This window comes from Colias croceus, chromosome 25 (assembly GCF_905220415.1).
Source record: "Colias croceus chromosome 25, ilColCroc2.1".
In the NCBI taxonomy this organism is placed as follows: Eukaryota; Metazoa; Arthropoda; class Insecta; order Lepidoptera; family Pieridae; genus Colias; species Colias croceus.
In genome coordinates, this window is record NC_059561.1 from 5,109,824 (window position 1) to 5,181,912 (window position 72,089).

Here is a 72,089-nt window from a genome sequence, read left to right on the forward strand (position 1 = left end):
ATTCGCCAACCCGCACTTGGCCAGCGTGGTGGATTATGGCCTGTACCCTCATAGGAGGCCCGTGTCCCAGCAGTGGGAACGTATATGGGCTGATGATGATGATGATGATGATGAAAATATATTATAGAGAGTTAGATATAAGGGTAGCCGGTAGAGGGACTCATCACTCAAAAGAGCTGTGTTTTCCAATTACAGCACTAGAGCGCATTATGCGGCATAATGCTTAACGTTGAATGTTCCAACTACAGCAACGCTTCGCACAATCGAGCACTCTTAAAAGTTATGCACGTGAATTAATGCGTGCAATCGATTTATCGTTAGTAATTATTAATTGTTGGAAAAAAAATTAAAGCTTTCGTTTCATTGTAGATTTTTCGAAATACTCAAAGTTAATTCAAATTGTGTTAAAAAAATAAATATAAGTATGGATGAAGGTACAAACATTGAAAAAAATGTTAATGAAACAATCAAAATCCAAATTACTTAAAAAAAATGGTTGCCTGTAAAGTCGGTTTTACGGGCGAAGATTTTACGTGACAACGTCTCTCTCTCGTTCGGTGACTCATCGTTACGTTACCGAGCGTTACACTTTTTCATAAGTGACTCCCAGCCGCAACCTAATAATTTAAGACGTTGTCACGTCAATAACCGTAAATAGTTTTCAACCAACTATTATGTATACCACTTTATTTACACATTAATGAGGTTATTGCTAACTCTTATGAATATTTTTTTTTCAACACTGAACTTAGCGCAACCTGCGTTTCACGTTCCAATTAAGCATCAGCATAATTCGGCATTGTGCGCCACTGAGTCGCATTATTTATTGGAAAACAGCCTGTGTAACATAGGCATAATAAAGTTTATATTATTTTATGTTATGGCAATGACATGTCCATAGACAACACAACAGACTTCCTTCAAAGATGGCGGTTGATGAAACGAGAATACTTTTATTGCTCTGAGAGAATACTGGTAAGTTTATTTACGGTATTATATTTCTGTCCCTTTCTATCGTTGAGCGCACATACGGACTGATAGAGATAGACAATGTCCTGGTTTGATTGTAACGAATATTAACGTACAGTGGTTATTTTCTTGCAGTTTTATTTATTTTACTAATTTCTTGTGTAATTTTTAATATACTGTTATTTAATAACAAACAAATATTGGTTCCAATTTTTTTGTACACAGCTATTTGCTTATATTTCTAAAAATAAGCTGAATATATGGAGAAAAATGCTAAATCAAGGTATGTGAATGAATTGTGCGATCAATAGTGTCGTCATCATATAACCACAAAAACAACTTTTAATAACATTTCCACGGATGGTTTTCACCTGCACAATTGAATTTAATAGACTTTTATTCGAATAATGTCAAAATAATAGCACTCACGTTTTAATAAACATAGGATTTGACAGTTGACTAGGTATGTTTCTCAAAGTATTTCGCGTAACGTCTTGTTCCATCTTCAAATTTAATATTTTAACGGCCTATTATTTTGAAATGTTTTTTGATTGACATCTGTGCGACGTGCGTGTGGGTATTTAGAGAGATCAATTCGCAATTACCCTTTTCTACCAACAATATAGGAACTTTTCTCAACCGTAGAGATACGTAGATCATAAAATAAGTTCAATGCCATACGATTATGCAATTTCTACTGCGCCTAATACTTGGATACTTACATCATAATATGTAATTAGTTAAGTAGTTTTAGTTTTAAAATATCGTTTATAAATGAACATTCGCATTTCATTTGAAGTGATTGGGGTTATGATAAAAATGCATCACCGCTTTGATAAACACGAACGCACAAAATGTTAGGTTATATTTTGCGTTTATATTTCCACTCAAGATTCTTATCGGAATGCAATAATAAAATACCTATTTTTTTATAGAATAACATTAATGTAGTGGGTTGGCATGCAACACACAATCAATTAATATCATTATCATTAATGATCTTACGTCACACGAAGTTTACAGTGCTCTATGTATAGAATGATCCTAACTTCAAGACCTTAAAGACCAATTATTTTGAGAAAACAATATCTATAGAGGTACCTACCTAAATGAAAACATTACTGTATTTCTAAGCTAATTAAGTGTCTGAGTGTGTCTTCAGTCTTGGAGAGCAAAAAAAAATTTTTCATCTTACTATAATAGGTAGGTAAGTACATAATTATGCCTTTACGCACCTTACTGTGCTGTCTATGAATAATTAATTAATTATAAATTATCCATTTTCGGCCATTTTTCGGCATATTTTTTTAAACAATTTATGTGTCTGTTTATTTTGTTTACCTGTTTGTGACGCAGATTTCGTATAAATTATAGAGCTACTACCTAGGTTGGTAAGTATATAAACAGTATTTGTTGGTAAGCACATTCTTTAATTTTTTTTATGTACCTATTGAACATTGCTATTGGACAACCAAACAAAAAAAAAACAAATACAAAAAGTAGCCTAGTTATCGGTTGGTAGGATTCTGATTTTGGAATGAAATTATACATTTTCTATTCCAGCCTTTCCCAACCTTTCCCAAAGGCGGACCCCCAGCGCCACCTCACTAGCGTTAGCTTTTAAGTTTTAGAGTCGTAATTTTTTTTATTTGTCGGCGGACCTCAGGTTGGGAAAGGTTGTTCTATAATATCCATAATATTGTAACTTTGTATAGGCATAGTATAATTATAGTGGTATTAGGAAGATATTTTATAAATATTTTAGACGAATTAAAATATTTATAATTATTTAATTATTAACCCGCCATTGGTGACGTGAATTTGACTTACACCGTTGGTGACCCCGGTCTCACGCACCAGGGTTTTTGACTACGAGTTTCTCTGTAATTTGCGGTTCATGCTACTTTTCATTGGGATAGATATAAAGTTTCATCTTTTATTGTCAATAAAACATAGGTATTTCATAAATCAAATCTCTTTTATTAGCATAAGACAATATCTTTGGAATAACTAAAATTTTCAAGTATTTTAACAAAGTTTTTTTAAAACTCAAAAATAAAGCAACAATCTTAATTATTTAACAATAAAATTAGGCTTAGTCAGTCTTATGACATTGAAAATATAAAATTAAGTAACATAAATGGTAATACTTCGACCAATAAAAAATATATACAATACTAAAATCAATCATCTTCAACAGCCAAACAACTAGAGCAAGTGGGTAGGTACTACGTGCGATCTGGTTCAAAATTATCTGATTCGAAGTCACTTCCAGATTCACTTTCCGATGACGTTTGTAATCTGTCCTCATCAGATACTGCTTCTTGCAAAAGAGCCTCGAGCCGACGCTGATTACTTTCGTAAGGCATGCTGAAACAATGTTCACAATTTGAACAAAAAACACGAAATTTCTTGTAAAATATCGATCAAATCTAGCAAAACGCTTACTAATAATATAATTATATGATTAAACTGTAAAATTACAACAACAGCTTTATGAAAATAAGTAAAATAAAGAAATACATAATAACCATTTGACTTACTTAGTTGGTGACGCCGGTCTCACGCACCGGGTTGGGGCCAAAAATCTGTAACGTGCGCCCGCGTCGCTATCGCGGGGTAGGGGCAGGGTAGGGGGCGCGAAATTAGGCAGCTACTCGAAACCACAGTGTAATTCGATAAACGGTGACAAAAATATTTGGGTTCCTTTAACTGCCCGGTCTCACAGACCAATAGGTCACCAATGGCGGGTTAATTTTGTTTTTTTATCAATTTGTATTTTAAATAAAGAAGTGAAAGTGAGTGACCAAATAAAGGACGCTTTATTGTTTTAAAATAGATTGTTATTTGATTAAAATATAATAAGACTTTGTATAAATTGGCTGGTGACATTGAGTTACCCCATTTTTGTATAATCACCCATAAATACAAAATAATATTAGTAATTAATAATTATGTAAAAAAAAATAAGCACACGGATGCCCGTTTTATTACATTACATTTATTGTGATATAATATGTTATGAATTGGCAGTAAATTGATTACAAAATCCAACCGTGTATAAAGCCCCTCTAGGGCTATACCTACTCGATAAATCGTTTCGAAGGACATTCGTCAATAAAGCGTACTCATTAGTGAAATAAAATTAATCACTGTTTTACGGCATGGGTGGTGTTATACTTGATACTAGCTTCCGCCCGCGACTCCGTCCGCGCGGATGTCGGTCTTCGCGTGGATGGTTTTATTTCTCCATTTTGAGTAGGTACCTCTGACAATAAAATCTTATAAATATCTATCGGACCCAATTCCCAAATACGGCTAGGCCTATAATAATACGCAACGTGTGTTCGCGGTTCTACGGAACAACGTCTATGGATAAAACTGAAAAATTAAGATTAATTTTTTTCTACGTATTTTTCCAGGATAAAAAGTATCCTATTTTACGCCCAGGATAATAAGGTATAATTATACCAAGTTTCATCGAAATCGAACCGCTAGTTTTCACGTGATGCCTTCACATACAGACAGACAGACAGACAGACAGACAAAATTTTTTTTAATCACATATTTGGGTTTGGTATCGATCCAGTAACACCCCCTGCTATTTATTTTTTCAATATTTTCAATGTACAGAATTGACCCTTCTACAGATTTATTATATGTATAGATTATGACTTATTTATACATGTAGTACTAAGTACCTATAATTCAGGAATCTAAAAAGAATAAAAATCAATACTAAAATGTATTTCATCCAAATAGATGAAATAGTATGCCCACGATGCGAAATGAAGACAACGCAACGAAGGGACTACTCATATTGAGTCGTAAAAACCGATAGTTGTAACAACCGGATTTGAATTTTGATACACCATATTCTTTTGCCAGGTTTTTGTTTGGAATTCCTTTCTCTAGCTTTGAAATAATACGCGATTTTTCTTCGATATTGATTTGTTGTCTTTTTTACAATTTTCACAGTTAACTCAACAATATGTTTTGGTGCGCCTTGTGTAACGATAAGTAACAAACTGACTTGTGCTTTGTTTCTAAGAATGACAAAAGACCCTTTTTTTTTTTTTTTTTTTTTTTTTTATAGTGGAGAATGCATTTAAGCATACCCAGGGCACTCGGGGAAAGAGCCCTGGGTTATGTCGGACTCACCCTGCTGAGTGCAGGGACCTACCGACTAAACTCCACTGTGTTCCGCCGTGCCGCTTTATAGACGGGGCCGCGGGTATTCGGTAGAACCGCGTCCGCAGAATGACAAAAGACCCTAAACTTTGATTACTTTTAAGATAATAGCCATTGACTATTAAACCGTGCCAGATGTGGATACAGTAAACAGTTACCTATTTAATAATTGTTTACAATACAGCTGAGCCGGTCGTTCTACAGATATAATTCTCCGAAAATATTAACCAAATGTGGTCGCTTAATGCGGTATGTCAATATAAGAGGTACGAATTCCCCTAATCTGACGATTCGAGCTGAATCTAAGAGATCTAATAATTATAGATTTTTCAAATTTTCCAGTGGATCCCCTGAGCGTACCCAGTACCCACCAATATTAACTGCTCATACTGACACGAGATACTCATCAGTAGCTAAGGTATAACTTTTCCTGATATTCTTAGAATATTTAAGTATACTACTGTATATATATTATACTCTAAGCTTATATTAATCTGTCGTGCTCGAGTAAATCCCAAAATACCCTCGTGGGCTCCGCTACTAAAATAAATGAAGGTGAATGAAATTGAGAAAATTTTGTGATTGTAAGAATTAGTGGTTTAGTCAAAACAATTTCTTGTATTTATTTTTTCTTTAATATTTAATTTCATTAGAATTCATCTTCGGCCTCGTACCTAACTAACGACAAATATCCTTTTAATTGTTAATCCAAACGTAAGCAGAAAAAGAAATTCAACTTGTATTTATGTATCCTTATTGCCCGAATCCGATTCGTAATCGATCGATCGAAATTATATATATTTTTTTCAATTTCTGATTTTGTGGTTATGGCCACAAATCGTAGTTTTTGCAGTGAAATTCAATCATCAAGCGAATATTTATTATAATTTACTTATACTATCCATTTGAGGATTGTAAATAAATGATTCAGAATATCAGAAATACGAGAGAATAAAATTTGAAAATATTTTTGTTACAGTATGGAAGAAAAAGGTACCAAATCATATCTACAGTTTCAAATAGAGCGACTGCAAGTATTGAAGGCGAAGCTCAACACAGATACAGAAGAACAATATGTTGTTAAAGCTGAACCGTAAGTAGTTTTTTTATGCAATTTTAATGTTGAGAACTGCTGGCTTTTCAGGGAAATTTATTTTTTGGAGTGAAATTTAGCTATTTTATGCGAATTATCATGATGAAACCTTGTATATGTACAACATAAATTACAAAAAAATGAAAAGCTTTCGAATTTTGATTGATATAATAATATTAAAACAAAAAGTATATTAAAGATTTAAACTGCAGTTTGCAGATTCATAAACGTCTAGTTAGTTACTAGTATTTGTTAAAAAAAATCAGTTACTAGGATTTATTTAGTATTCTGTGTAAAGGTTAAAAGTTAAAACCATTGTAGGTATCGTCGTAAATATTAAAATGAATGAAAAATAACATAGGAATTTCGTACCCATTGTACATGCGATAAAGGGAAGAACGGGACGGGGCGAGGGCACAACAACATGCCGGTTTCCACTTCCAGTCGCTTTTCGTTCATCAGTCAGTTCGGCTCCGCGCGCGGTACGGCCGTGATTCGTCGCGTTTAAAAAAAAATAAACGAAAAAATAAATTGTCTATTCCCAATTTGGCGGGAAAAATTAAAACTAGGTTAGATCAAATAAATATGCATACCTCCGCGTGTAAATTAATAAATAGTGTTTTATAACGATGGTACGGAGCCTAAGTAATGATAAGGGTGGTTTATTTCGTCACACGCATCTCAATTAGTGTTTAAGCGATGCAATATCAAAGTATTGAGGAAGATGATTTACAATATCGGATTTTTGGTGAATCCTATAACATACTATCAGAGAATGGCAGTTCAGCCGGCCGGCGTAGAAAGTAAGTCTGATTTTCATTTCATTTGCCTTTGTATATCGTATCGAAATTGTTTACCACGTGTACTCGTATGTTTTAAATTATTATGAAAGCTTTTTTAAAATAATTAGGTAGTTAGGTATATGATCAAAGACAAAAAAGTTGATGAAAATTTATTTAGTCAACTGGTTTGTCTTGATGTTTTTTATACTTGAATTGTATTAATTAGGTAATAAATAAACTTCTTATTCGCAAAAGCAAGATTTCTAAAAGCTTTTGTAGATATATTTTTAATGAGGAATGCATGAAAAACTAATGTAACTGGTTTTAACTAAGTAGGAAAAAATAATATACCTACCTACCTGCATACACACTTTTTTAATTAAGATTAATTATTTCTAATTAAACAACTTAAATTTTGGCTTAAATTATCGAATTGATACCTACGAATTTTCATAGCAGTTTTGTGATAAACTTCCATTACTAAGCTAGGTACCTATGTAGGTATGTGCGAAAAGTTTGGGCTTTATAGGTAGATCCGTAATATTTAATCCAGGCTGCTATTTAGGTATATTTAGTTTCTTTAAAGTAAGTATTAAAGTACCTACCTACTACTTTCTTACATAGAATTAATAAAATACAATAGGTAGGTACGTAGAGCTTTTGGAGATTGTAAATAAATGATAACATGTTTACAAATCCCGTGCCTTTTTTATATCTAAATAGATATTTTTTAAATTGTATTATTTAGGAATGAAGATGAAATTTGAAGAAAAATACAATACCTAAGCTAAGGTACGGGTTCCCGCACGCGCCGCTTGACTAAATTATTTGTAATATTTTCGTATATTCCAATCCGAAATAATCTTCGAGCTTTCTGATTCAGCATTTTCTATACTAAGTAATATACCTAACTATAAAATATAAATAACTACTAAATATTAATGTAAACCTTGGCGCTATGTGCCATTTTATTACGCAAACAAAATCGCATAGAACATAAATCTTGTTAGTTTTATTGTCGCATGTACTTTAATATTTAAATACCATAATAACAATGAAGTGTACTATGGCCTAATCGCATAAACTTCCGGAGTGGTTTACTCTTTCAGAGAACATGAACAATCAAACAATAACACTTCTATGGCAATAATAATGTAATATTATAGCCACATTATAGCTTACCTAAACAACGTAGGTACCAAATGTAGACAAATTAAAAGCTTGATTCAGCAATTTCTGTTCTAAAGTTCTGGCAAGAGATTCCGAACATTGGCACTGGCACTTATGACACGACTGAATTTGGAAACAAGCGACTTCTTTAATTTCTTGGAATTTATAATTTACGTCAAAAATGTAAACATCTAAAAAAATTAGAGAAACATATTTTTTTATAAAAATATAAGCAAAATTAAAATATTCTTCATGAAAGTTTCCAGAATTTCAATCGAACTGTCGAACGAAATCGAACGAGTTCTTATTGTAAAGGCTACTGTAATGCGAGCTCATAAGTCATAAGTTATAGGTAGGTACTAGGTATCCTTATATTTTGTGAATATAGAATATTACTTACACTAAACTTGAACTAAATATAGCACAATAATTGACGTAATAACTAAACCCTATATTAATAAATGATGGTTTCTACATCGAAAACTTGCAAACCTGAGGCGGAATTAAACTAACCGGTTCAGAAAACCGGACAAAAGACAGCCCTGAGAAAGAGCTAAATTAGGTATGTTGAATTTTCAGTTTCGTTTGTACTACAATAACCCCCTTTTTGTGAGATGAATTTCTAGATACAGGTATTCTTAGTAACTACTTACTTTATGTTCCTGTAAAAGATCGGCAAGATTTTGAAGCTTTTATTCAAAAGATTGCATAAAAGCTATCAAAACAACTGTTATCTAACGTCTACTATTTTCCCTAGTCTATAAAAATCACAATTTTTAACGAAAACATTGTCCAAACTTGAACACGTGCTATTCCATTTCATCGCTTATAACAATATGGCTAATGCGTAAAATTTAAAGCGTTCAGACTAAACAAATTCATTCACGACGAATCTTCCTTATAATTTTTTCCATTTTTGTTTGACATGATTAGGTGTCGACTGTCGGCACAATCAATTCCGTTCTCCCCTTCGTAGTTCGTTAATTCATGAAATTGCTTTATTAAGAACAATGATATAGCGCTTAAGTGTTATAGAGTCATGTTTTCACAAACAAAAGGCAATTTTCGTATCATTCAATAAGTTTAAGAAAAATTTGACCTTCAACTCTGAATTATCCTGCGTGCTTGCCGAAACCTTGAAACATCAAGGTCTCACGTACGTACTTACCTGGTAAGATATAACCTTTCCAGATTGTGGGGTACAAAAAATACTTCAAACTAGTGAGGTTTTTGAACCATCTAATGTTGAAGGTTTAAAGGTACCGAGGCCGAGGGCTCGCTCAAACTCAAATTGCGTGAGCGTGGCTACTGGCGAATTTATCTACGGATATTTAAAATATGTACCTTTACTGACGTCAAATTAACGTTCTACTGTATAAGATGAATTGAATAATGTATCGGCAAAGCCCTCGCAATAAATTATTTCATTAAAAAATGTCACGAACAAAATATTATAATTTATAATTTTTGACGTGTATGAAGTCATACTAGAGATCCGTATTACATTTTAGATAAGCCACCTTGTATGGTTATTTCAACGTTTCCGGTCATAAAACAAGTTTTATATTTGTCTCACGTTTCTAAATAGGTACAATAAATTGCGAAGATTCTGGCTTGCCAAAATGATTAGTTGTGGAAAACCCCGCAAAATATTGTTTATTACGTCTATAATTTTTTTATGATCAACTTGTAGGTATTGACTGTGGTATTGATAAAACGATGATGATGAAAAGTTATTAAATTGTAGTATCTTGAAAACTTTAATATTTGTTCATTTAAATTGTGAATCAAAGTATAATAAAACCAGAAAATATATTTACTGTAAGCGTTTAATTTTCGGAATAAGTCTTTGCGTGACAAAAATATTTATAAGAAGTAAGAACTCTACAATTTCCTGCTAGCCATTTTAAATGGCACAGAAGAAATATATTAGAAAAACTTTGCCGTCCATTTGCTTAGAATTGCATAGTATTACGAAGTAAGTTTGTAAAATCACTCGTTGGTACTGTAATATAATTGTATGCAATAGAATATAATTAATGTAGGTGATACGTTTTCTCATTTCAGTGAGAGTTTTTCAGATTCCTGAAATAGTTAATGCTCTTTGTATTCTTAACTGTTCGCAGATAAGAATATCTAATTACGCGATATTTAACATATTCCAATTAAAGTCGCGACAAATATTTCGGAATGTCCAATTTGCATAATATTTTAATGAACGCTTCATTACCCGCTAAAATCGCGTGTACTCATTCCCATAAAATATGTTTTTCATGTGAGAACATGCAGGCAATGACCGAGCCCTTCCCTAGGGGTAAGACCGATGACCGAGGGTGCCACCCCCAAAGGTACAATAATTACTTCACGTGCGTCTGCAGATGGCACACAAGGTGCGAGCCAGGGCTGACCTTTTATCGATAAAATTATATCGATAGAATGTAGCCCTGTTAGAATAAATAATAAATAATATTTCAGACATTTTTCACACATGACACGATCTCATCCCATACTAAGCTTTTAGCTTGTGTTAATTTTTATCGATAAATTACCTACGACTTGTCACTTGTGGATAGAAATGTTATGAACTTACTTTTTAATTAAAGGGGCCACATGTCGAGACCTTTTTGATAAGAAGTGATAGGGGATACCGCTCTTTGTGTATTAGGTATGGTTGAGTAATGTTATAAATTCAAACTTATCATACATTTTATTTTGAATGTTTATCAAATTTATAAAACACAATAATCACTCACTTAGAAAGTTTGGTCCAATTTGTATGGGTAATTTGAAATTTCCTCCTTTTTTACGATTACTTTTTTTTCAAAGATGAATACATTTTTGCTCATATAAAGGGAAGAAAATGCAAGAGAAGGGATAAACACAATCCAAGCAATTAAAAAAAAATATTAATTTAATTCAGCATCGATATACGCACGTCACTAGTCGTGTCTAATACGACAATTCTATGAATGCTGATATAATTGGGGTGACTGTAGGACGTGACTTTCACACGATGCAACTGCATAAAAATATAGTCAATAATAACATAGCTCATACTTTTATTGTCTTTGAACACAAACAAAATTGTTTCCATGCGTAAAAAATACTGTTCTCGTAGTTAATGAACCTCAAATTGAAAACATTATGAAACAAATGGTTCAATTTTATCCGATGTTCGCTAGTTGATATAATATTTATTTCTTCTAGTACTTTTGGATTTTGGATTGATATGTGAAGGTAGATTTTCACTACATGTGCTTCTCTCATAACAAAAACCATTAAAACTTGAAATTGAAGAAAATTTAACGAAACGAAAACGGGAAGTTGTAAACGATTGAAAGTGAAAGATATTCAAAATTGTGAACGCAGTCCTGTTTTTAATACTTCAATATTGTTTTAGCACACGCAACTCAATACTCAATAGCTTTGGGATTCATCCATCACACTGAAAATTTTAAGTAAAGCTTTACAACTTATCAATAGACGATAGATATGAAACACGTTTGCTGTTCCTTGAAACATTATTCACAAAAGCCATAAAAAATGTCCCAGTCTTGCCACGTGGGTAACATTTCGTATCAAATCTTTCAAGGCCAGCTGTCTGACTACAATACCGCTAAGAAATTGGGGTATTTTTTCTTGTCTAGCCTTTTTGTGATTGGCAAAAATACTGCTATGAATACGTAACATGGGCTGTTCGCAATGTGTCAAAGTTCATATTTTTTCAGAAATTATTGATCCTTGAAGCGTAGCGGAGGGTCGGAAATGTTTTTGCTGTCTTGTGGCAGGGGATGGACTAATTTTTTAGTCATGAAATATTAAAGTGGGTAGAGGTATTTCAAGTTAAAGTTCTTGTGAATAGTGAGACGATGAGGTTTTACTTAAAGATGGAAAGTACATAATACGTAACAAATAACAATATGACGATTAAAAAGAGGTAACTAAAGATATTGTTGATAAGCGACAAAATGTTTGAGCTTTACTTAATAATGTAATCATGTGTCAAGCCCATAAAATTTTAATAATTTGATTGTTAAATTACCAGAATTGTAAACGTGATTAAAATATAATCAGCCAACAGCTAAACCACATTACCGATAGTAAAATGTAAATTAAAACATGAAACACCTTTTCTAAGACGATGCGGGCTGTTTATGCCATATAAAGGCAAAGAGGGAACCCCTATATAGAATTTTTACTGTTTTACATATTATACGTGTCTTGCTATCGCACATGTGGGCTTATATCAGCTATTTCCCTTTAAAACTAAAATAACTTAAATTAAGCTTATTCTAATAATTTCAAAGATATCTAATTGAATTCTTCAGAAAACACCTGTTGAATTAACATAGTATAGAAACTAATAACTAATAAGCTATGCAATACCTTCTCGTATTATTTTTAACCGACTTCAAAAAATCAATTCGGCCGGTATATTTTTTTTTTTTATGTATGTACACCGATTACTCCGAGGTTTCTGAACCGATTTACGTGATTCTTTTTTTGTTCGATGCGGGATGGTGTCGAATTGGTCCCATAAAAATTTTAGTCGGATAGGCCCAGTAGTTTTTATTTTATGAGCATTTTTGTCTGTAGGCATTTGTAAATTTTGCAAGTGCAAGTTTGAAGTCGGTTGTTTTTAACGCAGTTATCACTTGTTTAACTTTAAATTGAAGGTTTTATATATTCATGTAGGTTCTTTTTATCATATTTTTGCAACTATATGAGATAAACTAAGTTTACCTACTTATCGTAAACGGTCTGTTTACAGAAAGCAATAATGTATGTGTTCTAAATTCTTCACAAATCACACGTCACATACATGCATGAGTAACTAAATAATTACTCACAAGCCTTATGAATGTATGAATTAATTTAATGTATCGTTAATTAAAATCGTTTAGGTACCAACAAGCGTGTCGACCATATTGCACATCATTTTATGGTTGACGGGAGAGGTGGGAAATGGGTCATCTGGACTCCATACTGACCCATTTAAATGTTAACATAATTCATTATTCCGTGTATAATAGGATTAATTAAAATATGGTATTTGTTTTTTTATGAGATTCATGATTTTTGGTAGATACATTAGTGATAATACTTTATAGTTTAAAGTTTAAACATCTGAAGATCATAGCAATAACGAATAAATGCTTTAAATGCGGAATCTTTACAGAAATTTTAACATGTAATTATTTAAGTTTTAACAGTTTCAAAAATTTTGAATTATTGTCATACTATGTTGTTCCAATTCAATAAAAAATGTCAAGCCTGTTTTCTTAAGGCCTACTTAAGACCTGCTAACATCTTCTAAAGAACATATAAGTACTTTGCTCGTAAGTGGATGTTACCAAAACACTAATTGTAATTTAATTTATAGCTCATGAAAGGGTGCAGTTATCACCTGTATTTATTTAAAGTGGGGCTCAAATTACAAACTAATGTCGGAGTTCCCACGAGGGGCATGCATTGGTTTGGACAATAGAGCTTGGTGCATGTTGTACAAATTCTGTTTACAAGGAACGAGATGATTTTGTTCCCATGGTGTTTTGACCCCAGATCTGAGGAGTTGTGTGGAATATAATTGTTTTGAGTTGGAGTTTTGATCGATTTTATGGGCGAGTGCGTGAGGGTAAGATAAGTTTATAAGTTAAATAATTCTTTGTTTGATACATATTAATGCTGGTTTTATTTTCGGTTTTATGCTTTCGGTAGTCTTTTTCTATTAATGCATGTAATAAAGAACGATTTCAGAATTCATAATCGTTTAAATGATCAGTTCACGTATTTTCGGAGTTAGTTTGTGAGCCTATATGCCATAGTATTTGTCGTACAGTTGATTGAATACTTTTCTCCTTGGAATATTTTCTCAAAGCAACGAGAGCGTAAAATTAATATTAATCTTCAAAGAAAACCCAAATGTTCATATCGTACCATTTGCATATATCCTTTGTCCAAAACCTGCTTTATGGTAAAAGATAATTTAGGGGAAAGATTTCAAAAGAGCCTAAAATGCATTATTATGTGTTTAAAGTGCATTGCCCTTTGAATAGGCCAGTTGCGTTTGTTTTGACGATTTTTATTTTTGCACTGTATGCATTGCTGGAAACAGCTGTTTGGAGACTTTTCTATAACACGAAAATTGGTCATGAAATATTGTTGAACATGTGCATGTGTTGTCACTATTACAGTTAAGTAGTTAAAAAAATCTAATTAATATATTTATTAATGCTGGTTACAAGTTGTAGTTGTGTTTTAAACCTTTGAATTTCAATTCTTTAAGCTAGTAAACTAGGTTACTAGTTATTCTGATAATATAAGGATACATTTACAAGGACATTTTTATCTCGAATTAAACATATACACACTATTGATAGACTTTAAATGGTCGATTTAAATTGAAATTTAAAGTCTGGATTTTACTTATTCTTGAAAGCTTGTCCTAGAGAGCTTTCTATAATTTATCTGTAGAATTGGGAATTATTGGTGCTTGTATTTAGTGACAACGCGGCTAATAACATGTTAACAAACCTATGGTTATCTCTTAATCTCTTCGGAATATGAGAATGACAAAGCGCACTGCTTTTATTTTGATGGTTTTGCTTTTTGACAGTTTTGTGTGCTATTTCCAACAATTATGTCTTGGTTATTTATGTTAACCCGGATTATAAGAAAACTTTGAAACTACTTAAAAATTGCAACTTATATAATATTATCGTAAGTTCTTAAAACTCTAAAAAATATCCATACACCGCCAATTTGTTGTGTCCCCAAAAGCGATCCAAAGGAACAAGCTACCATATTTTTATCGATCGGCAGCTGTGTACAATCAACGTGGTATTGTGGGGGTCGCAGATGGCTCGTGCACTCCCGCCGATTGCACGGTATATTGTATTCTATTTGTACATCAGATATTATTGTGTCAATGGATATTCCATTAGAAATACTGAAGCACTGCAATTGAGTGTAAAACTTTAGAATGTGAAGTGCCATGATGCAAATGTTTTGGAGGTATAGGTCATGCTAGACACTTGTGTGTGCCTAACTTGGTATAATCATGCGATTTACGCATTTAAAAGCTGACGATAAACTTTTTGAAAAGTTTTTTTTTTATACTTTGTACATTAATTAATCAAGAAGCTTTAAAGGAAAACCAATAATCCGGAAAGTCCTATAAATCAATTGAAAAAAAGTACGAATTCGACCTTTACCTAATTTGATTTGAACAAAACGTTAATCAATATTCCGTTCACACCTTTAGCCACCTATTCTTAAACCATTCGTTATCTTCGATAATTTGCGATCGGTATCGCGTAAATTCGATTGACACGTGGATACCACATGGCATATCACCTGCTTGGCTACCCGATGACGGAACCCGGGCTTCGGGACTGCATTCTTTATCTTCCCATTAGGTACTACAGTACCGGTCGTTGACTGCTGTTGATTTTCGCATACGAAATGCGATACCGTCTGGCTCGCGAAAAGGATCAAATAAATTGTAATGATTTATTATTTTGGTAAAGTAATAGGACATTCTAGTATTACGTGGAGTTATTTTGAATGTATTTTCCTTGATTCTAAAGATGAATTTTTGTTCAGTCATACTTAGCATTGACCTTTTGTATTCAATTGTGTACTCATGATGTAATAAACCGTCCAATTATAATAATTCAAAACTTAAAATTGAAATATATTTATCAATCCATTAACAATATCCAACCGAAATTTTGTTGTCAAGCAATAAATCACGTAATTATTCAATAAGTAAATAATTCACAATCAACGGGCGGATTTCGTCTATTTCAACATATCAAAATTGCGATAGTATGATAAACTGAAGCAATTTGGTTCAGTGGCGCTTGTGTCGAACGATGACCTCATTGGGGCCCGTCTCATGAGAGCTTTGGGTGTGACATACTTCGTAAATTGAGTTATATTTCATTGATTTAGTTTTTGGGTGTTGACTAGATCAGTTTGGGAGAAATAGTTTTAATAATAGTACTTCAATTAAATTAATTGCGAAATATCCAGAACACGGATTTGATTATTTAATGTACTAATTTCATTCTTTTTTATTATTTATAAACAGCTGTTTTTGGTAAAAAAAGCATTTTTAAGGACGGTAACATCAAAAATAAGATTTAATTTCATGCATATTTATCATTCGATGAAAGCATTAATTAAAAACACATTCTTAATATTCTTCTAACATTTGAACACGAAATGTGGTAGTGAGATACCATAAAACGTGTCAATATCAATTAGTAGATTCCATAATATAGTTATTGGGAATTCGCAACACATGTTAAACTTTTTATTTATTAATTCACAACGAATCGACCTTTATTTATTAAAACGTCACAACAAAAGCAGTAAATGGTTCATTAGCGCTTTCTCTAGACACCTTTAGCGCGTGCTCAATAATTGTAAGAAAGGGAGGAAGTAGGGTAAAAAACGTAAAAAACACACGGGGTTCAGAAATGTCAGGCCATGTGCGCAGGAGTCATTGTTCAAGACATTAATCTTGGGGTAATGCCCAGGTGAACAACCCTTAGACCTTTGTTATATAATAATACAATTTTTTATAACGAAAGCTGCTTGCAACCGGTCAATGTCTTGGCTTTGTGATTGATACAATTTATGGAATCCCGCGCGTTTTCATTAGCCCTGGAAGTTTGGGTGACCACTTGATAAATTACATGTGCGTTGATCGGAGTGTATGATGTCATGGTTTACTTAATCTGAATTCTAGACGAGTCATTAGGGATTTTTAAGTTCCAGTAAAACATCAAATATTATTTTGTTTTTGGCTTACATTTGAAAATAAATTACCTACATTTATTTTTTAATTTTTATAATCTGATATCATTTTAAGTGTTCTATTACAGACTATAAATCAATAAATAAAAATGATAATTCTGCTGAATTAATGTCTATTAACAGGTGATCCATATTTTGAAAAATACTAACTAGCCTTGAAAATTATAATAAAACTTTGAAATTCTGGTAGTTAAAGTACAAGTTATAAATGGTCGGATATTACGTTTTAGGGCACTGTAAGGGAGAACCACCCATCGTCTATGCGATGGTAATCATACAACAGCTGTCCCTTTATAACTCACCCCACATTTATTGCTAGCCTAATGTCCTTTTTAAATTAAAAATGCCTACATTACCTTCGACGTAGGTACTTAAAGAATTATTGTATAAGGCATGTCACCGTTTTATCTTTTCTAATAGTTGCTAAGGTGGTCAGACTTGAAGGACCAAGTTTATGCAAGGTCTTATAAGTCTGCGCTTTGTACCTTTTTTAGAAAACCTTTATTGTATTTCATAAACTATTGCGCTGGTTCTTTATAATGTGTTGTCAAAATTTAATAAGTAGTCCTTAACATGCAGAATAATATTGACCTTTTGCGCTTTGCCATTTGCGCAGACATTTCAAGTAACAGTATCTATCCCCACAGAATCAATAACATTTTCAGCTGTCGTTATCTTTGATTCGAACACCATAAACATATCGTCACATCCAAAAATAGTTTTATCACACGATAACTGAAGGTTTAAGTGGTCCGTTTTGCTAACAAGCAAAAACAAAATGTGTTTAATGTGTCATCGACGGCATATGGTGGACTGGTTTTAAGTTTTCAACAAAAACCTGGATCCCACGTTTAATAAACACGTCGGAAGTTGCCCGGAGATTTTATAATTTTGTTTTTATCGTAGCCGACGTACGTATAAGGTTTCTGCGTTCTTTTATATTTATATTTTAATTATTAACCTTTCATTATTCTCTCGTGATATAAATCATATGTGGTATATGATTATTTTAAACATCTTTAAATTATATCGAAAAAAAAAAACTGAGTACAAATTAAAAACTAGTCGTCTGGATGGACAAATTAATTTCAAATTTAGTAATTAATCATCAATTCTTGCACATAGATATGTGATAATCCCTCATACATCTCTATATTTATCTTCATTAATTCATGTTGACGTTGCATTCATAAAAAAATCTTTCTGCAACGCACACAATGAAACTAATCCCATAGCGCTAAATCATGGTCCGTGAGAAAATGAATAGACACACTCCTTTATGTGTACGTGGTATTCGTTTGTCTTACAAAATATAGTGAACCTGTTCTAACATCTACCCTTATTTATTCTTAGATTAGCCTCGCTATCATAGATGCCAGCTGCTATCAACATTTGGTACAAGCTGGTTAAGATTATGTAAGGTGTTTTTGTTTGATAATTATCTGTATGCTTATTTTAATTTTAGTAGGCTCATCATATTTCATTCAAGGTGAATATTTTTTTTATTAATTACTTGACAACATTGTTTAACAATTTAATTATTATCTTTTTGTACATCAGAAATGTTGATAGTAATATTTTTGGCGATAATTATTATAGTAATACAATGTCTTGTACCTATTAATTACAAAAAATTATGTGCCAATGTATATCAACATTATTAACATTGAAAGGTTTGCGATCCCTGCTTCATGAATAGTGGCTTCAAATAACCCTATTATACTTTCCTATTTAAAATAATCCCTTCACTAGAGTAATAGTGACCAGACAAAATAGTAAGCTCTCACGGTTTCAACTCACACTTGAGAAGAATTCAATAGGTTCATCTAATAACATTCTTTTTGTCAAATTTATTTATGCGCTTGGTCAATTGTATCATTGACGATAATGCGCAGTGAGGATATGTAGATTAAAAGAATACTTTTCTATTTAACTGATTATAATATAAATAGGTTAATGTCTATTGAAGTTTAATCATGCCTTATATAGCTTATATTTTTACCGTGTTTTAACAAGCATAGTTAGATTGATGATATGAATCATATTTTATTTTTTGATAAAATATAACAAATTTTGAAATAATTATAACACCAAATACACCATAATTATGTTTTGTTCGAAGACAAAGAAAGATGGACAAGTTAATTAATGGTAAATTACTAGTTGCTTGCTTCGGCTAGCTACGCTCCGATTTAACATAGCCTATGTTACTCTTCAATAGTATTCAATAGTTTTAGTTTAACTTTCTGTTAGTGAAAAAATTTTCATGACCAAGTACTTCCGAAGATCACCCCCCTACAAAGTAAGAACCTTTAACTCTCTACAGTATGAGTCATAGAAATCTAAATAACAAGACACTAGAAGTCGTAAGCGCGCATGACATTGTCGCCGCTCAGGTGGTAACCATACCACAAGTGCATTCGTCGCTGTTCAGTTGCTCTAGAGACGTGCGTGTGTAAACATGGTGTGTTTCAGCATTTCCCATTGCGGAAATACTTCCACAAGTTGTAATTATACTAATAAAGGAATAACATTTCATCGGTAAATATTTTTTTTTAGAAATAATGCCGTTTTTCCTTAAAATTAAAGAATATTTACAAGTATTACGAGTGTCACCATAGTAATCGAAATAACAATGAATGACACAGCCGACCATTCTTATTATCACGTTTAACACAAATTAAAATAAAAAAATAATAAAATAATAAAATAAAAATCGTTTATTTGATTCATAACACAGTGTACAATAGTTTCGAATATGTAGTACAGTAAAAATTGCATATTATAGCGGGCACTTAATAGATACACTAGTCCCCACACTAGGATCCCCTGTGTTGCGGGAAACTAGTCTCTTCCTATGTAACAGAAGTATTTTTTAATTTCTAAAAATTAAGTAGGTATTTTTAATTGCAGTGTAAGAAATATAATAATAAAAAACGAAAAATAAAATATTGACAAAATATTAACAAACTCCAGTGTATGTGTGAGTGAGTGTGAGTGTGTGTGTGTGTGTGTGTGTGTGTGTGTGTGTTTATGTGTGTGTGTGTGTGTGTATATATATATATATGTGTGTGTGTGTGTGCGTGTGTGTAATGTGTATATATGTATGTGTGTTTTATTTTTCACTGACAAGCAATGCTTCAGTTTCACTATAATTTAAGTTAAGTAAAAGTTGTTCTAATCTCTTTTTAAAAATATATATTGATGCATTTACTATATTTACATTTAATCTTTTAATAAACTTATTGTAGAGGAAAGGGCCCCTATGGCTATAAAAGCGTTTGACAAAATAGGTATTAGATTTCGGAAGCGTGAAATTGAATCGTCTTGGGGCTCTTGATGTTGGTGCAAAGGTTTGCTTAGACATTTTGTGGAACTTTTGTGCGGTAGCCAGAATGTAAAGTTGACGGACTGACAGAACTTTTGCGTCGGCGTAGAGTGTAGAAGTAGCGTACCGAAAAGGTTTCTTGTAAGCAACTTTGAGTATTGCCTGTTGAGCACGCTCAATTTTAAGCATAATGGTGGAACCACTGCCTCCCCAGACTGAAATGCAATAAGAAATAATGGATTCGCAGAGTGCTTTGTAAACTAATTTTATTGTATGAGCATCGGCAACTGAACGTAATTTTTTAAATATGTGTATAAGCTTTCTAATCCTGGTGCACAGTGTATTTATCTGAGGTTCCCAGGAAAGTTTGGAATCAATGATGACTCCCAAATATTTTATTTCGTTAACTTCTACAATTGATGGACATAAACAAGAAGAAGAGTTTGTACACGAATGGAGTTGAAGATTTAGCGACGTAGGTGGGGCAGAGCGACTCGTTATATTGAAACTAATGAATTTAGTTTTGTCAATATTCAAGGTTAAAAGGTTGTCCTGTAACCAAGAAGCGACAGTAAGAAGACCATTTTGAGCTACAGCTTTCAAATTTCAACCTTATTTCTATGAGTTTATGTTCAAAGTTATATCTATTGAAAATTGACAACCTCTGTTGTAGAAAAGCCGGATTTTTTCGTATTGGAGCAAAAAGAAACAAAACGTCTCATATACTTAGGGGTGTTATTCTAAAATAAACCGTAAATTCGTGCGTTAGGATACATATTCAAAAGCTTAATTTAATATATAAGTTAGTTTTCGCTAAAATCAAGCTGTCCAATAAAAGGCATAGTTTACTTGTGTGTACTGTTTAGCTATCGGCACAGAATACATAATACTTAGTAGCTAAACGCTACAGAACGGACACTCTCCGCCTCCCGCCAAAATGAAACACTTACCTCACCCCGCACGATCAGACATAAAATGGTCCATATTTTTCTACAGGGACGATACGCAACGAAGATTGACAACATTAATCAAATTGACTTAAAGTAATTTTATTATTTTGGATTTGTGATTATCGTTTTTCGTAGAAAATGGTTAGATATTGTGCTGTTTACGGATGTATTTCATCAGAAGAACGCGAATTTTTTTTTACGCTAGTCAAAAATGTGCCAACCATAAAGCGTTAACACACACATTTGCAGTCTCTACAGTGTGACTGTCAAAACGATAATTTTGTATGGAGTGTCCGGGGTGTGCTATCGGTTTAAATGTGTTGATTTTGGCGACAGCGGTTTTCATACGAATTATGACATTATAGCACTTCTATGTGTCTTGTTATTTAGATTTCTATGGTATGAGTATATATTGTGTTACCATAGCAACCACAACTTACCCAAAGCATCCGCTACTCTCAATGAACATCTTAAACCTGATAGCAATTTTTTCCATCAAACTGTGTGAAACTGCGCAATAACTTGTTACTTCCATACGATTGAACGTATTCTGTTACATGGCGAGACCTCATAAGTGCTTTCTCGAAACAGAATCCGGTGTCGTGTTATCAGTCACTGTGGTCTTGTTTATATGAGCTGACATGCCTTTGTTACTTGGTGGAATTGTAGAGGTTCTATAGTTTTACGTATAGGTACCTTGATAATAACCGGCAATTTGTAGGCACGTTTTAAAAGTATATTATGTAATACCTATAGTTTTACCTGTATGTCTATATACTAATTGTCCAAATGTAGGCATGGGTGTTGATGTACATACCATTATTACATAGCAAAAAAGACGCTTCGTTACGATTTACTTGTATGTATTATACTCTCAACACATCTCCTTTCCTTTTATATACTTTACATTTATAAATGATAAAAACATAAAAAAAAAAACTTTTGCTTTAGTTTTTTGGTTGCATCTATCCTATGCTTATTTTTCAGCTATTATTTTAGCTTTATTCAATCTCCAAAACAACATGCCAGCTCGGTAGACTTGTTTGACCCATATCACATATGCGTAACTGATCAAACAATTACGCTAATCTTATGATGTGTACATCTCCCGCAGAGGAATTTTATTATTTCATTTTACGATCAAAATAAAACTAAAAACAAGCTTATGTTACAGATAGATTCTTGTGGATTTTATATATCTTTGCTAATGGTTATTTTATTGCTAGACTAGCTTCCGCCCACGACTTTGTACGTGTATCCCATTTTTCCCCGTTCCCGCAAGAATTTCGGTAAATCCTTTCTTAGCGGATGCATGCCAAATTTCAGCCCGATACGTCCAGTGGTTTGGGCTGTGCGTTGATAGATCACTATATCAGTCACCTTTGAGTTTTTTATTGCTAGATTTAATGACATAAAATAAATTCCTCTATAAAGTAATTTTTCATTAAAAGAGGTATTTTTTGCGTGTAATGAGTAAATAATAAAGTTTTTACCACCCACTAGGCGTTCCGTAGAAAATAGGTTAGGATGGGAAAAGTAATACAATAATGCCGTCCTAAGAACAGGTTTTACGAGATTCCACAATCCCTATCACGATTTCATCCCACATATGAATGGTTTTATTAAATGTATCTTCTTCTCTTAGTTATCGATATTTTAATAAAATGTAAATGTTAGTGTATGAAATTAAAATATCATAAGCAATAATATAGTTTAAGTAATAAAATCGAGGAATTGATTTTTAACTTATATTATCAACCCAAAATGATTTAATCCATAAACAAATCTTGTTAATTATATGGTGGGTTTTACATAAAGCTCGAGAAGAGCTATGAACAAAATAAATTGTACGCTCAAATTGTTGTTCTATGAATTACATTCACCCACAAATCGAATAACGAAAAGCAAACTTATAAACAATGTTGATTTGTAAACAAAACAAAATTCAATGAATGTTTATAGAATCCCACCGGTATTTATACATTTTCACTTAATACTTCTTAGAAATAATCGCAATGTAATTCTGCCCATTCATTTGTTATTTCTAGTTGCCGTGTCTTAGAAAAAGTGTCCTGGGAACAGAAACTAGTCATGCGTCCAGATATAATGTTAAATGATCGCACAGATATGGGTTGTAATGGTGAATGTTTGTGTAAATTGCACAAGATTGCATTGTAATTATGGGAATTTATCAACAAAGTCACAACAACATAAAGTTCTAGTGACATTTTAGAAAAGTGTGTTTGGTTCTTATTCTCTTGTTCTTAAAAACGACACACGACACAAATAATTGTGTTTCTCTTCAAAATTTGAATAGTACGTATCCAAAGTACTGGTCACTGGCCCTGAAACTTGTCAATAGAGATCTGTCAATACGTTGTGTATCAGTAAACAGTACTAAAACTAGTTTGAATTAGAAAGCGACGCAGTGAAGACTGGGGGACGAGCAGGAAGTACGGAATATGAGTGTATTAACTGGACACTTCCTTGGAACCCTCGTGAAGCAAGGAAGTTGACGGTCTTAAGGTTTCGTAAATATTATGTTATTTGCGATGGTTCATGCGTGGGTGGTTTGCTAGAATGCGTGATGAGAAAGGATTGATGAAATAACGGTTAATTATCTTTATATTTGTTTATAAACTTACAATTAATTTGGGTAAACATCAAAAGCGAGCCCGCATGGTATCGATTGTTATGATAATCAAGCTTAGAAATTAATATTCTCTCGTTGTAATTATATTTTATAGCTATAGCTATACTCGTGGGTCTAAAGGACCTTTTATAGAAGCGGATGGCTACCAAACATGAGGTTTTCAATGTTTCATATTTGATCAAAGGAAGATCTACCCCGTAGATGCTTCGAAAGCTTCGAATAGTTTTAAGCATTGCCCCTTCATTGGACGTACATACGTAATTACGCTCGTACGTAACATATTACAAAAGCCACCCTATATAGTCTATTGTAATCATTACATACCTATAATATTATGTACATCCGTTACCAATAGTAAAATTTCTTTGTTCCTGCCATTGTTAATGACCTCACCGATTTAGTTAAGACAGTTTCCGTTTTATCGCGACCACAATCTTGTCCAAGGGTGGCAGGTGGAACCAAAGCTTCCTTATTGTAATTAGAATTTGCCTACCTTGCTAGGGTCCTGATGATTTCATTGTATGTTCTGATAGTCTATTTCCGCTTATTAATGGATAGGTTCAAACCATAAGAAAGCCTTACTACATAAATAGTTTTCCATTTATTAATGGAAAACAAAATACCTTGTTCCAATATGCTATGTTGACGGAAATTTCATTACATGTTTAATACTTCTTTTAAAATATTGACCTTCTCTTTACATTTTGACCTTCAAAAATTAAAGCGAAATACTTTAAGACCATACCGCTACTCTAAAGGCTATGTGAAAAAGTTACTTATCTGATTAAAAGCTTTCGTATCTGGCATTGCCCTTAAATTTAAGGAATTGATTGAAGTCTTATCATTGTTAATATGACAGGAAGTTGATTTACAATCTGTTATATAATTTATGTGCACACGTAAAAATACTACAAGTCACGTATTCGTATATAAATAAACTGCATAACATGCAGGACTATTAACTGTTTAAACAACGGTTTAAAACCAACATGTTTCAAATCAGCTGACATTTGTAACTCATCGAATTTCGCAAAAACAGAACCCCCGTTTCAGAATTAGCGTAGCATCCGTTCAAACAGAATTTTTTGTTGATTTTGTCAAGGGCCCGTTTTGCGATCGAAAACTTGCAATTTTCTTAGAATTTCGCTTTACGACTTTAAAGAGAATAAGGTCTGTAAATATTGCAAAGATTTGTTACTTCATGCTTGTTATTGTTTGTGGGATTGTAATCAATTTTTACGGGTAAACTTAGTAGATCAAGATTTTTTAGGGTAGGGGAATTACAAACTATTGCATGTAAATAATTGCTTAGGTAAATTAAACATATTGTAGAACCTACATGAATAGGTTTCGAATTGAGGCATTAAAAACTATCATGTTCAATTTAATTTATTTTATAGCATACGGAAGGTAATAATATAACTTAGTTACGGCGCTGACCTATCCTATAGAAAGAAATATATTTTTCTTTTTCTAAACACATTGCCAGCACCTGCTTGCACCTTTCCATTGCGTCACTTCCCAGAGGGCTGAAGGGTACCTGGTCGGTTGTCTCGCTCACACGTTCGAAATATATATTTCGTCCTTATCGAACACAGTTAGGGGTTTTGTATTCACCCTTATTTGCTACGTGGGTGTGTGCGTGCATTGTATTCATACTTACCCACACATGCAAGTGCTGATTTCTTTTATTAGTGTGCCAGTGACTTTCAATGCGTGTGCGTCGGAGAATGTGAGTCGTTTTGGCGGGAACCACGGGATAATCTTGTGCAATTAATAACTAGTCTGTAATGTTTAGTGAATAATGGAGTGTACTGTGTTGTTTGGATAAATCGTCGTGATGTTATTTGAGTAAGTTTTCACAATTTGTTTGAAGGTAGTTTGCGTTCAGCTGTACGTCTGCAACCTAGACAATACAATAAGTAATAACAACATGTACCTACTTAGTACGTTTGCGATCTTTTTGCGACTAATCATGTAATGTTTTCAATTGATGGTATACAAGATTATATTATACTTCTGACATCAGATGATACACAATGCATGAGAAAAAAGGCATCTCCTAAACTTCATTGAGAAAACTTACCCTATAATCAAAATCCTCGTCGTAAATAAGAATTAACAAAATCTTACGACATTGGTAGTTAACTTCCAAGTTCCATTTACAAGTCTGCGTTTAGTGAAGGCAAAAATGATAAGAAATATGTGTTCATTCAAAACATTCATATCAGCGATTCCGGTTTCGTTTGAGAATTGTCGGTAAGCGTTGGTGGGCCTCACTGGAGATTAGATGTTAAAATGACGTAAGCTTAGCGGATAAATAGCGCTCATAAATACAATTAATGAACATCGGGATATGTATGAACAAAGGACTGAGACATCCTTGAATACATTTCGTTCAATTATGCAGGATATTTTAATATGTAACGTCTAGTATGCTGTTTATTTCGAAATAGGCTGAATAATGTACGAATGTGGAGACATATTTCTTCAAAGCTTTAAGATCGTGTTTACTTGTTATATTTTTGTAAAGTAACCTACGCGGTATTTCAGGTCTATTTATATGCTAATTAAGAGGTCAATTTTTTTGTAACGCTTAATTTAAGACACCACAAATAAAATTAATTAGTAGTCCAAGCATACTGTAAAGTGTAACACCAACACCTTGCAGTTGTAATGCTATTTTATATACATTTTATTTAAGTTTAGATAAATAAAGAATTGAAAAAAAAGTCTCTTTTTTAAGACAAGTCTTCCAATCAAGTTATTCCTGTTTTTGAGCGATAGACAAACCACGTTACAGATTCTAGGCATATGATTTTGATGGTCTACCCATATGGGGCTTTGATTGTTCTTTCACTATTTTTCGTTAGAGCGTTGAGAATTTTAGCTGGATACAATTGCACCATAATACAGCAATAGCTTATTTGACACCCATTATTGTCCCAAGGTTGGATCACACCAGACAAAAGCGACCGGCGCGACTCAAAGTGACAGATAAAATATAAAACCAGTCGATGAATGAAACATGTTCCCCATCAGCTGATGCCGGTATTAAACACATATTTATTCCAATTCTTACCTCATCGAAATACGGAGACGAGTATTATTATTGGACCTAAAACCGGTATTCACGTATTTTCAATAGCCATTACGGGAACTCGTTTAATACGAGCTTATACGGATGCTATTTAAGGCTTTATAACAAGCAACAAAAGGCTCATATTTGACTAAAAGTACGTGTAGAAAGGATGCATAAAAATGCACTGTCCTTCTTCCTAGAATTCCTATTCTACGCGTTCACGCGCCAAAGAAAGATTGGCGCCACTTTTTTCTGATGATCGTATACCTATGTAATGTCGTAATGATTAATTGGCTCGTGGTTATTAAAGGGAATTGCTTTGAAGTATAAATAGCTTTGAGATTAAAGCCATCTAAGCGAATTAAACTACGATGTGTAAAAGTGAGATAAAGATTAAAGCTTGCCTTGCCGCCTTCACCTTGTAGCCATTCGTAGATTGATTGAAAATGTAGCTCGTTCGTAGCGGATAAGAGATTACGATTTACATTTGAAATAATTTTATGAAACTACTCATATATTTGTACTGTGCACTGTAAAATTATATCTCCTGCTCAGTTGGCTAGTCTCAATCGATATTGGCTGCCATGGCTCAAATTTGATTAGGATGGCTAAAAACTTTCTCCTTTGGTACTCTTTTGTTTATGACCGTAAAGTTTTCCTAATAAGTAGAAAACAAAAACAATACGCATTTCTTAACAATTAATTAAGATAATTTAACAATTGAATTGCTGATTTCTTTAATAGTCTTTTACTTTAACAAGCTACAAAAAATTAAAAGCTTCATCGCATTCCCAAGGTTATGTTAAACCGGTCAAGTTCGATGTAGCGTGTAGTTCCGTACAGTATTATTATAGCTATAAATAAACTCTAACTAAAACATTTTCGTACTTAGCACAGATTTCCTTTAGAAGCTCTTTTGAATCGTCATTATACATCGAAATTACATGTACATGTTCGCAAATGAAGTTTCATAAAAGATAATAAGAAACTTTGTAGTTATTCAATAGATAAAATAAAATTCGTATAATTCATATTGGGATTATGGATAGTGGTGTGATTAATTTTTTAATTCAAGCACTTTGTTGTAGGAAGATAGTCACTTTATTTATCTTTAAATAGAGTATCGGAGGTATGTCTTAACAGTCTGAAGGATCACAGTGAACAGCTCCCTAAGAGCTATATAACTATACAACACTCAAAATTATACCTTTATTTATGACCCTGTTCGAGTATTTCTTATCCTTACTTCTAGGAATCTATACAATAAATATTCACAAGGTTTAACATGACGTGTTACCAAGACGTGTTGAGTGCATACAGGTCTCACAATAGGTTTACCAAATGTGCATGATAAGAAAAAGGTCATTGCAATAAATCTCACTTAAAGTGTAAGAAACGTAATTGCTTTTTAAGAGAGAAACTTTTGTAAATGAAATCAATATTTCAACAATTCAAATCAAATAATTACTTACACATCTCTATAATGATTATGGCTGCCATTACTTTTCTTAAGTAACACGTATTTTTCATCCAGAACACTGGAAGCTATATTGCTCGTTAAAAATACATAAAATACTGGTTTCATTTGTCAATATGTCTGAGGAAGTTTTCTGGAAACAATGATCTAGGTGTTTTTAATGTTTTCATATCATTTATAAGCCCTTATCCTGTGCCTTAACTCTTAAATTACCTACCTATTGTCACAATAAACTACTTTTTGTATATACAACTGTATGTAGTCTTATTGCCGTAGGTTCTTAATATTATTTGATGACACTGCATGTCATTTCATACCTTCAATTAAATAAAGCCTTTAATTGTCGAGTAAGTATATTAAAGCGTCGTGGGTGGTCTTCTCACATGTATTTTATTGATCCTTTTACGTGTAGCGATTATATTATACATCGTTTTTTTCGTATTACAATGCTGATTTGTCAAATGTAAATGTTATCGTCATTAAGAATGTTGAATTCCGACTACCGAGTTAACCAACATCGTATTCCAAAATAAATAAACACGCTCCTGGACAAGCGTACAAAATTTGATTTAAATCAGTCTTTTTAAAGTTGGTCAAAATCTGGTTGAAAGGAGTCAGTTACTGTATAATAATAAATAATAAATAAAATCTTTATTTGAATATACAAACATACTTACAAGTGAAGCGTGTTAAAATCACAATATGCGTGTTAAAAATTTCGAATTTCCACTATAAACCCATCCTAGTCTATCGAATTTCGACTACGCACCCATCTTAATCTATTTTTTTTTGTTACAGACGTAGCGGCAATGATTCGGAGTCGAGCGACTACAGCGACGACTCGGCGGCATACGACGATGCGTTACATACATCCAAAAGTTCTGGCCCGAGGAAGAACTGTAATAGGGGAAGATGGACCAAAGATGAGGTAGAGGCAAATAATTATCTGTGACATCTGTAGAAAAAAAAACTAGGATTATTAGTTATTACACATTCATCACACATGTGTAATGTTGATGTTAATCACTTGGTTTATAAGTTGTTTTGTTTATTGTAGACGTAGGTACTTATTCTAAAGATGGTTACAACTCGAAAATATTAATTGGAATGATTTCTCTTTAAAAAATACCCAAACATAAATAAATTTAAAAACGAAGACGAGAATTATAAAATCATGTTTAATCTAAGCCATTTTCGATTAATTTACGACGTGGAATTTGTGTTTTAATAATGTTGGAATGACGAATTCCAGCTGAGAATAGGTTGATAAATATTTATTTTTTATTTTAATTGTTTTGCGAAAATCAAAACAGATCTAGAGATTCTACAAAAACCATTGTTGTAAATAATAATTTCAGGACGCGAAACTTAAAATGTACGTGCGCATATACAAAGAGAACTGGGAGATGATAGCCGCCCAGTTCCCGGACAGATCCGATGTACAATGTCAGCAACGGTGGACCAAGGTGGTCGACCCCAAACTAGTCAAGGGCCCATGGACCAAGGAGGTGAGGTTTAATTGATTTTTTTAAGAATTTTCGGAAGCAACTGGCTGTTTACAAAAAAAAAATTGAAAAAATAAATGATTTTTGTGAACTGGCTGAATAGAAAATAGATTACTTTTTTTGAATTAAGAATATTTTTTGTGTTTGAATTGGCTGGTTAGAAAATAGACTAGGTACAATTTTTTGAATTAGGAATAGATCGAATGTGAACTGGTTGAAGAGAAATGAAACGTTTTTAAAAGACTAGGTAATTAATTTTTATCGATTGTTTTTAAATTAATAATCAAATTGGAATGTAGATTTCGTAAAGAAACTTAGAATAATTAGACATACCAATATACCCTTTTGAACTCGCGCTTGACCGGTTTTATTTATTTTTATTCACAATTTTTTTTGCATGACTATTCCGAATACGCTTCTAAATTTTTTGTATGCAAATCACATTCAGGTTAAGTAACATATTTTAATGTAAATGTAAAACGGGATGTATGACACTAAAACACGCATTTTTACGACTTAACCACTGATATATTATCAATACTTTTTCTTTAATTTATCACACTGTTAAAAAAGTGGAAATTCTAAAAATAACACAAACTTTCCTCTTAAATTGAACTTTCTCGTCAATATCTAGAAATAACTGCATTCGCCATTTAGTCTAGCTCAGGAAGGTGAATCAGAGGTCACTAACACTGCGCCTTATAGCCTGTCGCGCATGCGTTGCATTTTTGCATACGAATTATTTTAACTTCCTTATAGTATAGTAATTTTTATATTGTGTAATTTGTATCCCTTTGTGCTTGAATTCGACTCCTGAAAACATAATAAAGTTGGTAAATAATGCTAACTTCAGTAAAATTGTCTTAACTTATAAATATTTGCAAAAAACGGATTTTTGTGGTTTATCCAAGTAAAAATTTACCACATAAAAGTGTCTATGAACACAAGTAAAACTTTACTTAAAAGGCTTGATATTGAAAGGTAATTCAATTGTAGTCAAAATATAACTAAAATTCAGAAATAACAACACGTAAAATTTATTTATAAAGAGTAATTTTTTATTAAGAATAAAAATAAAAAAAACGTGTTAACAAATTAACATACCTAATAGTTAAATTCGTAACAACTTAAACCATACAAGTACCTAATACAACACATTCTAATTCATACAAAAACACTACGTTTACGCTACATGTTAATTAACTACCATGACATCACATCCCACGTTGGAATAACTACAAATTCCGCCCACAAAGCTTCTTAGATTTCATCAATGGAGCATTGTGTTGTGAATACAAAATAAATATATTTATAGCACTATGTCATTCGATAGCTATGCTCTTTTATTATTTGTGGAACAGCTGATATCATCTATGTGTTGTCTATGGTTTATTGGTTATGATTTTATAGCGTATTGTCTTTGAAACAATTTCGAAGTTTTATGCATATTTTGATTAGGATTATACAGAAATTAAAAAGTATTCTTACGAATAAAAATAAAAAACAATAACTAAGTTTACAAGATTGTACATAAAAATTTCTGTGTCTTAATACAAATTATATTGTCAAAAACTAAGGTTAAAAATATGCTAAGCCGACGGAGGTCACTGGTTGATCCCGCACAGGTTTTCCTAGTGGGTTAACCAGGGATTTACAATGTATATAAAAGTTTGTAAAAAATTGTGAAAAATAAATGCATTTTGAATTGAGTTGAATTATTAATTTATGATCGAATCTCATGTTAAAAAGACACATAATTTCTTCGTTTCGTAATTAAAATATAAAAACAAGTTTCAGTTCTGCCTAATTTGTTGGCATTTTTGCTTAAAAAGCTGTTTCGTAGTGTGCTTTTCAATTTACATCCATTAAGACTTGACTTCCAAATAAAGATATAATTTCTTTTGAAAGGAAGCCATACAGACGTACATTGAGATAATATTAATATGGAGCAGACACCACGAACAAAATCTGTGCGCCAAGCGCGGCGGCGCGGGGCGCGCGAATGACGGCTAGACAGTCATAGATTATGCGATGTCACTGACTCACCGCTATAGAGGCGACACTTTGTTTCATTCAGTCTATTTTATTGGGTGCCACTCCTTACATGCACGTTGACTTGAAATTTTCTTTGTACTTACTTAATATTTATTTTAGGTATAAACTGACTTTACTACGCGGGGCTAACAATATCTGGCATATAATATAGGATGATGTAAATAGTGACGTCATATGGAATAATTTAATTTTTTTCGTGTTTTAGGTTCAGTCAGGGCTATGGGAAGTTTTATTCCTTACAAGTTGAGCCTTTTTTAGAAAAAAAATAATTTTTCCCTTTCTTCACGGCCCAGACATGGAAACCTTGAATAGAAAAAATATTAATTACTTATCTCTGAACTAGCGGTCCGCCCCGGCTTCGCCCGTGGCACATATTTCGCAATAAAAAGTAGCCTATGTTCTTTCTCAGGGTCTTAAGATTGTCTGTGCCAAAGGAGAATGCCCATGAAAGTATGGACCACAGTACAGTGTTGCGTCAATGCCAGAGTGGTTTTGGAGGGTTCTTCGATATTCAAAAGATTTTTACCAATTGATTTTTTTGTGATAAAAACAGGGGTTTTCAAGATATTGAGAAAAATGTGAAATAACCTCAAAACTTAAATAACCCCGATTTAGTTAGGTTTATGTGTGATTTAGGTAACATTTTATCGTCCAAAGGTTATTTTTCGATTAACATATTTAATCTATGCGTAGAGCTTATGCTTTCAGACAAAGTCTATCTGTTCATCGGCTAGTGTAGGTAGGCACCAGAAGTCTTCCGGGACGGATTTCAAGAAAATCTAAATATATACTTAAAAAATGCCAATTGAGTTTTTATTCGGTTTACATGTTGTTGTTGTTGTTGTTGTTTGAATCATTTTTTCACTACATATTCGAAGAAAGAAACAAATAAGAAATAACTGGTTACCTACCAAGCTATGTCATAATAATATTTTTTTTTATATATACATATATTTATATTATTTTACTTCACTATCTTTGTTAAAACAACCTACAGTGTATAAACAATACCTTAAAGAGTGATTTTATGTTAATTGATTTTTTTTTGTGATTCAATGAAAACAATAATCGATATTAATACATTTAGCTATTTACATATAAAAATTTAGTAAATGTAATAAGTTACCGCTTGGTTACCGTGGTAACCGGTAATGGACACTAAATCTATAATAACGGATCTAAACAATTACATGTCTTATTAGATTTTACAAAACATTCCCTGTTCAAAATATATTTTCCGATGGTAAGAAGGACTCTAAATTGCCGAGATTTTTTTTAATAGTATTGTTGTCTTGATGCATGAGAAAAACCAGTACCAAAAATGGGCATTCTCCTTTCAAACAAACAAACAAAGGTTTCCTCTTTATAATATTAGTGCAGATAAATAAATAATAATTCAATTATACGTTCAAGTCAGTAGCTAATACAATATCAATTAAAAACTTGATTAAAATCAATTAACAAAAAAAAATTGGTGATTGAGTAATTGATTTTCATATTTCATGATTTCACCTTTTTTCAATTAACAACCAGTCTATGCTTTTCTAAATATGTAAAATTATTATTTTATACTATAAAAATATACGCCAGCAAATATTACTAACAACACTTATTTCATGCCCAATGTCATATCTTAAATTTTTAATCTATGACAAAATGTCGCCCGCCAAAAATTTTGCTCTAACTAAGTTTTAAATATTATTATCTAGTTACTTACTGATGAAAAGTTATTCCTTTGCACTTTTCCGTATTCTTTGTATTATTTGTGCAATATCGTAACACACACGTAGGCATATATTTGATGCGTTTCACTTTAAAACAAATAAAAAATGAGCGTGACGTTCGCGCCAATGAGCGAGCAAGCGACTGAGAGCAGTTACGCCACATGACGTATGTTGAGTGGAACATAAGTGATGTAGGCGGTATCGTCTCCATATTAATATTATCTCAATGCAGACGTATTGGAATTTCTGGTTTTTTGATGAATAAGTGTACAATCGCGGAAAGGAGTGGTTTTCTTATAGATATATAACACGCTATAAATAATAAATATGTACATATTTTATTCATAAAAATAACAAAAGAGCGTGACAAAGCAATCGGGGTTTTTGATAATAAATTAGTGTAGTTGTTAGCTAATCTTCAACCGATTGGTGATCCAAATATGGGATTATGATTTATGAATATATCAATTAAAATATTCACCAAATTTTGCCATATTTTTACTGACTACATTTTTATATATTTATGTATTAAGCTTTTAAAAGTAGCAAACATTTATTTTGCATGGTTAAGCTTATATCTGAACTGCTGTATCTTTATGTCTATCATTAGTCCACACCATACCAAAACGCAAATTTATAAACGAATCCAAACTAAATCGTATGCATTATGACTTATTTAAGCAAACCAGACAAATAAACTGCGATAATATTTGCCGTTGCGAACAAAAAACACATTTTAATGAGTTCATTATTTCTCGATAAGCTTTTATCGTTAAAGCGATGATTTTCTAATTTTATTGATGCTTAGAAATGTTTGTGGTATGTTTTTATTTAAAATTTTATTAGCTATGCAACCTCAGAAGCTTTTTGTATCTCATTAAAAATCAATTGCATAGTAAAGTTGAATAATTTACTTGTAGGTATTTTTTTTAAGGCCGATTTTTCAATCTCAGGGTAAAACTTACCCGTCCAATAAAATATTACACGATTAAAATGTCACCTGTAAACTGTCAATTGCGGGCAATAACATTTTTAAATGGTAGTTATAAGGGTGATACTATACGAGCGGTTTTCCCGCCGCGGGAATCCGCTTCTGAACCGCACTAGTTACAATTTAATATGAAATAATTTTAAATAATTTAATATGAGAGTTATATGAAAGTTTAAGTTAGTATGCTGCATACTACACTGCGCGGTTTCCCGTCGCGGTTCACAGGCGGGACAAATTCGACCGCCGCATGCAGCGTCAAACCGCCGCTGATAACCGGCGCTTTAAACTACACGGGCGGTTTCCCGCTACGTTACATCATTCGGCGCGGGACCTTGGCGCTCGTTCGTTATGTTCAAATTAACAGAAAACAGTGATAAACCGCGTCCCGTGTAGTTTGAAGGTCTGCGGCAGCTTTGGCGAGCGGATTCCCGCTCGTATAGTATCACTCTAAGACGAATAAGTTTTAACCAAGGATTGAAAAATTAGTCCTTAATTTTGTAAACCAGAGTTTTACACTAACTTATTTCTAAAAATATCCATATAGCATCCAGTAACAATTGGAGAACAGAGATGTCTTTCTCATCTACAAGTAAATTATATACATATTATTGTACCGAAGAAAAATTTTGGGTGAAAGTCGCAAAGAATATTTGTGATTATAAAATAAATTACATTATCATTTATTACATCAAGACAAAAACATACAATATGTTTCATATTACATATTATAATGGCTCGTCTCGTTTCTGTTCATCTGTACACAGTAATTCATAATAATAAGATGACTTATGTAACTAGATCTAGATGTATGACACACTCGTTAACCTTGGCGGGTCATTTTTTGTCTGTTTGTATGTTCAAATAACTTGTTAATGGACTCGTGTTTATAATTACCCATCGCTACAATGAAATTTAAATTTTCAAAGGCTCGCCGCAAAAAGGTGACAATTATTAAAGATAGATAACAAAAAAATTATTATTTAATGATCATAAGTTATAAAATAAAATTATGCACGGTGTTTAAAACATCAATTGTTCATCAACAAAAATTATCAATTGTTTACATTAATACCTCGATGATTGTTTATAACCTTCTCTGTTTTTTCCGACTATTCTTGATTTATTTTGAGTAGACTTTTCTTTGTCATAAGAACCTGGCTATAAGGAATAACTTAAGCTAAATTAAAATAAAAACTGTTACTGTTAAATAATCCCTTTTTATAGGTAATTCCTATTCTTTATATAAGTCGTATACGTATAATTTATAACAACGTCTTAAAAGATTAATGACGTAACCTAAAAGGAAATGTCATCTTCAACAAGTTGTACGATTAATAGCATCAAAGTATTTATCAAACAATATGCAGATAGCTTAGTCACTCAGCACTCAGCTGATTCGATTCATATTTTTTAGCACACCCACGCAGTGGTTCACCTTGTAAAGTAACGTATTTTCACACGGAGCTTTTTATAAACACTTTTTGTTATGTAATAACTAATAACAATATGTATTGGTAATGCATGAAGAATTGTTATTGGTGATTTCGAAATTGGAGCAATTTACTAACGGACTTTTAAAGGATTCGTGTTAAGCTTCCTTAAATATAAATGTGCGTAAAATCTATAAACTACTTCCTATAAAGTGTATGAAAATTAACCTAAATACCCGATAAAGAAAAACTGTACATTGCAATGATGTTTATTTTATTCAAGTTCTAAGCACACTTAAGGTATCTTATTTTACTAAATTTTTAGTTCAAAAATTCTCTAGTGACCAGTTTTTATTATATTCACGTAGTAAATGACATTAAATAATAGCACAGTTGTCAGTTCCTTAACTTATTAAAGACAAAACATAATAATCTTAATAATGCACAATTGGTTAAGCCAATTAAATTTGATTACATACTTGCTTCCGCATTAAAATTATTGAATCTATGAATACTACATGACTTTTAAAATTTGTTACATATATAGAATTACTATATTTAGGTATGTAACTATGTAGTAATATTATTTTTACTAAATTATATTTTTATTTGCAGGAGGATGAGAAAGTGATGGAATTAGTTGCTAAGTACGGGCCAAAGAAATGGACACTCATCGCGCGGCATTTAAAAGGCAGGATAGGGAAACAATGCAGGTAAATATCTTTTATATATACAAATTATATACTAATTTTGCTATTTGGAAAATTAAGTAGCCAATAATGTTTACCTTAAAAATGTATAAAATCCAATTATGTATTCATTTTTGCCTTATAATTAATATGACTAAGGACAAAAGGTCTTTTTTCACTTTGCATAGTTTTTAAGAGTGATCTTAATATCATCAAAATCAAAACATGTTCACTAAATATTTTCAAACAATATTCACCATATAATCTCTTCTCTGGCTTGTGATGCATAAAATATAAAGATTACTTATTTTCAACACAACTAGCCGTCGTTTGCCCGTGGTACATATGAAAAATAGATGTTGGCCGATTCTCAGATTTACACGATATGCACAGAAAATTTCATGAGAATCGGTCCAGCCGTTTCGGAGGAGTATGGCAACGAAAACTGTGACACGATAATCTTATCTTAATTAATATATATAAATCTCGTGTCACAATGTTTGTCCTCAATGGACTCCTAAACTACTTAACCGATTATAATAAAATTCGCACACCATGTGCAGTTCGATCCAACTTGAGAGATAGGATAGTTTAAATCTTAAATCGTTTTAAAGAAAGCGGGCGAAGCCGCGGGCGGTAAGCTAGTTTTATATATTATTAGATTTACTATATATTTTATTTATAAATAACTAAATCTATTTCAGAGAGCGATGGCACAACCACTTAAATCCTTCTATAAAGAAAACAGCATGGACGGAACATGAAGATAGGATAATATACCAAGCGCACAAACAGTTGGGCAACCAGTGGGCTAAGATAGCTAAATTATTGCCTGGCAGGTAAGTTGGTGTATAAAATATGAATTTAAAACTTAAAATGATTGTTTAGTTAATTTTGGAAAGTAAATGTATAGTTATGCTCTATGAAACTGAGCCGTTGTGTTACTGTAAATTGAAGGGGGTTAAAGTGGAGAGTCGAAAGGGGAATATTTAGGTGGAAGATTTCAAATAAAAGGCAATGATGATACCGTATATTATTTTGTTAGCAATCACCGGGGTTCTACTAGCAACGGTTACCTACTTCTATTTTAATGTTTAAACTAAAGTATGATGTTATATGTTATTGTTTATCATGTGAAATATATTACTTCATTATTTTTAATGCTATCCATAATAATATTATAAATGCGAAAGTAACTCTGTCTGTGTGTCTGTTATTCAATCACGCCTTAACTACTGAACCAATGCATGAAATTTGGTATAGAGATATTTTGATACCGAGAACATAGGCTACTTTTTACCCTGGGACATAGGATAGGTTTTATCCCGGAAATCTCACGGGAACGGGAACTATGCGGGTTTTTCTTTGACTGCGCGGGCGAAGCGGCGGGTGGAAAGCTAGTTTAAAATAATTTAAGATTTCCCTGAATGTGATCAGGGGTTCCATTCAAGAAGGTTTAACTATACAACGCAATCTTAGTTAGACATTATTTTCTAGAAAATGATTCAACACTAAAAAACTCTTTTCCAGGACCGACAATGCAATCAAAAACCACTGGAACTCAACAATGCGCAGAAAATACGAACCAGACATGGATGGGTTCGATGCTCGGCGGAGACAGGCGAAGGTGAAGAGATTCGAGCTTAGCGCCAGTAGTGATAGAGCCGTTGTTGCTTATAACGATGTTAGTTTGCGTGATTTTTGTTAATTTTTTTCAAAAAAAAATATTTTGTGAATTTCTGAGATTTTTTTTCGTTTTTTTTTTCTGTTTTTTGTAATTTTTTTTGTGATTAGGGCGTTGGTGTGATTATTTAATTCATTTTGTCGTAAATAAATGTATAATACTTGGACGGGTTCGATTCTTGAAATTAGGCTCGCTCGCTTTCTAAAATTTTGTAAATTAATAGTCAAAGCAGTGCAGTTGCATCAAAATTTTTTTTTTTTTTTAATTTTGATGTAACATTTTTATAATTGTTTTGCATCAATTTTATAATGTCACTACCTACTTTCTTTTTGTTACTGTTACGTGTTTTTGTCATTCTATTTGCTTTATGTGTGCATTATAGTGGTCATTTTACCAAATATTACTGTATTGAATTTAATCTTTAAATTAATGTTTCAACATAAATATACCAAACTAGAGGTTCCGCGCGGTTTCACCCGCGTGGCTCCGCTCCTATTGGTCTTAGCGTGATAATATATAGCCTATATTACTCGTGGATAATGTAGCTTTTTAATGGTGAAAGAATTTTTAAAATCGGTCCAGTAGTTTATGAGCCTATTCATTACAATCAATCAAACAAACAAACAAAGTTTTCCTTTTTATAATATTATTAGTGTAGATAATTTCAACAACAATTATTAATTCCAGAGCAATTGGTCAGACCCATTCAACGAGTCGATCCAAAGCAACTCATCAACAACAAGCCAGCCGCCGTCCAAACAAGTGTTACACTTCCGGCAGTTACTGAAGGACCAACTGACAAACATACAGCAAAATATCAGTGTACAGAGTACGGGAAGGGAGTCGCCTGATAGAGGCGGGTTGGTGGCCGCTGATATTGAGATCGTTGAATCACCTTTTAAGTGAGTAATTTTTTTAATAAGTAGGTAAATAATAATATGTTTTGTTCACGTAAAAATAGCTGATGGTATGTGTAAATGTCGAACAGAGATATCCTAAAAAAAATATATCAATAATAAACTTTTTAAACTACGAAATTTAAACATATAACATATCTATCATAATGAATTCAATAATACAGTGGTGGTCACATAATTAAAGACACCCCCTAATTGACCATAAAAGATTTACATTAGGAACTACAATTATCTGAAAAAGTTACTTAATCTAGTATTATTTTTATTAAACCATACAAGACAATGTGTTATTTAAAATGAGGGACATAAAATAGTTATATTCCTTGTTAGTTTCGACACTTGCTCTCTGTGGGAATGTAACACAAACTTTGTGTACGTACGTGTAGCTGGCCACTTAATTAAAGACAACAAGAAATGCGTTATAATTTTTTATAAATAAAAAGAAACAGCATTGTGCTTTTCTTCGTTTTGCCGCGTAATTTCATAAATCGTTGACACTGCATAATTATTTTCAGTATTTTTAACTTTTAAAATTAAAATCCATACGTTTAATAGTTTTTATATCAATTATTATGTTTAAAAACAATAGTTGCGACTCGTCCACAAGAAAAATTATTTTTAACTTCCATTATAATTAAACTGTTCCAAGAATATGGTTATCAATGCTATAGAACATGTCAAGATGTTCCTCACGACCGACAACGTACCCAGAAAAGCAAAACCAAGTGAAACTACTTGGCCGAAAGATTCAAAAATGGTGTTGTTGGCTAAAAAAGATCAATTTAAAGGGTCGGAACTGATACAAATCAGAGTTGTATGGTGCAGCAGGCTTGAAGGGGGGTCTGCAAGGACAATTAGACGGAGACTGTATGAGGAAAACTTGCACTGAAGAGTATCTCGGAAAGTACCACTTTTGAAAAAAACAAAATGTGAAGGCAAGATTTGACTTTGCTACAAAATACGAACACTGGACTGAACAAGAATGGAAACATGTGCTGTTTTTGCATGAAACTAAGATTAATATGAGTAATTCTGTTAGAAAAGAATATGTAGGACGCCATCTCAATAAGAAAATGGATCTAAGATACACTAATAAGTAGTCATACATGAGGGTGGCAATATCAAAGTGTGGGGCCTTTTTTTCTGGACTTGGCGTTGGACCTGTCAAAAAGACAGAAAGCAACATGGATAAATTCTAGTACAAGTATATTTTAGAGCAATCCATGCTGCCCTATGCGTAGGAAAATTTACCTTTTGTTGGGACTTTTCAACACGATAATGATCCTAAGCTCACAGCAAATGTAGTGAAATGCTTGTTAAGGAACCAATCTGTAACTGTTTTGGATTGGCCCCCGGCCTACAGTCCGAATTTAAATCCGATCGAAAACTTATGGAATCAAGAAAGAAAGAAGTCGTGGCAAAGCGGTGAACAAACGTCGACTAACTTTGCAAAGCATTTTCGAAGAATGGAACCAAATTAGTGATGCAACTTGTACAAAATTAGTTGTTCAATGCCCAAGAGATGTAAACCGTCACTACTGCCAAAGGACATGCAACCAAATATTGAAAAGTGTAAAAATATTTTGTAAATACGTCAGACATTTTATGTTGGAAAAATAATCTCATAAAAACAATTTTTTTTTATATTTCTTATAGGCGAGTCTTATGTCTTTAATTATATGGCCAGACCTTTGCTAGGTTAAAACTGCTAGTAGTAAGAATGAACCGATTAAAATCTAACAAACTGACAAGTTCTGTAGATAAAATTTAGTTTAGCATTAGACAACACATACCTGAATATTTTAAAATTATTTTAAAAGTTCCAATGGTAGTGTAAAAAAAATTTTTGAGAGAAGTGTCTTGGGTAGTATAAAATTCTCTTAGTGTCTTTAATTATGTGACCACCACTGTATATATGATTTCCAACTGCAGCTTCGCCCGCGCAGTCAAAGAAAAACCCGCATAGTTCCCGTTTCCGTGGGATTTTCGGGATAAAACCTATCCTATTTCCCGGGGTAAAAAGTAGCCTACCTATGTCCTTTCTCGGATATCAAAATATCTCTATACCAAATTTCATGTAAATTGGTTCAGTAGTTAAGGCGTGATTGAGTAACAGACAGACGGACAGACAGAGTTACTTTCGTATTTATAATATTAGTATGGATTTTGTATTTGTTAGAATTTAGAACATGTAAAATATTACAAGAAATGGAATAAAATATTAGAAGAAATACCCTATTAAAAAAAAAGAGAAAATTTTATCCCGAACTAAGGAAAACTACGCTTCTAACTAGCCATATGTCCTTACTCAAAATAATCAATTTGACTAATTATTTTTTCAGGTTCGTGAATATAGAAACATTGCCAATGGATTCGCCAATAAAAAATTATTTATCACAAGCGTCGTCCACTAGCAATAATAATCAAAATAGTGGTGAGTTTTAACAGAAACTTCGCATAATATATTATTTTTATTTAGTACAGTATATGAATTTATGTAGAACTAGCGGTCCGCCCCGGCTTCGCCTGTGGTACCTACAGGTTTAAACTATCCTATCTCGCAAGTTGGATCGAACTGCACATGCTGTGCGAATTTTATTATAATCGGTTAAGTGGTTTAGGAGTCCATATAGGACAAACATTGTGACACGAGATTTATATATATTAAGATAGTATATGAATTTTGGAACAAACATATTATAATTTTGATTTACACATGGATCTTTAAACAAGAATATTATTTTATCAAAAAATATTGTGGTCAATATCATTTAAAATTTACATACTATGTACTTGTTAATCAATTTCAAGTGATTAACTTTCCAAGTAAAAATGTTTTGGTAATTTAGTAGATCTACAATATAAAATTATTTGTATAAGTATCACACTTTTGACTGGCCGGTTGGCTTGGTTGGTAGTGACCTTGCTTTCCAAGTCACTGGTCGTGGGTTCGATTCCCACCCGGGGCAAATATTTGTGTGATGAACATAGATGTTTGCTCTGTGTGTGGGTGTTAATTATCTATATATGTAGTTATTTAAAATTATATATGTATGTTTACCAGCCATCTGGTTTCCATAACACAAGCGAAAGCTTAGTATGGGATCAGATAGTGCCGTGTGTGAAAATAGTCCCGAAATGTTTAAATATTTATTTATTTATTTATATTCGTTATTTGCATAAATATCCTAATCCAAATTTTAAATAGTAAGTTTTCCCATTTATAAGTTAAAATAGTTTAAATTAAATCGAAATTTTATTAAATTTATATTTATTTTTTACAGTAACATACTCAGTATGCACAGAGCCAAGTAAGGAAATAATCGTACCGTCGGTATATTCATCACCCAAGAAAAAATTAACGGAATCCAGTCCACCACCGATATTGAGGCGAAAGAATAAGAAACCAGTACATGTGAGTTTGTATCGGTGTTTTTGATTAAATTTTTGAAGGGTGTAGCTATTTTTTGATGTTTTATGCGTTGTTAGTAGTTGGTAAAGGAGTTATTATAAGAAAATTACTGAATGATTAGACAAATAGATGAATGAAATCCGTAAAAAAATATCTATTTCTCACTCTTTATAGCTGAGAAATTTATCTTACTTGGATAAAAATTATCATGACGTAACAGATTTCATAGAATTGTTTTATAACATGTTCATGCAATTTAAAATATTCGGAAACGTAAGTCAAAAATGCACACTAAAACCAAAATAAGGCACTTTTTATTCTTGTTTATAAATAGATCTTTGCGATCAATCAAACAAACTGTATTTTCATAATCCATTTCAACCATAACCAATTAAAACACTACTTTACTGTACAACTTATTATTATATGACATACATTTTTTTTTTATTATAATCTATACTAATATTATAAAGCTGAAGAGTTCGTTTGTTTGTTTGTTTGAACGCGCTAATCTCAGGAACTACTGGTCCGATTTGAAAAATTCTTTTGGTGTCAGATAGTCCATTTATCGAGGAAGGCTATATATCATCACGCTAATACCATAGGAGTGGAGCAATGCGGGTGAAACCGCGCAGCACAGCTAGTCTCACTAATAGAACCTTAATATATTTCAGAACAACTGGACAGAAAACGTAAAGTCAATAGAAGGAGCGACTCCCATAAAAGCGTTACCGTTCAGTCCGTCGCAGTTTTTGAATTCACCAGCTACTTTGTCGTTCCCTAACTTTGATTCTACACCGTTGAGACAGGCTGTTAGTAAGGTTAGTTGCTTTTATTTCATCATGAATATGATAAGTTTTGCAACATTGCAATTATTGAAGTGAAACTTCTTTATCGGGGTTGGAAAAAAATTTAGTGTAACATTTTTTCGTTACGCGTGACATTTTTCCGTTACGCGCCATCTTTTTCTTATCCCTACCACACGTGATTCGACGTATTTCTGTAAAGTTGCATATAGTAAATTATTTTTTGAAAAATAAGGTCATAAAGAAGTTTCACTTCTTACGTGTGTACATTGGTACACACACACATTTTTTTAAAAGTATTTTCAGGATTATAGCACAGAAAGAATAATAACAATATAATTAAAATTGTAATTTGTCCTCTTCTGTTTAAAAATAAAAGCATTTCTTTCCATTGTTACTTCTGATACCGTAAAATGTCTAAATTATTTATCTTTTAATTACTTACCTAGGAAAATTAATTTATTTTTGTGCACTGTGGTTACTATACAAATTACAAATGCTGATGAATACCCACATATAATTAAATTCAATCGGTATTTATTTTCATAATTTTTAAAGCTATAATAAATATACTAAAAATTAAATTAAAAAATTCCAGGAATGGGGAGCAAGTCCACTATTACATACGCCCACACCCGCCAATATTACACCCGGAGGAACGCAACTTAAGAACACACCTAAGTAAGTATATTTTTACGATAGTCAGTACAAAAATTATAAGAAATTTGGAACATAATAATTATATTATAAAGAAAATTGACTTTTTAGTACAGTGGTTGTGACATGAAAAACTCTGCGATAAAGTCTCGTTGTAATAAGTTTTTATCATCAAAAGAAATAAAATTTCAACAGTAGTTCGGTATATTTATGTTTTTCAACTGCTTTTTGTACAGTGTAACATTATTAGAGAAAGAAAACAGTTCTCAGACAAATATATTATTATCTCGTAAATAACGAAAATTCTTCTAACTTCAAAATAAAATATAAGATACATATTACAAATTACACAATCAACTAAACCAAATACTTTAATCTATATCTAAAAAGACGTATGGCACTCGCGGACTGCCGCGGTTGCGCTATTGCATGCTATACCTTCAAGCCACACCTCCGCCCGTCCCCGTGGGGAGTGTGAGGTTTTTTCGTTACGGAATTTCTCGATTCGGTCCCCGCGCTCAAGGCCCGCGATACAAGCTATGCAATAGCTTAAAAAAAATGAAAACAACTTTCTACTCATAGTTTATCACACAAAAAGCTTCTGTATCCTATTTACATTTAATGTGATAGTAAAAAAATCTTTTAAATTATGAAAATTATTAACAATTATAATTGAATTCCAGAACACCAACCCCCTTCAAAATAGCAATGGCTGAAATCGGCAAGAAATCCGGCCTCAAGTATTCACCATCAAGTCCCGGTGTATTAGTAGCCGATATAACAGAAATGATTCAACGGGAAGAGAGTGCTAATAATGATTCTGCTATGTCCAATGTTGAGAATGATGTACAGGTAATTGGATTAAAATGTAATGTTTATAATTTATCTATAACTAGCTTACCGCCCGCGGCTTCGCCCGCTTTGTCTTAAACCTTATAAATTATATACTAAAACCTTCCTCTTGAATCACTATTAAAAAAACCGCATCAAAATCCGTTGCGTAGTTTTAAAGATTTAAGCATACAAAGGGACATAGGACAGAGAAAGCGACTTTGTTTTATACTATGTAGTGATATAAAAATGAATTGCAAAAAGTGTTGGAAAGTGCAAAAAGTGTTGGAAAGCGCATAAATCGAGAACGGCTGAACCGAATTCGTTAATTATTTTTTTATAATATTACTTGAACTACTATGGTGGTTCTTATGGAGAAAAAACGTAAACACGTATCACGGTCGAAGCCGGGGTGAACCAATAGTGTAATATAAAAGAAAGTTTTTCTAACTCAGAATTGTTGATGGGATTCCGGATCTGATGAATTTGATTAGACTATGGGCGTAAACATCAGTTTTTAAGTTATAAACTGTTTATGTTACAAATCTTATATATAAAAATGAATCGCAAAATGTGTTGGTAAGCGCATAACTCGAGAACGGCTGAACCGATTTCGATAATTCTTTTTTTATTATATTCCTTGAAGTACGAGGATGGTTCTTATGTAGAGAAAACGTAAACATGTGCCACGGGCGAAGCCGGGGCGGACCGCTAGTTTCATATAAATTGATGTTATGGTTTAGCTATGATGGCATAACAGCCTTTATAGCTATTTTTTTTAGTTTTACTCATCTATTGTTAGTTCAATGTAATGAGCTATAAACGATTTATTTTTAACCGACTTCAAAAAAAAGGAGGAGGTTATCAATTCGGCCGGTATATATATATGTATATATATATATTTTTTTTTATGTATGTACACCGATTACTCCGAGGTTTCTGAACCGATTTACGTGATTCTTTTTTTGTTCGATGCGGGATGGTGTCGAATTGGTCCCATAAAAATTTTATTCGGATAGGCCCAGTAGTTTTTATTTTATGAGCATTTTTGTCTGTAGGTATTTGTAAATTTTGCAAGTGCAAGTTTGAAGTCGGTTGTTTTTAACGCAGTTATATTTATTATAAGTATGTATGTGTAAATGCGATTTGTTACGCAATGTAGAGCTAGCGTTTCATATTCTTTTAAAGTAGCTCTATATCTTCAGCATATTATTATAATGCTACTGGCATATATTATATACATAGCAAGAAGTCTATTTGTCAGTAGCTCTATATTAATAACTATGTAGCTCAATATTTATATGGCAGTTATATATATATAACTATGTGGCTCTATATGTATACTTCTATTTATGTAGTTCTATATCTATACCACTACTAGTTTACCTTCCGCGACTTCGCCCGCTTTCTCTAAAACGATTTGAGATTTAAACTATCTTATCTCTCAAGTTGGATCGAACTGCATATGGTGTGCGAATTTTATTATAATCGGTTAAGTGGTTTATGCCGTTAGTACATCGACGCATTCGCGAGCGGCAGCGAAACAACGAAAAATCTGTCAGTAGTATGGTAGGTTTTCGCATATGATATGTCTCACTCTAGCACATAGATATGCGAATGATGAAACGAGATGCATTGCGAAAAAGTTGCGAAAACATTGCTGTTTACTAACGTTCCGCAGATGTTTCGCTACGCAGTAGTTTCGCAGAGATTCGCTGCCGCACGCGAATGCGTCGGTGTACTAACGGCGTTAGGAGGTCATTGAGGACAAACATATTAAGATCTACCTCTAACTGTACATATAACCAGCAGGTGAACGACAGCGGCATAGGCTCCGGGTCCCGCGGCAAGGAGAACGTGCCGGGCCACAAGCGTGCCCGCAAGGTGTTGGCGCACAGCTGGGGCGCGGCCACCAGCACGCCGCACGCGCACGCCGTGCCCGACGTGTGCTTCGCGCTAGAGACGCCGGTGAGTAGCGTGCAGTGTGCAGTGTGCAGTGTGCAGTGTGCAGTGTGCAGTGTGCAGGGTGCAGGGTGCAGTGTGCAGGGTGCAGTGTGCAGGGTGCAGTGTGCAGTGTGCAGTGTGCAGTGTGCAGTGTGCAGGGTGCAGTGTGCAGGGTGCAGTGTGCAGGGTGCAGTGTGCAGTGTGCAGTGTGCAGTGTGCAGTGTGCAGGGTGCAGGGTGCAGTGTGCAGGGTGCAGTGTGCAGGGTGCAGTGTGCAGGGTGCAGTGTGCAGTGTGCAGTGTGCAGTGTGCAGTGTGCAGGGTGCAGTGTGCAGGGTGCAGTGTGCAGGGTGCAGTGTGCAGGGTGCAGTGTGCAGTGTGCAGTGTGCAGTGTGCAGTGTGCAGGGTGCAGTGTGCAGGGTGCAGTGTGCAGTGTGCAGTGTGCAGTGTGCAGTGTGCAGTGTGCAGGGTGCAGTGTGCAGGGTGCAGTGTGCAGGGTGCAGTGTGCAGTGTGCAGTGTGCAGTGTGCAGTGTGCAGGGTGCAGTGTGCAGGGTGCAGTGTGCAGTGTGCAGTGTGCAGTGTGCAGTGTGCAGGGTGCAGTGTGCAGGGTGCAGTGTGCAGTGTGCAGTGTGCAGTGTGCAGTGTGCAGGGTGCAGTGTGCAGGGTGCAGTGTGCAGTGTGCAGTGTGCAGTGTGCAGGGTGCAGTGTGCAGGGTGCAGTGTGCAGGGTGCAGTGTGCAGGGTGCAGTGTGCAGTGTGCAGTGTGCAGTGTGCAGTGTGCAGGGTGCAGTGTGCAGGGTGCAGTGTGCAGTGTGCAGTGTGCAGTGTGCAGTGTGCAGTGTGCAGGGTGCAGTGTGCAGGGTGCAGTGTGCAGGGTGCAGTGTGCAGTGTGCAGTGTGCAGTGTGCAGTGTGCAGGGTGCAGTGTGCAGGGTGCAGTGTGCAGTGTGCAGTGTGCAGTGTGCAGTGTGCAGTGTGCAGGGTGCAGTGTGCAGGGTGCAGTGTGCAGGGTGCAGTGTGCAGTGTGCAGTGTGCAGTGTGCAGTGTGCAGGGTGCAGTGTGCAGGGTGCAGTGTGCAGTGTGCAGTGTGCAGGGTGCAGTGTGCAGGGTGCAGTGTGCAGGGTGCAGTGTGCAGGGTGCAGTGTGCAGTGTGCAGTGTGCAGTGTGCAGTGTGCAGGGTGCAGTGTGCAGGGTGCAGTGTGCAGTGTGCAGTGTGCAGTGTGCAGTGTGCAGTGTGCAGGGTGCAGTGTGCAGTGTGCAGGGTGCAGTGTGCAGTGTGCAGTGTGCAGTGTGCAGGGTGCAGTGTGCAGGGTGCAGTGTGCAGTGTGCAGTGTGCAGGGTGCAGTGTGCAGTGTGCAGTGTGCAGGGTGCAGTGTGCAGGGTGCAGTGTGCAGGGTGCAGTGTGCAGTGTGCAGTGTGCAGTGTGCAGTGTGCAGGGTGCAGTGTGCAGGGTGCAGTGTGCAGGGTGCAGTGTGCAGTGTGCAGTGTGCAGTGTGCAGGGTGCAGTGTGCAGGGTGCAGTGTGCAGGGTGCAGTGTGCAGGGTGCAGTGTGCAGGGTGCAGTGTGCAGTGTGCAGTGTGCAGTGTGCAGGGTGCAGTGTGCAGGGTGCAGTGTGCAGGGTGCAGTGTGCAGTGTGCAGTGTGCAGGGTGCAGTGTGCAGGGTGCAGTGTGCAGGGTGCAGTGTGCAGGGTGCAGTGTGCAGTGTGCAGTGTGCAGGGTGCAGTGTGCAGGGTGCAGGGTGCAGTGTGCAGTGTGCAGTGTGCAGTGTGCAGTGTGCTGTACAGCGTGATACAGCGTGATTATAATAATTTGCTGAATCATAAAATATAATAAAAACTAGCTTTCCGCCCGCGGCTTCGCCCGCGTTTTCAGAGAAAACCCCGCATAGTTCCCTTTCCCGTGGGATTTCCGGGATAAAACCTATCCTATCTCTCAAGTTGGATCGAACTGCACATGGTGTGCGAATTTTATTATAATCGGTTAAGTAGTTTAGGAGTCCATTGAGGACAAACATTGTGACACGAGATTTATATATATTAAGATAATAAAATTGCCGCCCAAATGTTGGCGATTCCATCTTGACGTCGATACGTTTTTGCCGAGAGAACGAGACATTACGACGAAGGCACAAGATGGAAAGAGATAGATATTAAATTGTCGACGCCACAGTTGTTTTTTAGGTGAATGACCTTTTGTATCGCTTCTCGTTGGCCTTATTTTATGTGGTGTACAGCGTGATACAGCGCACAGCGGGGTGTAGAGCGGTGGGGAGGGGGGGGGGTGTATAGCGGCGCAACAAAGCGTGCCTCACGCACACGTATTCACGGGCGGCTGTTAAATAGGACGAATCGTCCTGAACAACATTCCCCACAACGGAGGCCGTGTGTGTAAAGACCCAATCGTCGTCGCGTGTCAAACAGCGTGATGATGCAGTGTACAGTACACGTCACGTAAAAAGAACGCTGGATGAAAGTGATGGGGTGTGTTTGCACATGGATCGAGTTTTGCACGAAAACTATGTGGCGATTATTTTATTTATGAACTAAGCTCGCGAATCGTGGCTTCGCAACTACCTATTTGTTATTCTTATAACCACCTCATAACACCAAATAGACCGATAAATCGCCAATGCGCAGCCATACGTCAGCGTTCTTTTTACTTGACGCTACCTGTACAACGTGTGACAGCTGAAAGTGTCTGCTCTATGTGCTGTAAACCAAGATTAAACACGGAGCGAGTAGAGTGACGCAATGTACCGTGGCAGCAGATTGTGCATGCATTATCTATACTAATATAATAAAGCTGAAGAGTTTTTTTGTTTATTTGAACGCGCTAATCTCGGGAACTACTGGTCCGATTTGAAAAATTCTTTCGCCCATTTATTGAGGAAGGCTATAAGCTATATATCGTCACCCTAAGACCGGCAAGAGCGGAGCAATGCGGGTGAAACCGCGAGACACAGCTAGTATGGTATATAGAGCATAGTCCACTACACATAGTGGACTTGTACTCTATGCATGCGTTATACTAGTGATGCCGACGCAATAAATACTGCGAAAATACAACGACTGCGGTGACAAAAAAAGGTCGTGTAAGCTCAAAATCGTGAGTTATTTACATGTACACTTACAGAACCTCTCTATTGTGTTCTAAAGCTGGGTACACAAAATATTAGAATGTATTGTAATACATACGCATGTTTGTATACAGATTTTTAATCGAAAATGTAGGTACTTTAAATCACAAGATCTTCACACAGTTATTTGCTTTACCAATAACTTAACTTTTTCTTAATTACAGAGCAAAACACTAGCCGGCGACAGTTCAGTACTATTCTCACCGCCGTCCATCGTTAAGAACTCTCTTCTAGAAGAATCAACTAGCCTCCATAGTCTAATGAGCACAGAAAACACGCCGGAACCAATGAAATACGAGGAAATGGATATAGAGAACGTTATCACGCAAAACAAGGTACAACACAGGTCCTATATCCCTACTAATCCTGAACCTAACACCCTTCCGAGCTTAATTTGTAATAATTACGAATATCAGACTCCCTTCAGAAATATAACTAATGTAGAATCGCCTAGAAGCTTCGCTAGACTCAACGCGGATAGATTAAAAACAATAAATAATAGTGATCTAGCGTGTGATAATTTAATAGCTCCAAAAGAAGTGTTAGCCAACGCGTTAGTAGATCACATATATAAGGTGACAAACCAAAAACCGTCTACGTCACAAATTGATCAAGTATTAACTAATAAAATGAAAAATAACGAGGTCGAAAAGGAAAATCAGTGGTGGAGTATGGAAAAGAGTACGTACACGGATAGTGAGAAACAGAATGACGATCTGTATAACGATTATTATATATTTACTAATATGTAATATGCAATTAATTATATAAAAAACTAGCTTTCCGTCCGCGACTTCGACCTGTCTAAAACCTTATAAGTTATGTACTAAAACCTTCGAGAATCACTATTAAAAAAAATCGCATCAAAATCTGTTGCGTAGTTGTAAAGATCCATACAAACAAACAGACGGCGGAAAGCAACTTTGTTTTATACTATGTAGTTATACGAATAAAATTTGCTGAAGCAAATAGCAATATCGGACTTAACAATTGTGTTAAATAATAAAATAATGTCAATTGAATTTGTATATTACGGTTAAATCGATTCTGATTAGAATCACTAATATATTAACGCGATTATCGATGTACTCGATTTGAATCGATATATAATCGATTGTAAAATTTTGTTTAAGAACTTACTTAACGTATGACGAAATAAATATAAGCGACCAAAGATGAACGTTTCATCAAATGAATTTTCTTAATATATTGGTTAATTAGGTTTATTGGGATTTTTTATTTGACGCTACAGTTTAAAGTAAGCTTAAAGGAAATTGGAGCTTGCATGTAATACATATAGAGTTCACTTTTAGGTATAAATATTACTGGTTTTTCTTTTTTGCATGTTAGTTGATGTTAAAATAACAAATCTTAAAACTTTTTAACGTGAAATCAAATTAATAAGAAAGACCAGAAAAAAAGTATAATAGAAATAATGATTGTTTGGAAACTATGTATTTCTTTTAACTACCTTTATATTCCTCAAGAACCACTCTATTAGAAAAACATCATCAAAATCTCTAATGATAGGGACGGACAATGACTTTGTTTTATAGTATGTAAAATAAGCTTGATTACAAGTTTTAATTTCCTTTAAACTATAAAAATAACTTGTTCGTCGAATCCCTTAGGTTAAAGTCGATACCTCATGTTTACCGCGCACCAAATTTATATTTAAGTTGCAAGTATTACTTATAGTTTAGCTTCGTGAGTATTAACGGCTATTTATTCTGTTAAGTTCGGGTTTCTATAGGTTCTAATATATTTTATGTGTGTTGAAAATTTATTTCTTTTGCGAGATTTAAAGTTTTGATACTTGTTACGCGATCGAACGGATTTGATCGTTTTACCAATTTGGTAGATTTAGTTTTCGGCTAGTAAAAAGACGTAATAATAAGTCGTTATTCGACTAATTAATTAATTAGCGGAAGGAATGAAATAACAAAAGTATTGCGTTAATTTTATATATTGCGGTTTGATAAATTGGATAGATTAAAACTAACAATCCCTTAGGACCTGTCCCATCCTTATATTTATTATTTAAAAGTCTATTTGCTTTGTGATTTGCTATGTCGTACGTATTATGTAATATAATTACGAACTATTTATTTTCTATCTCTGTTAAATATTGAATCGGCAGCTACTTAATAATTATTGAAATAAATTAATGACATTTTGATCCCATTTCAATCCCACCTTGTCCCGTTCTATCCCACACCTCTCCTACAATATTGACAGACCAGTGTTGATACTTTAAAAACATATTTATTTTTTGTTGTATATTTTTGTTATTAATTTATGTCTTAAATTGTTTTAATTTATTCTATAGCTGTAATGATTTTTTTTTGTAATTATGTTTTTTGTATTATTTTTTCTGTTTACTTTGTTTCGCTGTCAATATTGATAGTTTCCAATCCAAAACTCCATATAGTCCGATGTCATTGTTTATTTCAATAAAGTTATTTATCACAGTATCTGTTGGTTTTAATTTATTTAAGTTACTCCTTATTGATATAATGTGTTCTTTTTAAATTTTTATGAAACGAAAGCGTAATATATTGGTAAGATCGTAGGTGTGACATATATTAAAGTGAAAAAAACATGTCCAATGTCCATTCATAAATTTAATATTATAAAAAAAACTGGTTTTCGTTCGTATAATTTAAAAAGAACACGTAATATAAATATTTTTAGAAATATGATACAATATTCCGAAAAGTAGACTTTTAGAGAGCAATATTTTCATTTTATTTTATTTTTCGGAGTTGTTTGGTTGCCTATTATATTATTTCGCTTACTTAAAATATAAGTAGGTATATATAGACTTTTTAATATTTTCTGTATCTACTATTACTGAGCCGATTTTGAGAAATGAGAGATATTACTTAATATATGCAAGCTAATAAAGCAGTGAATTGAATATTTCTGAATCTGACTATATTAACATGAGACAACAAAATCCTAAGCTGGTAAAATTACCTACATACATCTTTTTATAATATTATTTAGAATAACTATTTAGGCTGCTAAAAGCGAAAAGTACATTAACTTCTAAACACTAACTTATTATGCTACACGAATATTAATTTAAATTACCTTTGATTAAAAATAATGGTTAGCTCTTAAATGGTTCTGGGTTCGAATCCCGAGAATTCTGAAAAATAAATCTTGTTAAAGCTATTGGCTGTGCAAATTATAAACATAAGATTACTGAAGATCAAAGAAAGTACACAAAGATAATGAATAATAAAGCATTTTAATAAGGTATAAAACTATAGTCTACATAAATTAACACAAGTAACGACAACTACAACGACGTAAATTGGATAGTTACCATTGATAGACTTACTGTGAAACTATTAAAAAAAATAGCTAAAAATATTTTTTTTTCTTCAAACTTACAAGTATGATAATATGAGGTTAAGACAGGCACAGATAAATAATACATCTATGATCTACAACATTCAAAATTCTATGGAACACACTAACTTCCTAACATTCTAGAATATCCTAATTTCCTACTTTATCTAAAAAACTAGAAATATCATACAATAAAACATATTTAACATGAAATATAAAATAGGTACGACGTCAATCCGACGAACCGGTGGTATTGAAGAAATCAGCTGTCCGATCTATAAAGTTCGACCAAGAGCCGCAGGTTAAGGAGGAGAAACCGTCTTTTATATTGGTTTGTATTTATTTTGTAGATGATTACTAAAATTTTTCTGGTATACATAAACTAGTATATTATGTAGTAATTGTGAGTTTAGAAAGTACTTGAAGTGTAGGTATACAGATAATTTCATCTTCATCGGTCCAACCGATTTAAAATATTATGTTTTAAAAGGATTGATAAATCCATACTAATATTATAAATGCGAAAGTAACTCTGTCTGTCTGTCTGTCTGTTACTCAATCACGCCTTAACTACTGAACCAATTTGCATGAAATTTGGTATAGAGATATTTTGATACACGAGAAAGGACATAGGCTACTTTTTATCCCGGGAAATAGGATATATTTATCCCGGAATATCCCACGGGAACGGGAACTATGCGGGTTTTTCTTTGACTGCGCGGGCGAAGCTGCGGGCGGAAAGCTAGTATGAACATATTCTAGGAAACAGAATAACTTGTTTTTAGTATATTATTTAAATACTCGATATAAACTAATGTGATTATCTGACTAGAGACATTCTATTTTCTTTTATTCATTGAAATTACATATCACTACATAGTATAAAACAAAGTCGCTTTCTCTGTCCCTATGTATGCTTAAATCTTGAGGAACTACAGAATGATTCAAGAGGAAGGTTTTAGTATATAATTTATTATGTTTTAGACAAAACGGGCGAAGCCGCGGGCGGAAAGCTAGTATTGAATAATCTAACTTAAATAGCACTCCTAGATCCGTACCTTTCGAGATTATAATTATAAATTATTTGTATTGTTGTAGTTTTTTACAATTAATAAGAAAACTTAACACAAAAATTTTTGTTATATACTAACAAAACATTACATTTCAGACTGAAAATCAATGGGAAACCTTCGCATGTGGAAAAACACAAGACCAATTGGACCTAACAATGCTGGCTCATCAATATTTACGAAAAACCGCTTTAAAACCTAGATCGCTTAACTTTTGAAACTAAAACTGCCATAAAATATCGAAAAATATAATTTTATATGCAGTCTTTCATTTAGATAAAATTATGTGAAAAAATTTGAGAAGGAAAAAAATTTTTTTTTTGTATCACATGTTTTTTTTTTTGTATCATTCTGTCTTTCGAGTTAATTTGGGAGGAAATAGAGTAATAACATACTGTTATATACGTAATGATTATTTAAATTCCGATCATTTATATTGGAAAGAACTTTAAACAGATTTTTTAAATTGATTATTTTGTAAATGTAGGCTGAAAAAACTCAACTTTATAAAATGGGAAAACAACTTAATAATATATACCAACTGTTTATTTATTTCATTATATAAAATGTCGTGCCAGTTTTAAACATTGGTTTAAAGATTTTGTTCTAAAAATATACTTTATGCATGTCTTTTTTGCTTTTAAATATAATATTTGCAGATTTTTTAATCGAATTTGTAAATTTAAAACCATTGTTTTTTGCAGTTACGCCCTTTTTCTTCTGTAAAGCATTTGCATGTAACTTTTATAATAATTTATAACGTAATAGCGAATCAAAATTATGTCAAAATTTAGATTTTTAAGTTATATGTTATAAAATCACGCTTGATTTAAGTGATTTTTTAAGTTTGTAAATACATTGTTAATATAAATATAATATGTAAATATCAATTGTGTGATTTTATTATAAGTTTATTTTATAAAGAGCCGATTTTTCAATAATTATCTCTAAAAATATATTACTATCTCTCTCTTTTGTATGGATAAAAATGCGATAGCATTAATTTTTTAAATATTTTTTTGGATATTGAAAAATTGGTTCTATATTTTAAGTACCTAGCAATCATGAATACAATTTTTGTTGGGTTTTGTGTGGTTTTACAATTGAGATTTGCCTTTTGTGTTAAACAGCATCATTTTCGATATATTTGTTTCAACTATCATAGAAACTACGGGTTAGTAGTAATACCTCAGAATATATTATAGTGTGTGGTTTAAGACTTTCTTGGCCTTGGTGGATGATCTATAGATCTTTAATTGTAGATCAAGAATAACGTTTATGTCATAAATCATTGCGTTAATTATATTATGTTATGTAAAAAACCTTTCCATTTGTTAGAAACAATTTTATTTATTTACATGGGTGATTCTTAATTACTATCTTCTGAAGTATTTTTTTTAATGAGCCCAATTTTGTTATTGCAATACAATATAAATAAAAAAATATTTCAGTTAAACATAACAATTTAAATATTTTTGGTAAAAAATCTTATAATTATAATAAGCAACAATTTGATTCCACCAGAATGGCCTAATGTTAATTATTTGGTAAAGAAAAACAAATATTTTTTCAAAAAATAAAAATATTTTTCCAAATTGTATAGAAAAAAAATTGCCATTCAGTACAAAATTAGAGTTTTTTAATGTTTAAGATATTGTGTGTGATTGCGATGTATATAGTAAATGCAATATTTAATTCTTTTGTTCATAGAAAATTATTATTTCGTTTTTATATGTAATGTCTATTTTTGGTTAGAGGCGAATACATTTTGGTTTTTTTAATTAATATTATTCGATAAGTCATACAATTTAAAGAAATTAAAAATTCAGAAGTGAATATATTATTTTGAGGTCTTTTTGAATATATTATGTGTACGTTTATAATTTCTTAAAATAAAACATATACTCTTACCACAACAAGTCTTACCACAAAAAAGAGTGTGTGTACTTATGTACACGCGTTAAAAGTTATACTTCTTTGGCGTATGGAAAATACTAGAATATACAACTTGAACATAGTTATCAATTTTCATTCCACCTAGAACTAACTTCATGCTGTTAAATTTCTGTGTCGGTGTGCGCGCGCATCGTAAAAATTCACTCTCATCATTTTTCTCCATCGCGCCAAAAGAAGTATAACTTCAAAAACTTTAGACAGGGTTTAACTTTAAGCGCGGGTTCTCTTTAATCTGGTTTTGTCGTATTTCACATAGACAACTATTAGGCCCAGATTCACAATCGTGACTTTACTTTAGAGCAAAAGAGTCTTCACAAAGTAAACTTTGTATGGCCGAAGTTTACTTTCAACATATTTAATTTCAGAGAGAATTACTTGACTTTCCTTAGAAAAGTACGGCCCCAAAGTAAAGTACAGGTTAAGACGTGTAACTGTTACTTTATACGCATAATTTATGTTTTTGAGAACATAATATTATTAAATTAAGTTATATTTCCATAAAAAAAACATATTATATAGTTACCTAATAATAACATTATTATTTTATATCAAAAATGAAATGTTTAGAAAAAAAACCATTATGTAGGAAGATTATAGTAGAAATATCAAAAACCGGTAGACACCGCAAAATTCGTCAGAAAAATATTATAATAATGTTATAAGACAAACGAAACAATGCAACGTTCAACACATCAACAAAAAAATGTTACTCGACATGACGTTGCGATCTATAACCCAACCATATTAAAATGTGTTTCTGTTCTAGGAAATTGGTTTAAAATGAAGGCCTACATCATTTATACACATAGTCATGTAAAGTTTACTTTGAGACCAAAGTCATGATTATCGGCTCCTTAGCCTTTACTAAGTAAAGTATAGTTTCTGGAAAGTAAAGATGAGCTTGACACGACTAAGAAATATATTTTTGGTTGAAAGTAGATCTTTCCATCAAAGTAAAGTTAAAGTGCGATCTATGAATCTCGGCCTTAGAGTGACAGATCCCTGGTTTAAAGTTAGACTGTGTTTAAATTGTTTTGTGGTAAGACCAATAATTTTTGTTGTAAAGAATAAAGTTGTCTTTTTTTTTTAAATAATTACTTCCATTACTATGAAATTCTAATAAAACAGAATCATGAAGATTGGTCGTAATTAAACAGATTTTGGTGAACTTTGATATGGAGATGAAAATATTATGAACTATGTGAATCTGTCACATTTTCTTATTAAAAACAAACATTTATTATATAATACCGTATTTTATATAAATGCAGGAGTCAAACAAAAACTAAGATATAAAAAAATTAAGTCGTAAGATAAAACAATTCAAATAAATAATAATAAATGTTTGTTTTAAATATTCATGAATTTCTTTTTAATAATAAACAAAAAATACAAGAACATTAATTATCTATTAGTTAACAAGATTTACCATAACACGGCTAATTCTGTACCTATTTCTATTTCTGAAAAAAAAAAAAACTTATTCGATTTTTAAAATAAATAGAATTGTATTCGTCGTTTTTTTATTTATGCGTATTTGTTTCGTTTGTAAGATTTTACACAAAGACTAACGATTGTACCGTGTACGTCGTGACTAATGTAAAAAGGTTTAAGATGTGGAAATAAACGATTTTATATTATATACGTGTGTTTTATTTTTAACTAGCTGTACTTCGCGGTTTCACCCGCATTGCTCCGCTCCTGTTGGTCTTAGCGTGATGATATATTATAGCCTATAGTTGCCTTCTTCGATAAATGGGCTATCTAACACCGAAATAATTTTTCTAAATTTCAAATCGGACCAGTACTTCCTGAGATAAGCGCGTTCAAACAAACAAACAAACTCTTCTAATCTCTATAATATTTAGTAGGCATAGATTATTATTTACATAAGAAATATTTTCAAACCTGAAATATCTACTTAGTACCAATTATAATAAATATTAGTAAAAAGTTGTAGATAGGTATTAAAATAAAATTATAACAAACGCAATTTTGAAAAATGTGCCTAACATTATTTTGTTAACAACCAACAGTTTTCATTTCCGTTCATTCACTTCGACATTAATTACGACATCTTTTATAAATATATACATACTATAGGTACCCGAAATAAACATTATCAAAATTACGAAGAGCAAACAACATTTTAATAACCACTTTGTAACATACTTAGATTCGTCGTCATGGCAATTAAGCTAAAAATCCCCGACGTTTCATATCTCCTAAGTTTATTGGCCTACAAATTGCATGAAATTTCCTTATGCTAATAATTTATCAGAAGTACGGGAATAACCTATACCATGTTTCCGAGAAAGAAATATCTTGATTGGAACCATTGGTACAAGTTATTTTCAAGATCATAGAGGATTGATTACTTTTAAAATTAAAAAGATTTTTACTGTAAGTTGTATTGATATAAGTTAAAATATTAAGCCAACATTAAATGTTTTATGTTATTTATTCAGATTTGTTTTAAATTTATCGATTTGTCTCGCGGTAACAGATCTTTTTTTTTATATTTGGGATTTTTTTTTTCATTTTACACGGAGCATCGTTCCGAGTAGATATTTAATATTGTATATATGTTACCGGAAATGTATGAAATCAAGGAATTGTATACAATTCCTAGGAAATGTATACAATTCCGATACCATTTAGGAAATGTGTAAAATATTGTTTAAAAAACTATTTAATGCATGCATACCCTAGGAAATGTATACTCTTCCTAGGAATTGTATACAATAATTCCAATATCGTATTAGGAAATGTGTAAACTGTAAAGTAAATGCTTTCTTTAATAAAAGACGTTGTTATTTTTTTTCTATTATAGCTCTTATTGATACAATCGGGTAACAGTCATACCGTAAAATTGTAATAATATTATGTTCATATTATTATCTTACTAATTAACATTTTAAAAATCAACTATCTAACTTTTAACGTAAATATCACAAAATCAACTAATATTTATTCTTATAAAATCAAATTTTCATTTGGCAAGTAATCAGTCCCCTCGTCCCGCTGTCCCCGCGTATATTTGGCGCAGTCGAATTGTATAATCCGCCGTATTACATTACGGCTAGCTGTTTTAATATGCCGAAAATTCGTCTTTTTCCAAAATTCTACAAAAAGACGGTCGCGAGCCGACGGAGCCCCACTTCGTGGGGCTCCTATTTCTGTGTGGTTTAAAAACACGAACCTAACCTAACCCACCCCCTTATCCAAACCAAAAATTTCTGATTACGAATTGTCGGCATAGTTATTACAAAATGCCGACCGTTTGTAAACGGCCAGATTATATACAATTTGCCTGCGACATATCAATATCTTAAATGTTTTACATTTCCGATAGCTATTTAGGAAATGTATAGATTTCCTAGGAAATGTGTATAAAATAATTTATTTCACACATTTCCGAGCGATTTTAGGAATTCTATACATTTCCTAGGAATTGTATACATAGACGGATTACATACATTTCCGGTAACATATATACAAATACCACTTACATAAAATATTTTTTATTGGCATTTGAAAAATAATTCTTAACCTAATCAAAATAATCTCTATCAATACATGCAATAATTATAGCACAATACTATATACAACTCGGGACTCTAAACATAACATAAATGACGTAAGTACAGATAACACGAGCAATTAATTTATAATTACAATAACATTATGTAATTAATTACAATGTGAACGTTCCTTATCCTGCAAAATATAAACATAGCTGAGATGAAAACGGGGAATTACTATGGGAATGAATTATTTCCCTTCGCAAGGGAAGAACCTTGTAAATTAAGGCATGTATAAATACACGGGAATGTGAGTAAGTTATCATTCACATCTTGTGCATTGAGAAGCTTTGAGAGAAACGGTAAATATATATTTATTTATTATGTTTTGTGTCATTTTATGTGACCTTTTTGGGATTAATTTTAAGTGATGTTTTTTTTTTAATTTTAGTAAAACTAACTGTATATTTTTAACTTAATTTAATTAATTAGGTAACTACCTACTTATTAGATTTTTTTAATTGAATTTTTTAATGTCAAATTTTTAATAAAATTACGTAAATAATATTTTGCTTCAGTTTTCAGCCAAAATGAAGTCAATTTGCCTTTTCCTTGCCGTTGTATACAACGTTGCTGCTCAAGAGTTTATGCATCCTCAGATTGTTTATGATAAGTAAGTATTTTAACCATTGTTCTGTTATTGTTGTGTCTCTAATTTAAATTCTTATATAAAAATTGCAAATTTTGTAAATTTTAGATAACATACCTATTTAAGTGTAAAAAAGAAATTAATGCCCTTCGTGATCATTTATTTTTAAATAACTGGTATATTTAGGTTTTCAAGTAACCGTCAAAGTATGTTTACACTTTAAGGGTCTACTATATTATATTCTTTGGAGCATAGAGTCTAATAATGATAAGATAAGATGAGAGCTTTAAAATTGATCTTTTATAGAAGACTAGCTTTCCGCCCGCGGCTTCGCCCGCGTTTTCAAAGAAAAGCCGCATAGTTCCCGTTCCCGTTCCCGTGGGATTTCCGGGATAAAACCTATCCTATGTCCTTTCTCGGGAATCAAAATATCTCTATACCAAATTTCATGCAAATTGGTTCAGTAGTTAAGGCGTGATTGAGTTACAGACAGACAGACAGACAGAGTTACTTTCGCATTTATAATATTAGTATGGAAGTAGTTGAGCGTAACAGACGTGCGCTTCGTAATATTTTTCAGAAATTATTTAAAGGTAATTTTTTATCATTCTCTTAATTAATTAAAAAAAAATTCCAGCTACCCCGATTGGTACATACAACCACAAGAGAGATACCGCCGTGACGTCACAGTAGACCGCAAAGTTGGAGAGAACGGTCGCGTCTTTGGTACTCTGGGCGCTAATGATGCTGGCTTGTTTGTAAGTTTATACTTTATATAAATAAATAATTATCATAGATAAACTCCAAGATTATTTATTTGAAGTAATAAGATTACATAGCATAATTATTCATTGATCAGCATAGGTTAATATAATTATGCTGTGTAGGTTTTTTTTTTATATTTTACATTACTGAAATAATTTATAGTCTCCCAACTATTTTTAGAAGTTTGAATGAACATTGAAACGATAGGTAATTGATTCAGCTATTTTCAAGATTATTAATTCGATAAATCATTGACCCTATTCCTCAGTAGCATAATCACTATTTCTGCCTATTTCTATTTAAAGTTTTTGTATATACCATTCTAAATCATAACGATGCAGATGGTAGTTACAAAGGTAATAAATAAAAACTATCTCCACATATCTTAATAAAACACATTCAATTAAACACACTTATTTATTCATGAAAAACTTTCAGGGTAAAGGCGGCTATGACCACCAGATCTTCAACGACGACCGCGGCAAGTTGAACGGCCAGCTCTCCGGTACACGTGTACTTGGTCCGTACGGTGATTCTTCTCATCTTGGTGGCGGGTTGAAATGGGAGAACTCGAACGCAGCTGCGTCTTTGGATATTAGCAAGCAGATACATGGGCGCACTTCGGTACGTTTACCCTGTTTGTAGTATAAATGCATTAATGTTGTTTAAAGTGAAGATAGTTGATATTATTAGATTTGCATATTATAAGTACATAATAATATGATATAATAACTTAGTAGAAAGGCAGGTGCCATAGTCTTCCATAGTCCTTAATTCCGGTCCATTAACATCCCATTCCATAGCCCAGTTTATTTTGTTTCCTTATCTTGCAATAGTCCTACATCGGCCGCGGACTGCCCAGGGCTGTATCTCTATAGTGCAGTCATGGGCAGGCTGCGGCTGGTGTCCCACAACACAGTAAAGTTCTCGAAAGGGCCTCTGCGTGTTGGATCCGTGTCCCCACGTAAGCCTTCCAAAGGACCGGGTACCGTCCTTCTGGTGGTACCCGAGTGTTATGGAATTGATATAATAATATAATAAGAATATGCATTATGAAAATTCGCAGAAGACTAGGTTATGTACGATTTTCTGTGATTTAAGGTAATAATTATTTTGAGTACACATTCCTTCCTCGATAAATGGGCTATCTCACACCGAAAGGATTTTTCAAATTAGACCAGTAGTTCCTGAGATTAGCGCGTTCAAATAAACAAACAAACTCTTCAGCTTTATAATATTAGTATAGATTGAATAGAGATTTAAAGATATATTTTGTCACAGCTCGACGCAGCAGCTGGCGGGAAATGGCCGGTCGGTAAAAATGGCGACTTCTCACTCCAAGGGACATACAATCAAATGTCAGGCATGAGACCCGACTATGGAGTGATGGGAAACTACAATTACCGGTGGTAGAAATAAATGTAATGAAATTAGTATTAAATTGAGTATTGTATATTTTGTTGTTTTATTTTTAAATAACCTACTTATTCCACGAAAGTATAAAGTAGGTAGTAACTAATAATTTCTAGTAATTATACGTTCATAGCATTTTTTTCATAACAAAGACACATCAAACATATAGATACTATTGTATCAACTACCTACTATTAAATACTATTGTATAAGACAAACACAAAATATACCTAAATCGAGTAATTACGCGAACCGAAGCTAATATCTGCCAATACCGTTATAAAATGGACAGTTTTAATGTAATTTGTTTGATTGAATCATATTATATAGAAAATCATTCAGAAATATATATTATGCAATAGATGGCGCTTTCTACAAAAAGCTATTCCTACATACCTACATAAAGTTCTAAAGTTGCGACGTTAATACAGTTAGTAAGACGACCGTCTTGTGAAATTGCCACCACACACCAAAACCCATTAGTCAGCGGTTGAATTAAATTGCCGAAAGCTATATGGTACTTGAGCGAAGCGGTTATACTTTGACTTTAGTAGGTACGAGCGGTTCGATTAAATTCAAGAGAATATGCTCATCAAACTGAATAAATTTGCTATTTTATTTAATTTGCTATTACGTCATTCTTATAGTACATAGTTTTCCCATTACCGTCTTTACCAAAGGGGCACAGGGGGCCAGTGCCCAGGGCCCCCCATCATCTGGGGGCCCCCCTGGAGGAGATGACAGACAATTTTTCTCACATAAATCTCAAAATATTTTATTAAAAAGCAATACACTTTTCTCGTTGCCAGAACGTCAGATCATTTTCAGATTTATTCGAATCAAAACATCTATGTATAGGAATAATTCGAGTGATTCGAACACCATTATAATTTATAATTAACTTATCAGACATTAAATGTCAAAATAAATAATTAATTGTAAATAAATAAAGTAAATAAATAGTTAAATTAACGTAATATAATATATTTTTACTTGAATATATAAATATATATAATAATATATATAAATATTTTCGGAATTATGATGATACTAATTGATATCTCACCAAAAACATAAATGTAAAAATTGGAGCCGTGTTCAATCGTTGACTTAATTTATGAGGCTAGTTTTACATACTGTTTATATTTTGTGAGGTTCTAAAAACTAGCCAAGTCAAATTATGAGGTTTAATAGGTCATTAGTTGTTTGCTTTGTGAAAATAATTATATTATTCAAATTAAAAAAGTCATATTTTTGGAATAAATGTTTTTTCTCTAAGGGAAAATAAAACAATTGAGTTTTCAGTTTACCTAAGAACTTAATACATCTTTGTAAATAAATTTGTGGACTATCTCAGAACTTGGCGCACATTTAGATCTCATTTCTTTTTTTGGCAAATTAAGTAAACGAACGGCTCGAACGACGAACACGAACACGAACACGATCACGAGCACGAGCACGAACACGAACACGAACACGAACACGAACACGAACACGAACACGAACACGAACACGAACACGAACACGAACACGAACACGAACACGAACACGAACACGAACACGAACACGAACACGAACACGAACACGAACACGAACACGAACACGAACACGAACACGAACACGAACACGAACACGAACACGAACACGAACACGAACACGAACACGAACACGAACACGAACACGAACACGAACACGAACACGAACACGAACACGAACACGAACACGAACACGAACACGAACACGAACACGAACACGAACACGAACACGAACACGAACACGAACACGAACACGAACACGAACACGAACACGAACACGAACACGAACACGAACACGAACACGAACACGAACACGAACACGAACACGAACACGAACACGAACACGAACACGAACACGAACACGAACACGAACACGAACACGAACACGAACACGAACACGAACACGAACACGAACACGAACACGAACACGAACACGAACACGAACACGAACACGAACACGAACACGAACACGAACACGAACACGAACACGAACACGAACACGAACACGAACACGAACACGAACACGAACACGAACACGAACACGAACACGAACACGAACACGAACACGAACACGAACACGAACACGAACACGAACACGAACACGAACACGAACACGAACACGAACTCGAACTCGAACTCTTTGTTTGAACGCGCTAATCTCGTGAACTACTGGTACGATTTGAAAAATTATTTCGGTGCTAAATAGCCCACTTCTTTGGCAAGATTATAAGATACCAAAATCGTTGAATTACTCCATGACGTTACGGTGTTGTTATGATGAGACCTTGAAATTTTACTCTCAACGCGCATAAAGAAGTTTTACTTCAAAAATAATATTTTTGAAGTGACTGTTACTAGGAACTGTTACTAGGAAAAATTTTTTTTCCTAAAAGTCAATATTATCTATTGGCTTTTAGGAAAAAAATTTAGTATTAATATATAGGTTTTTCGTGATTTTTACCGAAACGGTAAGTTTTATCATATAACCACTTTTACCCAAATTGTAGATCATAAAATCATCTATACTAAAGAATCAATACATTATTTTCCTAAGATGTAGCTTTCTTCCATTTTCTAAGATATAACGATTTATAAACTCATCCCATCCTTATACCTAATATTCGAACGTTTCTTAAATCACTTCACACCTAAATGATTTTATGATAAAACTTATCGTTCCAGCAGTAGCGTTTCAAATGAATTATATAAAAAATAAGGAAAAAAAGTTTCCTCAAAAGATCATAATATAATACAAGATTGGTCAGAAGTAACTTTTTTGTAAAATGTAAGTCTAAAAAAATGGAGAAAAAATTACACATAGTTTTCTCATTTCTTATTACTTCTTTAAGTTTGAATTTAGAGCAAAAACATATATATTTATGGGAAAAAATTTGTATACCTAGTTTGGTTTCAAAGGGCCCCCAATTCTTGTGTGCCCTAGTGCTCCGGCATAGTCTAAGACGGCCCTGAGTTTTCCTCCTGTAGCTTCGCTCGCTTTATCTAAAACTCACTAAATGATATACTTTCCTCGAAAACCACACTATCTACTGAAAAAAAAGTTGTTTTCAGGTGGTTTTCGAGAACAACATGTATGAAGGCATGTCAGACTTAAAAAATCGCTAATCCGCACAACGAAGCCAAAACCTGTATTCCTGCCAGCAGATTGCTCAAACGAATTTCGACTGTTTGCTTATCTATTTAGGTCGCAATTAGCCAATCAAGTTACCCTGGTAACGCAAATCCTAACATCGCCCATAGCAATTAAGATTGCATGTCGATCCCGATTTAGTTCAAGTCTGCCTTCAATTTATCGGTCCGTCTGCCAATGTTGCTTAATTTCTGTTAACTATGATTGCATGTCTTCAACTGTAAATAGTCATTTGGTTGGAAAGCGGATTTATGGATCTGTTTCAGGGAAGATAGAGTGACTAAAAATGTAGGTTATTATGATGTTTCGTTGTTTATAATTTGTGTATTTCATCGGGTACATTATAGGTTTATGTAGGTAATGAATATTTAAATGGTCCTAAGGGTTGACAGTAAACTTACAGAATATTCTGCTTTCTGGGCAGTTATTGATGATTTCACATAATACACGTATATTGTAAATAAGTCACATACATGAGTTATCTAATAAAAATTGTTAGAATACAAAGGAACTTAGACATCTACAGAATCGTATATTCTTGATTGACTACGAATGCACAAATAAAACGACTGAATATAGAAGGCTTAAATCTAGAGCAAACTTTTATCTTATTACGTAGAAGCATAGAAAAGATTTTAGAAAATCTACAAAAATGAGAAAGTTTGAAGTTACTTTAGCAATAACGTGAGATGAAATAGCTGTTAAATAAAACAGTAGGAACTTATTTTGCAAATAGTAAGTATTTTACGAACCGAGAGTATTGAAATACAGCATACTAAAACAGCATAGCTGTTAATTCTGACTCTGCACTTGGCAAATATTGTTGGATGATTACAGAGTAATATGTGTTTGTAGGGGAGACCGGGTACAGGAGTAACATTTTGTTTACCTTGATTTCTGGCTGGGTGTTACTGTTATCATTAAATTAATATAACCATATAATTATTATTTATAAACATATAAATTCAGTTTATATTCTTAACATAAGCAACTCGTTTTATTATATAATCTTAAAGCAATATTAATTGAAATGATATATGAGTGAAGAATGTACAGACAGTTTACCATCTCTTAGACAACTATTTATAAAAAATATTGAAGTAAATATCAACTTGAAGCGTTTCAATTTCTATAATGCACTTTTAAACTACGATTTGATGGAGTCTCTATAAATATGAGCTTTGAAGGAGGTAAATCATAATTAAAGAGCGTCGAGTTGTGCCAAGTTTCGAGAAAATTCTTTCAGTTATTTTTTACGATAAGAGTTTTTAGTTTAAAAGTTAATTACGACTTGTATTTATATCAAACTAGCTTTCCACCTGCGACTTCACCCGCTTTGTATAAAACTTAACAAATATTAGCCTTCTTCGAGATCCGCTCTATCTATTACAAAAACCGCATCAAAATTCGTTCGGTAAGACAGAAAGCGGGAAGCGACTTTGTTTTATGTAGTGATGTATCAACAACTCCAGTATTATTCGAGGAAGGCTATAGGCTATAATTTAATAAAATTATATATCTTCACGTTAAGACCAAGAGGAGCGAGTAAAACCGCGGGGCACACGTAGCTCTAGGTAGTATATTAGAAAAATAATTAATAATAATAACAATAACCTATTCAATTATTTATCTTATTCCTTTACATATTCCTGTCCCACTAGACAATCAAATCTCCACAATACTATCAAACAATGCTATTTGTCAAACGTGACCAAAACAAAAGAATTCACTATGGAAGTTCACTCGTGCGTCAATGGTTGAACAATTAAAATAGATAATTGGTGCGGGCTTAGAGCTTATTTGTGTGTAACATCACCGTGGCTCTGCGGGGGTTAGCTTAATCTCGCACCGATGAACTTGTGTAGGGTGGGAGCGGGTTTTGATTTAGATGGACTATTTTTTTAATTTACTAGTGTTATTTGCTCAAGAGTAACAGATAGCACTTTGCTTGTGTTATTTGCTCAAAAGGTAGCAGATATCACACTTTACTTTCTAAGTACACACTTTACTTAAAAAATAAATGAAAATGCTACGCTCCGTCGACTAACTACTAGGTAGTTAATTTTTCTATTCTTTCAAATATTTCAGTTGCACATCAATACATGTTTCTATGCTTATAATAATACTAAGTAAAGTATCTTTACAATTTTGGACATTTTATATAATTTCAAACGATATTATGAAAACCAGGGCCGGCGTTAGGGGGGGGCTAGAGGGGGCAATGGCCCAGGGCGACAAATTATGGGGGGCGCCAAGATCCGAAGTTGGTTAACCTAACACTTGATATTGCTTCCCTCAAGTGGGCGCCACAATATTTTCGCCCGGGGTGTCAGTGGCCCTTACGCCTGCACTGATTAAAACATTAAAGTATTTATAACCAGTTAATTTGTTATTTAGTACATCGTAACAGAATAATTACATCTTAAAACATTTCTGATCGGTTCTTAAAAGGAAAGGATATTTTCCATCCCATTACGTGTCTACTCGGTAAGACAATGAACAAAATAGGGTGACAAATCTACAAAAAGTTTGGATGTTGGGAACCCGTGAAACTATTGAGCAGATTTTGATAAAACTTGACCGTGTATATAAAGATATAAATATGTTAAAAGTAAAATTTGAGGATATAGATGTTGTAAAATTAACACTTAAACGTCATTATTTGTTTTACTTGAGTTTTTAATACTATTATAATTATTACATATAAGAATTTAAAATTACTTTAGTTAAATATAAGTAGATATTTAATAAACTATATCTTTATCTATGTTATTTCGTATTTCATATAAATATCGATTTATATAAGTATCCCAAAAAAACTAACTGCATACCAACCCTAGCTCCATGCTTAAATTGCAAGCTCACCTTAATTGGCGACCCTATTGCTCTATAACAAGGCAAATGAAAGCCCCGACCTACGACAACGTAATCGAATAAGATGTATAATTTCACCTTTAATGTTCTAGTGTTTGTTTTGACTACGTGATTTTGAGATGTATCTTGTTAATGAACTTTATTAGTAGTTTTTCGTTTATATTTTTGAGCGTTGTATGTTTTGTTGGGAAGGCACTAATTGTATTGTGAAAAAGTTTCTATTTGTTTTATTGGGGCCGTATTTTAATAAAAAAATTATAAGTAGATTTAACAATATTTTGCAATATATCATAATTTAACAGAAAAAATATTAAAAAGCAATTAATATATTTACTAAGGTTCTTCCTTTAGTAGCTTCATTTTAAAGTTCTATTTATATCAATCCATACTAATATTATAAATGGGGAAGTAACTCTGTCTGTCTGTCTGTTACTCAATCACGCCTAAACTACTGAACCAATTTGCATGAAATTTGGTATGGAGATATTTTGATACCCGAGAAAGGACATATTACACCTTTTATTGCGAAATATGCACCACGGGCGAAGCCGGGGCGGACCTCTAGTAGCTTATATATTTTAAGTTAATTTAATCAGTTTTTAATAAATAAATATAATTAAAATACAAATAAACAAAAAAAAATTATTATTAAAAAAACAAAATACCCGACTGCACACTAAAAAAAGAGTAAAACAAGCCCCACAATAATATTGATCAATCAAATGCTAAAAACTAATTATGTAATACCGTTTAAACAATACCTATATTAAAATACACTACAATATGTGTTCGTAATCGATAGTTAAATAAACAGAAACTTATTTTGAATACAAATTTACTGAATATAATTTATAAATGTTGATGGAAAGCATCGCAGGCGGGGACCAACAGAGGCTTATTTATAGTCATTTCGGTTGTGCACCATTTAGCAGAATTTTCGTTGGTGGCGGTCAAGGTGGTCCCCGCCTGCGATGCTTTCCATCAACATTTATAAATTATATTCAGTAAATTTGTATTCAAAATAAGTTTCTGTTTATTTAACTATCGATTACGAACACATATTGTAGTGTATTTTAATATAGGTATTGTTTAAACGGTATTACATAATTAGTTTTTAGCATTTGATTGATCAATATTATTGTGGGGCTTGTTTTACTCTTTTTTTAGTGTGCAGTCGGGTATTTTGTTTTTTTAATAATAATTTTTTTATTTATAACTTTTTAGTTGTTTTATTTAAGTCTTTATAAACGCGAGCCAGGTGATTCGTTGTTACGAGACTGCACAGCATACTCTCGCATCTGCTCGAGTCGAGAAGCGCGGGATGATGGAGACTCATGCTCACGAATTAATTCGGCATGCTCCCGCATCTGATCGAGTCGGGCAGCGCGAGTTGGTGGAGACTCGTGTTCGCGAACATTTCCCGCATGCTCCCGCATCTGCTCGAGTCGAGCAGCGCGAGATGATGGAGACTCATGTTCACGAACGTTTGTGGCATATTCCCGCATCTGCTGGAGTCGTGTCATACGAGACGACGGGGACTCAGCAGCTCTCTTTTCAGATTTGCTAGCTGCAAGCCTACGACGCTTTTGTTCCCTATCAACGCTAGACTCACGTGCTTGTAAAGTACGTCTACGGGTACTTTTGTTATTTATAAGCTCTTGACGTGAAGTAGGTGAAAGTTGGCTGTACCATTGGGACATTCTTACTCTTGCTTCTAAAAGCCTGTTTTCGCGTGCCTGAGGAGATTCGGCTTTTAATTTTTTAGCCCGAGCCTGAGCCCTTTTTGTTTTGCGAGATAATCCCATATTGTATGTTTTTATTTCTTAAAATGATCTGATACCTATTGCCGAAAAAATCAGTACTAATGGAGAAGTACTTAATAATAATAAAAAAAAACAGTTGAACTATAACTAAAAAAAAAATACAAAAAGAATAAGTGAGGATTGTTTAAAAGTATGTTACTAACCAAAAATATCTACCTACCTAGTTATTTTATTAATAATTATTATTATATTATTAATTAATATGAAGAATTTAAGAAAGAACCAAAAAAAAGAACGGAAGAACGAGTTAATTAATTAGAAAGAACGAATAAATTTAAAGAGAGAAACACGAAAGAAAAAAAAAAGAACGAGTTATTTATACTTTATAAGTTTCGCGTCAGACGACGAAGTATCGAAAAAATCGCTATTTAGAGACGACCGTCAACGACGTGTGCCCTCATGCGTGTGCCCGCAATCGGGCTGTATACTCGAGCATATCCCCCTCCGCACCGCGCCGCGCGCCGCATGCCAGGCCACGCCCTATCTTTTTGCTTGCTAACGCATGAGTTGCTTTGCGTTGACGCAGAATTAACATGTTCCCGTGGGAATTTTGAGAAAAAACGTATCCTATATTAATTACTCCCGTGATTGAAATGAATCTAATGATACCGCATACATATTTTTTTAAAGGGAAATTTAGAAAAAATATTATTATGTCTTTATCCCGTGGGACTTTTAGGATAAAATGTATCCTATGACACTCCCGTAATCAAGACAAATCTAACGATACCTCATACATCAAAATCCATCAAGCCGTTTAGGCTACAGGTGGTCACAAAGGAAAAGACATACATACATACTTACATACACTCGAAAAACATTACCCTCCTTCTTTGGCAGTCGGGTAAAAATTGGTTATAATGGTTAGCTTTTTTTTTTTTTTTTTTTTTTACTTAGGATAGGGAAGCGCTTGACCACAATCTCGCCTGATGGAAAGCTGAGATGCGGTCTAAGATGGTACGCGCTTCCCTAGTAGGTACCGGTTCACTCTTCGCTTGAAGACCCCCATATTGTACTCGTCGGGGAACACAGATTCAGGAAGCGCAAGACAGTGTTTGTAATGTGATACGGTTTTTAAAAATAATTATGTATTTAAAATATTGGTTTCGTTGCCTGCACAAAAACTAAAAAAAGAGCTAATTATGAAGATATGATAAATACTAAATAGTCATAT

General features: G+C 33.3%; 2 protein-coding genes across 6 annotated transcripts; both read left to right on the plus strand.

The window, feature by feature from the left end:
* The first annotated feature begins 925 nt into the window (after positions 1–925).
* On the plus strand, positions 926–54,949 carry LOC123703154 (myb protein). 5 transcript variants are annotated; one of them, XM_045651063.1, is made up of 18 exons: positions 1,058–1,252; positions 5,503–5,578; positions 6,140–6,253; positions 29,320–29,449; positions 29,880–30,029; positions 36,842–36,939; positions 37,620–37,754; positions 38,446–38,599; positions 39,287–39,501; positions 41,859–41,950; positions 42,801–42,931; positions 43,603–43,749; positions 44,333–44,415; positions 45,075–45,243; positions 47,032–47,190; positions 50,463–50,633; positions 53,882–53,989; positions 54,827–54,949. In XM_045651063.1, the coding sequence occupies exons 3-18, from the start codon at positions 6,141–6,143 to the stop codon at positions 54,944–54,946; spliced, it is 2,175 nt and encodes a 724-aa protein (XP_045507019.1). In that variant the 5' UTR covers positions 1,058–1,252; positions 5,503–5,578; position 6,140; the 3' UTR covers positions 54,947–54,949. The 5 variants fall into 5 exon arrangements, with proteins under 5 accessions (XP_045507016.1, XP_045507015.1, XP_045507017.1 ...); XM_045651060.1 differs by lacking the exons at positions 1,058–1,252; positions 53,882–53,989; positions 54,827–54,949 and adding an exon at positions 926–975 and having other exon boundaries at positions 50,463–52,772; XM_045651059.1 differs by lacking the exons at positions 53,882–53,989; positions 54,827–54,949 and having other exon boundaries at positions 1,056–1,252; positions 50,463–52,772.
* A 5,521-nt stretch (positions 54,950–60,470) lies between these two features.
* Positions 60,471–63,077, plus strand: LOC123703169 (gloverin-like). Its single transcript, XM_045651080.1, has 5 exons — positions 60,471–60,570; positions 60,787–60,881; positions 61,495–61,615; positions 62,061–62,246; positions 62,904–63,077. Exons 2-5 carry the CDS (start codon positions 60,799–60,801, stop codon positions 63,033–63,035), a joined length of 522 nt encoding a protein of 173 aa, XP_045507036.1. The 5' UTR covers positions 60,471–60,570; positions 60,787–60,798; the 3' UTR covers positions 63,036–63,077.
* The last annotated feature ends 9,012 nt before the right edge of the window (positions 63,078–72,089 follow it).

Bases quoted from the DNA above. Each gene is read 5' to 3' on its own strand.
- LOC123703154 (XM_045651060.1), top strand. From the start codon at position 6,141: ATGGAAGAAAAAGGTACCAAATCATATCTACAGTTTCAAATAGAGCGA. The intron at 6,254-29,319 runs GTAAGTAGTTTT...TTTTTGTTACAG, and splicing joins TATGTTGTTAAAGCTGAACC to ACGTAGCGGCAATGATTCGG. The intron at 38,600-39,286 runs GTTAGTTTGCGT...TATTAATTCCAG, and splicing joins CCGTTGTTGCTTATAACGAT to AGCAATTGGTCAGACCCATT.
- LOC123703169 (XM_045651080.1), top strand. From the start codon at position 60,799: ATGAAGTCAATTTGCCTTTTCCTTGCCGTTGTATACAACGTTGCTGCT. The intron at 60,882-61,494 runs GTAAGTATTTTA...AAAAAATTCCAG, and splicing joins CCTCAGATTGTTTATGATAA to CTACCCCGATTGGTACATAC. The intron at 61,616-62,060 runs GTAAGTTTATAC...AAAAACTTTCAG, and splicing joins CTAATGATGCTGGCTTGTTT to GGTAAAGGCGGCTATGACCA.